Source organism: Carcharhinus amblyrhynchos, chromosome 19, assembly GCF_965287045.1.
Source record: "Carcharhinus amblyrhynchos chromosome 19, sCarAmb.v2.hapA, whole genome shotgun sequence".
Taxonomy (NCBI): Eukaryota; Metazoa; Chordata; class Chondrichthyes; order Carcharhiniformes; family Carcharhinidae; genus Carcharhinus; species Carcharhinus amblyrhynchos.
This window is the reverse complement of record NC_137342.1, coordinates 34,844,008-34,896,827: the sequence shown is the minus strand read 5'-3', so window position 1 is coordinate 34,896,827 and position 52,820 is coordinate 34,844,008. Positions and strand designations below refer to the sequence as shown.

Genomic DNA, 52,820 nt, shown 5'->3' with positions numbered 1-52,820 from the left:
TTAAGAGTCAACCACATTGCTGTGGGTCTGTATTCACATGTAGGCAAGACTAGGTAAGGACAGCAGATTTCCTTCCCCGAGAGCCTCAGTGATACAACACCAGGTTAAAGTCCAACAGGTTTATTTGGCAGCACTAGCTTTCGGAGTCTCAAGCTCCTTCATCAGGTGAGTGAGGACTTGTGTTCACAAGCAGGGCATATAAAGACACAAACTCAATTTATAAGATAATGGTTGGAATGTGAGTCTTTACAGGTAATCAAGTCTTAAAGGTACAGACAAAATGAGTGGAAAGAGGGCCAAGCACAGGTTAACAAGATGTGTATTGTCTCCAGCCAGGACAGTTAGTGAGATTTTGCAAGCCCAGGCAAGTCGTGGGGGTTACAGATAGTGTGACATGAAGCCAAGATCCTGGTTGAGGCCGTCCTCATGTGCGGAACTTGGCTATCAGTTTCTGTTCAGCGATTCAGCGCTGTCATGGGAATTCAGCCTCTCATCTTTGTGTAGGCGTTCTCCAAGGCAGCCTTCAAACACAGCATCACTGTGAAGACTCGAATTCCAACCATTATCTTGTGGATTGAGTTTGTGTCTTTGTATGTCCTGTTTGTGAACACAACTCTTCACTCGCCTGATGAAGGAGCTTGAGGGTCTGAAAGTTAGTGCTGCCAAATAAACCTGTTGGACTTTAACCTGGTGTTGTGAGACTTCTTACTGTGCTTACCCCCAGTCCAACGCTAGCATCTCCACATCAGGACCTCGGTGAACCAGATGGGCTAAAATGCCAATCATCAAAGTCATCCTTAGACTTTTAGTTCTATCTGGTGTGGTGGGATTTGAGAACATTCCCCTGGTTCTCTAAATTACTAATCCGGTGACAACACCAGTATGCCATTGCCTCCCCTTCCAACAAGTACTGTTTCAACAGAGCACTGGAATGTCAGCCTTGAATTTTGGGTTCAAGTCCCACTACAACAATCTTTTGACAGAGGCAGAAGTACCACCAGCTAAGTCACAATTGACCAGCGTGCTGAAACCTTCTCAGTAACTGATGAACACAGTTCTCTGTTTTCTAATTTCCCTATTGTCTCTCTTTTTGTATGTAACCTCTTTCAATCCCACACTAGTTCTTTGCATTCTTCCGTTCTGGCCTCTTGTGTACCCCTGATTTTCTTCACTGCATTATTGACGATCATGTCTTCAGCGGCCTTGATCTTAAATTCTGGAAACCTCTCTCTAAAACATTTTATCTTCTAAGATGCTCCTTAAAATGTTTATCTCTTTGACCAAGCTTTTGCTTGTCTGTCTAATCATGTGGATTGATGTTCAATTTTGTTTGATAATCTATCCTGTTAAGTGCTTTGGGATGTATTACTCTTGAAAGCTTAATTATAGGGCGGCACCGTAACACAGTGGTTAGCACTGCTGCTTCACAGCTCCGGGGACCTGGGTTCAATTCCCGGCTTGGGTCACTGTCCATGTGGAGTTTGCACATTCTCCTCGTGTCTGCGTGGGTTTCCTCCGGGTGCTGTGGTTTCCTCCCACAATCCAAAGATGTGTGGGTTAGGTTGATTGGCCATGCTAAAATTGTCCCTTAGTGTCATGAGATGTGTAGGTTAGAGAGATTAGTGGGTTAAATATGTAAGAATATGGGGGTGGGATTGTGGTTGGTGCAGACTCGATAGGCCAACTGATCTCTTTCTGTACTGTGGGGTTTCTGTGATTCTGATAGGAGTGCAGATATAAGTTTTGAGTGCCATGAAGTTACTCTCAGACAATGTAATAGATTTTGGTTTCAACTTATATTAGACCAAAACCCATTAATATGACCATGGTACTTAAAGTATGATTTCAATCTATCCTTGCCCCAAAAATTAAGCCATGTGCTATTACAACCTTTGGGATACAGCAATCATGGGAATGTTAGGGAGGGATTAAGCCAGCAAAATCTTCTTTGTTTTGACCGTTGTGTAAACATTGTTTACGCCCAATTTTAAGAAAAGGTACTTCAAATCTGGTGAAATCACCTTGTCTTTTTAAATCTGATGTGTAGTTTAAATCTTAAATATTAAATCATGAGATGTGAGATTAAACATAATCACTGAAAATCAGAAAATGCTGGAAATGCATTACAGGGTCACATTTCAGGTAGAATTTTTCCGATTAGTTCTAATAAAGGGTCAAATTTGAAATATGAATCCACCATCAGCAGTCAAGAAGATTGATATAATCCAGCACACAACAATCCGCTTGATCAGGACTCCTTACACCCCTCCAGCTATGTGTATTATTCCTTGGATGCAATGCAGCAAGTCTGCAAGGTTTCTTTGCTGGTACCTACTAAGCACCACATGGAAGGATAAGGGCAACAAATGCAGGGAGCATCATCACGTCCAAGCTCCTTCAAGTTGTACACCATCCTGACATAGAAATATATCAATGTTGCCCATTGTCACTGCATCAAAATTCTGGGACTCCTTATCAAATGACATTGTGAGAGTACCTTCACTGCACAAACTGCAGCAATTCAAGAAGATGGCTCACCACTATCTCAAGAATAACCAATGGATGTGCAATAAATACTGGCCTGACCAGCAATGACTACAGCCCAAGAACAAATTAAACACAAACTTTCTCTTTCAGAAGCTGATCCAAGTACTGTGGGTTCTAATCATAACATATCCCTCCTTTTTATTAAAAAATTGAGATTTTCCTCCATTTTGGCTGCAGAAGTGCAGTGAGCCTTTCATAATTTGGGAGAAAACAGACGTTTCAACAGCACTAAAACTGCAAGAATATAGGTCAGATGAATAGTAGAAGTTTTTAAGAGATGCCTATTTCATACCTCTCAGTTTGAGAGGTAAAGGCAAGAAATCTTCACTCTGCAAATAGTGAGAATTTTACTCATTTTACTTAAAAATATCAGCAGAATATGGTTGGAGCTGAGGCGGCAGTGTAACATTTACTCAGCTTTTTCACCTTATTCTCTAAAGCATAACCATGTTTGCAGTGTTCTGCACTGGAATTACAGAACTGTCACCTCCTGCAGCATCTGGCGAGTAATCTGTGGCTGTTGAACCCTCTGTAACCACTGAACATTCTGTGGCAATTCCAGCTCCTAGATGCCCAATAGCTTCTGGACTAATTTCTCCTGCTGCTGAACCAATGCTGACCAACTCTGGGAGGTCTATCGCTGCTTCTCCTGCTGATATACTCTCTTTGGCTTCTATTTGATGATCTGTCAGTGTTTCTTCCTCTGGTCCCTTTATGGTTGATCCTCCTGTTGCTGGATTCTCTGCAGCCATTTGTATGACTGACTGGCTCTTAATGTCCAGTTCCCCTGTCTCTGGCCTCTCTATGCCCACATCTGCGACCAGTCCTGGTGCTGCTAGTAGCTCTGTGACCACTGCTGAAGTTTCTACAGATGCTGGTCTCGCTGCTGTGGCTTCCACTCTCATCACTGCTCCCTCCTTGACTTCTATCGTCACTCCAGTCATTGGACAGTGTATAACCATTCCTTCTGTCACTGAATTTTCTGCTGGCATTTCTCCTTCCACTGGCTGCTTTGGATTCTCCATTTCCACTTGATGCACTGTCACTGAATATTCTGTCAATGCTGGAGACACCAATGTCATTGGATTCTCTACTTGCACTGGATGCTGAGCTGCTAAATTCTCTTCTTCCACTGGATGCTCTATGGATCCAGGATACATTACTTCCACTGGTGCCACTGGATGCTCCACTGCAACTTCCATCACTGGATGCTTTGCAACTGATGGATGCTCTGCTGTTGTTGGCTCCTCTGAATCTGTTGCATGCTCTATGATTGCATCTTCTGCTACTGAATCAGCTGCACATTCTCCTGTTTTTGAACATGTTCTGTGCTCTTGCCCTCTTGATGGGGCCATTGGATTTTCTTGTTCTTCTTCAAATGTGGGTTGCAATTGTCTTTCTGCAGTCACCAGACTCTCTCGTTCTCCTGCTGAAGATACTGACTGCTTTTGTTCTTCTGCTGTATTTTCTCTCCCGTATTGTTTTTCTGTGGACACTGAGCTCTTTATTTCTCCTGGTGTAGTACCTGAGTACTCTGGTGCTTCCTGCACAGTGAATTCAAATAGCTCTTCCTTATTTTCACATTGTGACCTTTCATCCACGCCAGCCTTGCCTGACAATTGTAGGTTAACTCCTAATGGGCAATTGCCATTTATTCTCTGGTCCCCATTCTTACATTCTGAGAACTGATGTGCAGCATCAATACAAATTTCTTCTGCTGTTACTTCAGCTTTGATGCACATGGACTTGCAGTCAGTGACTTGCACTGGTTTTCCATTAGTCAAGATGGGTTTGATGACACATTTGGGCTCTTGAACTGGTGCAGCATCAAGCAGTTCTTTTGAGATTCTTCTCTGATTGGAAGTGGCACTGCTATTGTTTGATTCTTCATTGCAATTGCTGAACCCCTCATTTATATAGGCCAGATTACTGTAGGGTCGTTCTGGTTTGCTGGCGTTAACCTGAATTACAGAGAAAAAATGAAGAAAGGAAGTGAATAAAAGTACATCAAGTGAGAAAGATTTTATTTTTCTGGGGCTTTTTGTCTTTGGTTAATCTCTTGGAATTTTACAGGTATATGTACCACTGCCACACACACGTTAGCCTCAGAGTAAAGCTCCCTAAGCAGTGGCATTTATATTCTCTGATCACATACAACACAGATTAGATACAGTAAAGTTCCCTCAGCACTGCCCTACCAAAATTTCATCCGGCAGATGTTGCATGGGCTAGGTGCAGACTATAGCTCCCTTTAAACTGCTCCGTCAACATGCTTTTATCTTCAAAACAATAAAGTAAACTTGATATCATCCAAAACTCAATCGAGTCTCATTTCAGCCTTCACCCCTTTGCTTGCTCCTGGTTCAGGGACACCTTGATTTTAATGTTCTCATCCTAGTTTCCAATTCCCTCCATAGATTTGCTCTTGCTATCTCCATAGTCTCATTCAGTCCCAGCACCCTTTGGCACATCTGTGATCATGTATTCCGGCACATTGTGCATTCCTGATTTTAAATTGCCCCACTGTTGGTTGTCATGCAGACTAGATCCTAAACTCTGGAATTATTTCCCTCTCTGACTCTTTACCACTTTTTCTTCCTTTAAGATGCTCCTTAAAATCTATCTCTTTCACCTGGATTTTGGTCAGTTGCTCAAATATCAACTTTTGTGACTTGGTATCAAATCTTCCTTAATAATGCTCCAGTGACGTGTCTTTGGATGTTTTATCATGTTGAAGGTGCTATATAAACACAAGTTGTTCTAGAATAAATGGGCTCAATGCACAGTGTCCCATTCATTAGGAGCATATAACAGACAATCACTTACGTAGTGCATGGATTTCCATCCATTATTGGAACCATTCATAAAGTCTTCACACAAAAGTCTTTTAATTGACAAATTTAACCCCGAAAAACTATTTGACAAGATGATCAAATAGCGAGTCAAGTAGAAGAGCAGGGTTCAGGGGAACACGTTCACCCATAGGGTAAGAAGTTGTGGAATAATTTACCAGGGAAGTGGAAATATATTTTCAGTTTAAAAGACAATTGGATGGATAAAACAGAATGGATGGGCTGAATGGAATTTTTTCTCAACCCTGACCTTACAGGAATGGAAAAGACTATTCGATCTATCTGACCAATCCTGGTGCCAGAAACAATACATAATTTTCAATTGCTTTCTCATCAACTGCATGTCCAATTCCCCCTTAAAATTACTTATGTTGTCAAACTCAGTCATTTTCATGGGCAATTCCTTCCAAACGTCCATCATCTTGTGGAGTGGTATTCTTATCTTAATTTAGATTCACTTGGTTTATTTATCGTTTTGTCAGTGGTGATAATTCAAAAAGCTTTCACAATATATGGTGTTCTGCTGCATGTAGCTGGCACAGTGGCACCGTGGTCAGCATTGCTGCCTCATAGTGTCAGGGCTCCGGGTTTGATTCCCGGCCTGGGTCATTGAGTGTGTGGAGTTTGCACATTCTCCCTGTGTTTGCCTGGGTTTTCTCTGGTGGTCTGATTTGCTCCCACAGTCCAAAGATGTGTGGGTTAGGTGAATTGCACAAAGAAATCCTACACCAGTTTAAAATCCAAACAGGTTTATTTGTAGCAAAAGCCTCAAGCTTTCAGGACAGCCTGTCCCTTCATCAGGTGGCTGGGAATTGCCCATGTTAAATTGCCCCTTAGTGTCAGGGGGACTAGCTAGGGTAAATGTATGGAGTTGCGGCGATGGGGCCTGGGTGACATTGTGGTTGGTGTAGACTCGATGGGCTAAATGGCTTCCTTCTGCACTGTAGGATTCTATGATTCTATCCACTGAGTCAACAGGGAAATGAACAGTTGCAATCACCCGGATACTGGGGAGCTCCTTGGTTATGGGAGGCTTGCAAGTTCAAACTTTCAGGCCCACTGGATTTAGAAACTAGAAGCAGGAATAGACATTCGGCCCTTTGAACCTGCTCCCCAATCATTTTGATCATGGCTGATCGTCAAATTCAATATCCTGATTTCCCCCTTTCTCCCATTTCCCCTGATCCCTTAGCCCCAAGAGTAATATCTACTTTCTTTTCGAAATCAGACAACGTTTTGGCCTCAACTACATTCTGTGGTAATGAATTCCACGCACCCTCTGAATGAAGAAATTTCTCCTCATTAAGTTCTAAAAGGTTTACCCCTCATCCTCAAACCATGACTCCTAGTTCTGGACCCCTAGTTTTGGTGAATCAATCCTGAAATTGACCAGCTTGTTGCAAATTTGAAGCCACTGGGAAGACAGAAAGTAAAATACACACAACAATCCCACACACTCACCAGCTGGAACCACTTTAACCTCTGAGAACAGCAAGTGGTGAATAAAAATAAAATGAGGCATGAAGGAGAGAGAGAAAATCAGTCAATTTTTTCTAGTCAGAGACAATGTCACACCTAAAATAATTTTTGGCTAACATTTGAATAGTCACATGTATACATTAAATATGTTGTTTTCCAACACCTGTGGCACAGCTTGTTATAATTGACTCGTCTCACTTGCAGGCCTTGGCACCAGAGGCAGTTGCAGTGATTGCCTCTTTTAAGGGCAACACCCACTATATGATCCTTGCTCTGCTGTGTTGCCCCTAAAGGGATAATCACCACAAAGTATAATTCACAAACCTTAGCCACTTTCCAGTCCATGTCTAATTAACTTGCATAGTTAGGGTTCAGTGATACCCATCTGGCTGTGGTTAACTTGATCGGTTTATTGTCAGATTAGTGGGTGTTGCTTTAATGTAGCCACTAGCCCACTTATTTTAATTATGTTAAGACTTAGTCAAGTATTGTACACAGGGATTTGAGATGAACCAGCTCATTCAAAATACAAAGAGAGAGATTTTCAACTACCAGGCAGGCTATCGGGCAATAATGCCCATTTAACCCCTGTCACATGTTCTTTGTGGTTTAATGATGCCCATCTACCCTTTGTTCATTGTGGTGAAGTGATACTTCTTTACCCACTGTCACCATGTGGTGCAGTGACATCCACAGCTAAAGTCCATTTTCCTCCAACTCTCCAGTACTTTTGTTGTTTCCAATTAAGTTAAACCCAATGTGCCACGTCTCCTTCAATAATAGAATTTTAAATCAAATGAGCTAACTGTAATAATGTACCTGGAACTATAACAAAAGCAGAGGAATGTCTATGAAAACACTTTTTGTTCAAAAGTAATTCCTTACAAATTCAGTAAGGTTGTGTCCATTTTTCAAGTGCAAAAAACATCCAATATGATGGAGCACAGCCTGTGCATTATGTACCAGAAATGCTCCACCTATTGGTAAAGACAGAAAATAGGGCTTGTGCCTGAAATGGATGTTAGGCATTTAGCATATGCAAGTAAGCCATTGTCTATTTAACAAAAATAAATTCCTGGAGAAGATCCTGTGATGCAATACCAGTAAGTATTTGTTATTGAAATACAGCTGTTTACTTTTAAAATTTAAGATTCAATTCATGGGATGTGGGCATTGCTGGTTAAGCCAACATTTGTTGCCCATCCCTAATTGCCCTTGAGTAGATGGTCATGAGCTGCCTTCTTGAACTGCTGCAGACTATGTGGTATAAGTGCATTCATGGAGTTGTTAGGGAGGGACTTCCAGGATTTTGACCCAACTACAGTGCAGGAATGGTAATGTTTTCAAGGCAGAATGGTATGTTGCTTGGGGGGACTTCCCAGGTATGGTGTTCCCATGTTACTGCTCCCCTTGACCTTCTAGATGGTAATGGTAGTGAGTTCAGAATTTTCTGCCTAAGGAGTCCTGAGTTCCAACTTCCAATTGCAAAATCCAGACAAGTGCATTTTAATGTACCAATGTGACTTCTTTTGCAAAATCAGCCATTCTCTGTGTTCTGAGTAAAATTGATCAAGCTGAATTTTCGACCCATTTGGCCCGGTCAACTGGAAATTGGGAGGAGAATGCCTAAAATTGGCTTCACATTGAGTCCTTACAGCCATTCAAAGATTGGCACCATTGAGGTTTAAGAAGGAGAATTCTAATCCTTACCAAAACTTTTTAAAATTGTCAATCTTCAGTCATGTAGGCTTGCTTCACTTATGTTCAATTGGCCCAGTGCTAAGTAGGCTCTTTATTATAGGTCATTTTAGACAGAAACGAGTCATTAAAGCTAAACTGGATCTAGGAAGGAAATTAATTATTAAAAGCAGACATTCACACCACTATTATAGCCAGGTTCCACATGTGATGCAGTCTACATTGAATCCACAGCATTTAAACAAGCCATTCAGCTTTACTGATGTGTGTTCCTGTTTATACCCCATGAGTCCCTTTGGTCCCTTTATTTAACCCTGTCGGTCTACCTTTCTATTCTTTCTTCCTGATGGACTTATCTAACTTCCCCTAATTAAATTCATCAATGTTGCTCAGAAGGCGGCCATTTGACCCATTGAGTTCATGCCAGCTTACTCCTCTGCCCTTTTCCCATAACTCTGCAAATATTTTCCCTTCAGGAGCTTATCCAATTCCCTTTTAAAAGTCATAATTGAATCTGGCTCTGTTAGACTTTCAGACTTTCACTGTGTAAACAAAAAATGTTTTCTCATGTCAACTTTGGTTCTTTTGCCAACAACCATAAATCAGTGTCCTCAGGTTCACATATAAGGGAACAGTTTCTCCCTAGCTATTCTATCAACAACCCTCATGATTTTACATCTATCAAATCTCTCGACCTTGTCTTCTCTTGAGAAGAGACTCAGCTTCACTAGTTTATCTATTTAAATAAAGCTACTCATGCGTGGAATATTTCTCATAAATCTTCTCTGCTTTCTGCATCCTCTCTAAAGCCATTACATTCTTCCTTAGGTAAACTGTCCAGAATTGGTAGAACACTCCATTTGAGGTCCAACAAGTATTCTAACCTGTCTCAACTACACTGTTCACAATCTAACCAATCTTTGGGTAAACAAATTTCTCCTCAATTCACTAACAGATATATTGATGACTAAATTATCGTCACATCAGAGAATCCCAAAGTGTAAAAGAAGGCCATCTGGCCCATCAAGCCTGCACCAACAATAATCCCACCCAGGCCCCATCTCCATGACCCCGAGTATTTACCTTGCTAATCCTCCTGATACTTTGGGGAAATTTAGCATGGTCAATCAACCTAACCTGCGCATATTTCTGGCCTGCACGTTTGAGCTCCTTCACAGGGTGAAACATATCCAAATTTGCTAATGATACAAATTTAGGCAGAAAGGAAGCTGCGAGGAGGATGTGGAAAAGACTGCAAAGGGACATAGAGAATGATTAAGTGATTGGGTAACAAAATGGCAGATGGAATATAATGTAGGGAGGTATGAAATTCTCCACTTTGATAAGAAGAAATAGAAAAGTGAGATTCAGAAGGATTTGGGTGTCCTTGTACCCAAATCATAGAAAATTAAACTGCAAGTACCACAAGCAATTAGAGAGTCAATGGTATGGTAACTCTTATTGCAAGGGAATGTTGCTGTTACTATGTAGGACTTTGGTGAGACTACAATTAGATAAGACTTGGTCCATGTGATTTCCTGAACTTGTCCTGATTGCCAGAAGGGTCAGAGAGGAAGTTTACAAAGTATTTTTCTCTTACTGGCTCTGGGTTTTCGTTTTACTTCTGTCTCTCCCAGGCCATTACTTTGTTGTGGGTTGGTGGAGTTGGGGGAAGTTCCTCATCATGATTGTCTGACCAGCATTGTGTAGCATAGGCTTGATGAACCCACTGGTCCTTTAGATTTTATTTCTCTTCTCTCTTTACCTTTGTTTAGTCAGCTTAAGAAAGGAAAAGATAACAGCACCAGAACCCTTTTGTCCATATATTTTCTGCATACACAGGCAAGTTCAGGTCTGGGTACCTTACCACATTAGTATTTCGTTCTGCCGCAACTGTGCCGCTTTGTCTGTGTTGCCTGTGTCGACGCCTCAGATTACAAGTGAGCAGAGCAAATGCAGCAACAAGAAAGAGGAGTAATATACCAATGATTCCACTCAATAATCCTATTTCCTTAGAAGTGTACTTCCTGTTTTCTTTGGCAAGACCAGATGGAACTACAAAATAATAGGAGAAACAGACATTGGATCAAAAAGGTTGATAAAGGAAAATCTAATGGCTTGGGAGCAATGGTCATTCCTTAGGGAAGCATTTTTTTTTATTACTTGCAAGGGAAATAGCCTTTGGTGAACTTCTGTTTTTGAAGACCTCATTGTTCATAGGAGTAAATTTTGGATTTGACCCATTTTTGGGCTCAGCTGCAGCACCATGGAGACATCTAGCCAAATTGTTTCTTAGTTTTCAGCTTTAGGTAGTTCACCAACAAACATTCAGTTCATAATTGACAGTGAAAGATACATTACACACATGGTCTACTGTGAGTGATACCACAGAAGCCAGTGATCTGATGTTAAGCATCTGAAGTCTCTTGTGGTTTTTGGGTGTACATTATCAGGGTGGAGATGCTATGTATGCTATACACTGGATGCATACTGCATGTGTCTCTATGTTGGAGCATCATGCAGAACACTGCAAGCCTTGACATACACCCAGTGGCTGTTATTTCATTCAATATATACAGAAGCTGCTTTTCCCTATTAGAAACTCGAATGTTACTATTCCATATAATACATTTTTCTAGTTGATTGATTGAGTTGTCATACAGATCTAATTCTCGAAGTGTTATCAGATGCTCGTGATTCTTAATGATCTTGTTTAGGTTCTGATGAAGACACAGCACCTTCACTTTCTTCAGTACACTGAATCTTTTATTATCCCAGTTCTGCAGTGGTTGAGATCAACATCTTCCACTTCAGGATCTAAAATGATGGTGTCAAAATTTTATAGTTTACATAGGAGCTGCCATTTGCTATAATATATTATATAATATAATATTTGTTATATCATACACAAGGATTGCTATTCCCACTGTTATAAACAAGAGTTGTTATTCTCTAATATATTGAGAATCTGTTGTCCTGTATAAAATATATATGGAGGAGGCTGTTATTCCATCAGATAAGGTCTGTAAGTTTTAAGGCCTGGTAGTCATGGATTATCCATATAGGCAGTTGAGAAGTAGTATTCTAATAAGTAATAACAGTCATTGTAAATAATGTAGTTTATTACGTTTATTAAGTAATGACAGCTTAAAATAATCAGATAAGAAAAACATATGACTGGTGACATATGAGAGCAGTTTACTGATCCTGAAGAACACATGGACAGAAATCGCAGTGTGTGTTGATCTATTTACTGTGACAGTTGCCTTCTATTCAGTAGCCAAAGTATCAGGAAGATCTTCCCCATTCTTCCTCCGTCTTCCCCAGTCTCCTCCCATATGAAGAAGGCAGCTGTCTGATGAGGACTGTACCCTGTCTCTGAGCACCCATTGATATACTTTATCATGACCACACTCCAGGTGTTCTAGAGTCACTTCTTGCCTTGTCCATCACTTTAGCTTAAGGTCATCTTTCAGATTATGCTGAGGACCATTTGTTAGCCCTTACCAGACACTTGTACAGTTAAGAGGGTACTGCTCTGTTGACTTTGGAACATCAACATGGAAGCCTGAACCAGGAGACCCCAACATTTCTAGGGACTGTTTATGAAAAGGAAAACAATTTCTCTGCCTTCAAGAGTCAGATCTTCTAGAAGATGAGGAAAAGGAAATCCTGTATGAGACTATATTGACCTACTTAGTATTGCACATATTTGATGCTGCTATAATCCATGTTGTTGCAAGAAACAGCAAGGCCACATCATCTCCAGTACTAATAGCTAGGATCACAGTAGGAGCTCTGGTATGGACAACAATGGACTAATTCTCATGTGTATATTGAACAAAATAGCAGTCCTTGGGTGTATGTTGAGACTTCCAGTATTCTCGAAAGTGCTCCAACATAGAGACACATGCAGTATGCATCAGTCGTACAGCAGACATTGAGCCTCCACCCTGGTAATGTACACCCAAAGGCCACAAGAAATTTCAGGTGCTTAACATCAGTAGCATTTTTACAAATAATTCTATCAATGATTTAAAACGTACTAATTCTTACAGGACTGCTATTAGAATATAAAAGCATAAGAACTAGGAGCAGAAGTAGGCCATTTGGCCCCTCGAGCCTGCTTCACTATTCAATAAGATCATGGCTGATCTTTTCATGAACTCAATTCCACTTACTCGTCCACCCAGCATAACCCTTAATTCCTTTACTGTTCAAAAACCTATCTTTGCCTTAAAAACATTCAACGAGGTAACCTGAACTGCTTTACTGGGTGGGGAATTCCACAGATTCACAAACCTTTGGGTGAAGAAGTTCCTGCTCAACTCAGTCTGAAATCTGCTTCGCCTTATTTGGAGGCTACGTCTCCAGTTATGGTTTCACCCACTAATGGAAACTACCTCCTGGCTTCTAGCTTACATATTCCCTTCATAATCTTACATGCTTCTTTAAGATGCCCTCTCAATCTTCTAAATTCCAATGAGTATAGTCCCAGTCTGCTCAATCCCTCCTCATAAGCCAACTCTGGAATCAATCTGGTGAATCTCCTCTGCACCTTTATTTTAAGCTGTCATTATCCTTTCTCAAGTAAGGAGACCAAAATTGTACACAGTACTCCAGATGTAGCCTTGCCAGCACCTCATACAGCTGCACCATAACCTCCATGTTTTTAAACTCCATCCCTCTAGCAATGAAGGACAAAATTCCATTTACCTCTGTAATTACTTGCAAACCAGCTTTTTGTGATTCATACACAATACCCAGGTCCCTCTGCATGCCAGCATGATGCAATTTTTTACCATTTAAATAATAGTCCATTTTGTTATAATTCCTATCAAAATGTATTACCTCACATTTACCAACATTGTACTCTATCTGCCAGCCCCTCGCCCACTCACTTAAACTATTTATATCCCTTTTCAGCACATTTTGCTCTACTGCTCATCTTAGTGTCATCTGAAAACTTCAACAGACTACACTTGGTCCCCAACTCCAAATCATCTAAGCAAATTGTAAACAATTGCAGTCCCAACATTGATCCCTGGGACACACCACTAGTTACTGATCTCCAACCAGAAAAACACCCACTTATCCCCACTCTTTACTTTATATTAGTTAACCAATCCTCTATCTATGCTAATACATTTCTTGTAGCACTGTGCACCTTTATCTTGTGCAGCAGCTTTTTGTGCGGCACCTTGTGGAATGACTTCTGGAAATCCAGATACACCACATCCACCAGTTACCCGTTGTCCACCGTTATCATAATGTCTTCAAAGAATTCCACTAAATTAGTTAAACATGACCTGGATATATTCCATATAATTTATTTAGGAATTATCATTCCCTATATTATACACATGGGTTTCTACTCCCTGTTGTATTTACAGAGGCTGCTTTTCTCTTTGATATACAGATGAATTACTATTCCCAACAACATACTGAGGTGCTGTTATTCCCTATAATGTACTTAAGCTCTGCTGCTTTCTATAATGTATACAAGGTCTGCAATTCTCCATGATTTACAGAGGGCTGTTATTCCATACAATGTACAAAGTGGCTGTTATTTCTGATTTGCACAGGGGCTACCTTCTTCTTTAATACATAAAGGAGCTACTCTTCCCTACATAACACAAAGGGGTTGCAATTCACTGTATTATGCATGGATTGCTATTCCCTTTAATATACATAGACAGGGCTGCTATTCCCAATAACACTACAGAGATACTGCTATTACCCATAATGTAAACAAGTTCCCCTGTTCCCTATCATATTTGCAGTCGTTGTTCACAGGGATTATTATTCATGTAAAGTACACAAGGTCTGCTCTGGTACAATGTAACCCTTCAAGAGTCAGTACTTCCAAAAGATAAGGGAAGTCCTTTATGAAACTATGTTGACCTGCTTAGTGTTGCACATATTTGGTGCTGCTCTATCCTTCAGGCCATTTTGTTGCAAGAACCAGCAAGGCACATCATCTCCAGTACTACTGGCTAGCATCACAGTAGGAAGCTTTGGTATGGACCTGGAGCTCTCACAGCAACAATGGATTAATTCTCATTTATTCATGATTTCCTTTACAGCTTGTGACCAGCGGTGTGCCTCAGGGATCAGTGCTGGGTCCACTGTTATTTGTCATTTCTATAATTTGGATGAGAATATAGGGGGCATGGTTAGTAAGTTTGCAGATGACACCAAGATTGATGGCATAATGGACAGGGAACAAAGTTATCTCCGATTGCAATGGGATCTTGATCAATTGGGCCAGTGGGCTGACGAATGGCAGATGGAGTTTAATTTAGACAAATGCAAGGTGATGCATTTTGGTAGATTGAACCAGGGCAGGACTTACTCAGTTAATGGTAGGACGTTGGGGAGAATTACAGAACAAAGAGATCGAGGGGTACATGTTCATAACTCCTTGAAAGTGGAGTCACAGGTGGACAAAGTGGTGAAGAAAGCATTTGGTTTCATCAGCCAGAACATTGAATACAGGAGTTGGGACGTCTTGTTGAAGTTATACAAGATGTTGGTAAGGCCACACTTGGAATACTGTGTGCAATTCTGGTCACCCTATTTGTAGAAAGGATATTATTAAACTAGAGAGTGCAGAAAAGATTTACTAGGATGCCACCGGCATTTGATGGATTGAGTTATAAGGAGAGGCTGAATAGACTGGGACTTTTTTCTCTAGAGCGTAGGAGGCTGAGGGGTGACCTTATAGAGGTCTGTAAAAATGTCAAAAAATAGTCAATATCTTTTCCCAAAGGTAGGGGTGTCTAAAACTAGAGGGCATAGGATTAAGGTGAGAGGGGAGAGATACAAAAGTGTCCAGATGGGCAATTTTTTCACACAGAGGATGGTGAGTGTCTGGAACAAACTGCCAGAGATAATAGTAGAGGTGGATACAATTTTATCTTTTAAAAAGCATTTAGGTAGTTATATGGGTACAATGGGTGTAGAGGGATATGGGCCAAATGCAGACAATTGGGAATACCTTAAGGACTTTTAAAAAAAAAGGGTGGCATGGACAAGTTGGGCCGAAGGGTCTGTTTCCATGCTGTAAACTTCTATGACTCTAATAACTTGTTGTATGTATTGCCATCAATGGCAATGGTAATTCATGTGAGTTGATGAAAGATGACTGGCAAACAATCCCACCAGTTTCTCCACTTAGCGCATTGGAAGATTACTGGATGATATCAGATCACTGCCCTATTATGTTGGAGTTGCTTAATTAAAAAAAAGACTAAGGTCCATTTGCCTTCTAACAGCCTATTAGTCACCTGAGACAGCAATAACGGAGTTGTTGACTAATCATGAAAATCGATCTCTATCAAACAGTATGTAGCAGCCTTGGATGTGAGAAGAGGAAAAATCCCTCGCAGTGGAGAGCTTTCAGCACTATAGTTCCAAACTAGTATGTTCCTCCAGAACTTGCTAGTCACCACATTTCAAGACACAAGTCAGGAGTGTGATGGTGTACTTTCCAGGCTTTGGGATTTCATCTGATTTTGGATTATTACCAGGCTAACACTGCTTTGGTATAATCAGTGGTCTAGCAGAGATTTATATTTTTCTTGATAGGCCTACCAGGCTGACTTGAGTGTAGAATCTCAACGTTGACCCTGGTGCTGACCATGTCCCCTGATTCGTTGTCGGATCCAACAATCTGCACGAGTCAAAACCAAAGTTTAGTATCTGTTTTAAAATGAAATACGAAAAGAATTTGAGAGAATAATGGTGGAAATTCATTCCACTGGCAGTTAATCATGATATGAGAATCCAAACTCAGGACAGAAACTGGATGCATGATGAGGGAGAAGAGAAGGAACATTTCACTCAAAGGCCTCTTAGAACATGGGATCCATTTCTGTAAAGAACCACTAGGGGAAAGTCAGTCACAGTAATGATCGTGATTAGAGAGGCACTTGAAGTAAATATTAAAACAGGAAAGTAGTGATTAGTCTTTTCCTTGAACTGTTAGTAGCAGGATTGAAAGTGGATTGCTAGGTCACTTCAGAGAGCAGTTCAGAGTCAATGTTAGTGTGAGATTGCAGTCATGTATGTATGAGCAAAGCAGGGAACATTCGGGAAATAGCTAGGTTTTTATAACAAATCCAACAAATTTGTGAACAACTTTACAAATACTAGTTTCTTATTTCCAGATTTTTTTTGTAAACTGAGTTCAGATTCTCCAAACTGCCACAGTAGAAACTCATGTTCTCTGGATTGCTAGTCCACCCATCTGGAATACTTGTGCAACCATTTGCATTATTAGCCCAGGGATCCAGATTGCTCTAAGGCATGTGGACTATTGGTCTATCTAGCTAGATTCAAAGTCCTGGCATCTACTGCTAGTCCAACAATTGGATTACTGGTTCTGACATTTGGATTACTCATTCAGTATCACAATCATTACACTCTTATATGTCACAGCATGGGTTAGCCACAGAGCAAAATCTCACTTCACCTGAATCTATCTCCCACTCTAACCCCCTCCCCTGCCATCCTTCAATTTATTATCAGCAGCATGATCCCTTTAAGGGGACAATTCCTGAGGGCCATGTGATCAGGCTGGACCCTATGGAGTGTCGAGGTGGGAAGACGAGCTATTAGAGACGTATCCCAGCTTGGGGGGGGGATTCTCAGAGAGAATTCACGCATTGTTAGTTCTGCCCTTATTTGTAAATAATTATTTATTGTTGGCCATAAACCTTTTTATACTATGAGCCACATTGAGTTATAGAGTCATAGAAGTTTACAGCACGGAGACAGGCCCTTCAGCCCAACTTGTCCATGCCAATCTCTTTTTTTAACAACCCAATTGCCTGCGTTTGACCCATATTCCTCTATACCCATCTTACCCATGTAACTGTTGAAACACTTTTTAAAGACAAAATTGTACCCACTTCTACTAATACCTCTGGAAGCTTGTTCCAGACACTCACAACCCTGTGTGTGAAAAAACTGCCCCTCTGGACCCTTTTGCAGATCTCCCCTATCACCTTAAATCTATGCCCTCTAGTTTTAGACTCCTCTACCTTTGGGAAAAGATATTGACTAGCTGATCTATGCCCCTCATTATTTTATAGACCTCTATAAGATCACATCTAAGCATTCTATGCTCCAGAGAAAAAAGTCCCAGTCTCCCCAGCCTCTGCTTATAACTCAAACCATCAAGTCCCAATAGCATCCTGGTAAATCTTTTCTGCACTCTTTTTCTAGTTTAATAATATCCTTTCTATAATAGGGTGGCCAGAACTGTACATAGTATTCCAAGTGTGGTCTTACCAATGTCTTGCACAACTTCAACAAGACATCCCAACTCTTGCATTCAGTGTTCTGACTGATGAAACCAAGCATGTCAAATGCCTTCTTCGCCACTCTGTCCACCTGTGACTCCACTTTCAAGGAGTTATGAACCTGTACGCCTAGATCTCTTTGCTTCATAACTCTCCCCAACATCCTGCCATTAACTGAATAAGTCCTGCCCTGGTTCAATCTACCAAAATGCATCACCTTGCATTTATCTAAATTAAGCTCTATTTGCCATTCATCAGCCCACTGGCCCAATTGATCAAGATCCTGTTGCAATCCTAGATAACCTTCACCGTTTACTATGCCACCAATCTTAATGTCATTTGCAAACTTATTAACCATGCCTCCTAAATTCTCATCTAAATCATGAATATAAATGATAAATAATAATGGAACCAGCATCGAAATTAGAAAGAGTATCCAGTCTAAGGAAGAACCATACAGATTGGCCAAGAAAAATAATAGGCCTGAGGATTGGGAGCAGTTTTAAATTCAGTAAAGAAGGACCAAGGGATTGATTAATAAGGAAAAAATACAGTACCAAAATAAGCTTGCAGGGAACATAAAGACTGACACTAAGAGTTTCTATAGATATGTGAAAAGAAGGAGGTTGAAGACAAATGTAGGTCCCTACAGACAGAAACAGGGGAATGGATAATAGGGGACAAAGATATGGCTGAGCAATTGAATACATATTTTGGTTCTGTTTTCATAACAGAGGACACAAATTAGATGCCAGAAATGTTGGAGAATGCCAGATTTAGTGAGAGGGAAGAACTGAGGGAGATCAATATTAGTAGAGAAATGATGCTGGGAAAGTTGATGGGATTGAAGGCGGATAAATCCCCTGGCCTGATAATTTACATCAGAGTACTTAAGGAAGTGGCTGTAAAAATAGTGGATGCATTGGTGGTTATCTTCCAGGATCCTATAGACTCTGGAACAATCTCTGCAGATTGCAGGGTAGCGAATGTCACTCCAATATTCAAAAAGGGAGGTAGAGAGAAAACAGGGAGTTATAGACCAGTAAGTTTAACAGCGATAGTGGGAAAATTCTCGAATCCATTATCAAGGACTTTATCGCAGACCATTTAGAAAGCAGTGGCAGGATCAGAAACAGAGTCAGCATGATTTATGAAGGGGAAATCGTGCTTGACAAATCTGTTGGAATTCTTTGAGGATGTAACTAGTAGAGTCAACAAGGAGGAACCAGTACATGTGGTATATTTGGACAATCAGAAAGCATTTGACGAAGTCCCGCACAAGAGATTATGGTGCAAGATTAAAGGGCATGGGATTGGAGGAAGTGTATTGCGATGGATAGAAAACTGGTTGGCAGTGAAGAAACAAAGAGTAGGAATTAATGGGTGCTTTTCAAATTGGCAGATAGTAACCAGCAGGGTGCCACAGGGATTGGTGCTGGGACCCCAGCTATTCACAATATATATTAACGATTTGGACGAGGGAACAAAATGTAACATCTTAAATTTGCAGATGATACCAAGTTGGGTGGGAGGGTGATGAGGATGCAAAGATCCTTCTGAATGACCTGGACAGGTTGGGTGAATGAGCTAATCAATGGCAGATGCAGTATAATTTGGATAAGCGTGAGGTTATTCACTTTGGAAGCAAAAACAAGAAGGCAGATTACTACCTGAATGGCTGTAAATTGGGAGAGGGGAGTGTGCAGTGGGACCTGGGTTTCCTTGTGCACCGGTCACAGAAGGTAAGCATACAGGTGCAGTAGGCAGTAAAGAAGGCAAATGACATGTTGGCCTTCTTTGCGAGAGGTTTCGAGTACAGGAGCAGGGATGTGTTGTTGCAACTATACAGGGCTTTGGTGAGGCCACACCTAGAGTATCGTGTGCAGTTTTGGTTTCCTTTTCTGAGGAAGGATGTACTTGCTCTCGGGACTATGCAGTGAAGGTTTACCAGGTTGATTCCGGTGGTGGCGGGTCTGACGTAAGAGAAGAGATTGACTAGGTTGGAATCGATTTCACTGAAGTTCAGATGAATGAGAGGTGATCTTATAGAGACTTATAAAATTCTAACAGGTTTAGACAGGATATATGCAGGGAGGATATTCCCGATGGTGGCGGAGTCCAGTCACAATCTGGGGTCACAGTCTGAGGATTCGGGGTAGACCATTTAACACGGAAATGAGGAGACATTTCTTCACCCAAAGAGTGGTGAGCCTGTGGAATTCATTACCACAGGAGGTAGTTGATGCCAAAACATTGAATGCATTCAAGAGGCGGCTGAATGTAACAGGAAAATGGGATCAAAAGTTATGTGGAAAAAGCAGAATTAGGCTATTGAGTTGGATAATCAGCCATGGATTGTAATGAATGGTGGAGCAGGCTCGAAGGGCCAAATGTCTTCTCCTGCTCCTATCTTCTGTGTTTTTATATTTCTATGATCCCCAAGGCACACTGCTGGTCACAAGCCTCCAGTTTGAAAAACACCCCTCCACAGCCACCCTCTGTCTTCTGTCATTAAACCAATTTTGTATCCATTTGGCTACCTCACCCTGGATCCCGTGAGATTTAACATTATGCAACAACCTACCATGGGGTACCTTGTCAAAGGCCTCACTAAAGTCCATGTAGTCAACATCAACTGCACTGCCCTCATCTACCTTCTTGGTTACCCCCTCAAAAACTCAGTCAAATTTGTGAGATATGATTTTCCATTCACAAAGCTATGCTGACTGTCCATAAGCATCTCTAAATGCCCATAGATGCTGTGTCTCAGAATACCTTCTAATAACCTACCCACTGTGGATGTGAGGCTCACTGGCCTGTAGTTCCCCAGCTTTTCCCTGCGGCTCTTTTTAAAAAAAGGCACAGCATTTGCCACCCTCCAATCTTCAAGAACCTCACCTGTGGCTGTCAATGATTCAGATATCTCTTCTAGAGGACCCACAATTTCCTCCCTAGCCTCTCACAATGTCTTGGAATACATTTCATCAGGTCCCAGGAATTTATCTACCTTGATGCGCTTTAAGACTTCCAGCAGCACCTCTTCTGTAATATCTACACTCCTCAAGACATTACTATTTGTTTCCCCAGGTTCCCTAACATCCGTGTTTTTCTCAATAGTAAATACTGATGAGAAATATTTATTTAGGATCTCACCCGTCTCTTGTGGATCCACACATAGATGACCTTGTTGATCCTTAACAGGTCCTACTCTCTCTCTAGTTACTCTTTTGCTCTCCTTTGCCTAATCTGCCAAAGTAATCTCTGTCCCCTTCTTGCCCTCCTGATTTCTCTTTTAACTCTACTCCTACACCCTCTATACTCTTCAAGGGACCCACTTGATCCCAGCTGCATATGTATGTCATGTGCCTCCTTCTTCTTCTTGACCAGGGCCTCAATATCCTGAGTCATCCAGAGTTCCCTACTTTCAGCCTCAAGTTGTCCTTGACTTATTACAGCCACGTTGCACCCTTACCTGTAGCATGTATTTTTCATGTGCACGCAGCCGATCAGTTCGAGCAAGTAGGAGCCCTTCCTGTGTAACCTGGAATAGCTGTGTGTGATTGGACTGGTGTTTCAGGGTGTAGATAAGGTTTGGATTTCTGCCCTGGGCAACAGAAGGGAAATTTACATTAATTTAAAACACTTGAACTTTCCCACTGTTGCCAATACACCCATTCCATTGCATCCCATGATCGATTCTTTTAGTCTGAGAGGGGCTATATCCTGACCTGTGGACTTGGCCACTGTCCTGATGAAATGATGGATCTTAGGTGAAGTATTTTGTCATTAGAATGTATCAGGGTGATAGGTCCATGACGAAGTATTGAAACATCACAACAATTTAGAAAGGCAGAATTATAAGTCCACAAGTATTTTGGCAGGATGGTGGAATGACGAATAAAAGCAAAATACTGCAAATGCTGGAATCCGAAACAAGAAGAGAAGATGCTGAAAAATCTCAGCAGGTCTGACAGCCTCTGTGAGGAGAGAATAGAGCCAATGTTTCAAAGCTAGATGACCCTTGTCAGAGCACTGCTGTGATTTTATTACAGGGCAAGGCAAACAGACAGGCCCGAACCCTATGTCATGCAGAATGGGGATCAAATCCCACATTGTGGGGTGTTGCTCTGAACTATATGGTACCTGTTTAGCCAATTGAGCTAACCACTTCTGTATGTATCCCAGTACATCATTTTATCATTTAAAATACATTTGGATCAGTGAACATTTGGATTCAGAGATTTGAATGCAAGAAAGCATAAGCTAACTCTATTTAACCCTTCGTTAACCCATTCTGGTGAACTTGCTCTGTATTCCCCTTCCTCCTCTTACAAATACAACATATTTTCCTGAGCTGCATGTTCAAAAGTGAACATTGTATTTCTTAAAAAGTGGGCAAGTTGTACAGAAATGGAAGGAGAATGCAATTAAGTGGATAATTCTTTGAAAGAGCTAGAATGGGTGTAATGGGTCAAAGGGCTTCCTGGTGTGATTCCTTGATTCTGTGAGATGGGGTCTGATCAAGACTCTGTACAAGCTCTGGTTTCCTTCCACAGTCCAAAGATGTGCGGTTTGATTGGCCATGCTCAATTGCCCCTTAATGTCAGGGAAAGTAGTAGGGTAAATAAGTGAGGTTACGGGGATAAAGCCTGGGTGGGATTGTCGTTGGTGCAGGCTCGATGGGTTGAATGGCTTGCTTCTGCACTGTAGGGATTCTATGATCCAAGATTCCCTCTCTTTATATTGAGATAAATGTTCAGCTAACGACTGGAAGAAATCCCCTGCCTTTTTGTTCGAGTAGAGCCTCAGGTTGTTCACAATGACCCTAGCAATTAGAGGACACCTTGGTTTAACGTCTCATTGTCACTCCCAACGGTCGAAAAGCAGAGATATGGGGTACAAAATATGAAAATAAGCGTATCATTTAACTCACATTTTTGAAATCTTGGTCCACTGCTTTCACCAATAAGGGTTTATTGCCATAAGTGACTACTAGGGCAAGGGGGTTTGTTTGCTCTTGAACAAATCCCTTATACTCGATCTTGTTGAACTGTGGCCGATGGCGATTCTGGGCAAAGACGTGAATCAGCACCTTGGTGACTGTGTATTTACTGGGGTCATCCACTTGGGAAGCCTTGAGAGAAAGACATCAGAGTAATTCAATTGTGTAGGCCCTGGTGTCACACACACACAGACACAATCACTCTTATTATTTCATGCCTGCACTTCACTTTAAAATATTAAACACATTAATATACATTTCCTGGTGTGCAATGGGTCATACAAACCAGGAGATTCCAGGCTTGATCCCTGGACTTGGTCTGCTGATTTTTAGACAGAATTTTCAACACATGAATAGACCATTTAAGCAACTGGTTCATTTTGGTGTTTATGTTCCAAGTGAACCTCCTCTTACTTCATTGCACACTAACATCCTTCTATTCCATTTTCCTTCATTATCCAACTTCCCTTCTGTTGAATCTATGCTATTCACCTCAAAATTCCAAGTTACACATTCTGAGTAAAGAAGTTTCTCCTAAGTTATCCAATGAATTTATTATTGACCATTTTACATTCATGATCCCTAGTTTTGGATTTCATAACAAAAGGAAATATCTATTCTATCCCTATCTATAAACATATTTATAATTGTAATGACCTCTAACAAGTCACTCCTTAGACTTCTCTTCACTAGAGACAAGGATCTCCAGGCTGTTCAAGCCATCCTGATAATTTTACATCTTTCAGTTCAATATGATCCATTTCGGTCTTTTTTTTATCATTTGGATACCAGAACTGTGCACAGCTCCCTAAATGTGGCCTAAACAAAGTTTGATAATGGTTTAACATAGCTTCTCTGCTTTTCAAAGTGAGAAATCTTAGCCAAAGTAATGGTCGGGGCGTCCAGTGGTAAAGAAAATTCAGCCAGACTTCCTGTCTGTGATTGCGAGCGAGTAACTTCTGAGATACATTTGTAGATCTCGGGACAGATCAACCTTGAGTACATTGTAACTTCTGCTGCAATAACTTCCAATGATCATTATCTAATTCACAATGGAAGAAGAATTAGTTGAGTAATTACAAGAAGGCCATTCGTGCCCATGGCATCAAACACACATAGCCTTAAGGAAGAAGGGAGGGCAAGAGGTTAGTGACCTATCCTGAATCATTGCCCTCTACTCTGATCCATTCCCTGACAGTACAGCTGAAGGAAAGTGTTATCCTTAGCAGGGTCTGGTCAGTATCTGAGTCTTGGATAATTGCAAAATAACCCGTTCACTCATTGTCACACCAATTGTTTTTAAAAACTGAATCGTGTTTGATTGTTTATTCCTTACCATGACTGTCAGAGAGAACGAGGGAGTTTGCACATAGCTCCGGATTGGCCATCTCATCATTAATGCTCCAGTAACATTACTGATTTCAAACCTGCCATTATCACTACCTGCAGAGGAGAAACACCAGTGACAAACAGCACATTGCGGTTCTCCCACTGACCACCCAACCCAGCTCTCCCACTTACCCTAATCACCCCACCTCACTCACTCTCCCTGTTACACCCCCACCCTCAGTATAAAGTTTTCAGTTATAAAACCGTCTGCTAACAACCGCATCCTCAGGACTATCATGTAGTGGGATTTTCTTTTTTAGCTATTTTACTTCAAGCTAAGAAGTGGCCATTTGAACAGAATTGTCTTTCAGAGATCAGACCTTCAAGGATTGAGTATGTAACTGGTGTATGAAGTCCCATGTCTCCATCCTCTGCTAATATGGGGCCTGGGGATAGTTGCAGAGCACGATACTGTAATACAGAAAAAAAAACTGATATCAGCAAAAACTGGAAATTCCTCCAGACTTTTTCACAAAACAATTGAAGCCAGTCAGTGCTGGAGAATAGAACATGCCCCCTTTTCACAAACTCAGTGTTAGGTCAACCAGAGGATGAGTTTAACCAACAGAAAAACTACCTCTGTAATATCTCAACTTGAAGCCTTAACCGCAATCTTGCAAGGGCACCTCCTCTTGCACCAATGTAACATAATATAGCTCTCTCGCCGGAATTTTATTGCCCCACCCACCACTGGAATTGGAGCGGGCAAGGGACGGATGATGGGAAGGTCTGTTGATCTAGGGCAGGATTTTGTGTGTTTGGGACAAGTAAGCCTATAAAAGCCTGTCCTCTGAGTTAATTGTAAGATGAATTAAAATGAAAGAAAGGTTTGTATTTATATAGAACCATTCACAACTCAGGACATTCTAATTTGCTTTACAGTGTATTAAGTGTAGACACTATGGTAATGAAGGAACTAGGGTAGCCAATCTATGCACAGCAAGCTCCCAGAAAAACAATGTGATTATGACCAGGTAATCTGTTTCAACTAATGTTATTGAGGAATAAATATTGGCCAGGACTCTGGGGATAACTGCCCTGCTCTTCTTGGAAATGGAACAATGGGATCTTTGATGACCACTTGAAAGAGCAGACAGGGTATCGGTTTAAGGTCTCATTGGGAAGACACTTACCTTTGATAATGCATCACTACCACAGTACTGAATTGATTCAGCCTGATTTTTGTGCAGATATCTATAGAACGAGACTTAAGTCCACAACGTCCTGTATTACTACTTGGAGAATAAGAATTTAAATGGGCAAGACGTGCAAAGAGATTGAGAGTACAAATGGTATCAATATAGATTAATAAGGTCATAGAACAGCACTTCCCAAACTATTTTCCAGTAGAGCCCCATTTTAACACATCACAGTCCCAGACGCCAAGAATAACTTAGTGATGTCCAGCACATAATTAGTAAAGTTGAATTATGGTTATCACATTGAGAAGTTGCACAGAAACCTCTCATGTGGTGGCCTCTTTGTTCATATAGTTATGTCACAGCACACCTGATCAGAGCCACCACAGCTGACCAAAGTGGCCATTGCTGGGAGTTCAGCTTATAATTACTCCCCCTGCTGAGACCATTTCAGGGGGTGGGACATTAATGGGATTTTATTTAATTTGCTATTCCAATAACCCCAGTTGGTATCCCAACCTACACTTTGGGAATTGCTGATATTAGAGGAAAGCAAACCTAGTGTTAGGGTTATTTCCAGAATAATAGAACTGAAAAGTAGAAAAATTATACTAAACTTGAATGAAACCATTAAGATAAAGACAAAATACTGCAGATGCTGGAATCTGAAACAAAAGCAGAAGATGCTGGAGAAGCTCAGCAGGTCTGACAGCATTTGTGGAGAGGGAATAGAGCCAAAGTTTCGAATCAGGACAACCCTATGTCAGAGCTGAAAGCAAAGCAGATCGGACACGATTTATACTATAAGAGTTGGGGGGCGGGGGGTGGTGGTGGTGGTGTGGTGCTTAGATCGTACAAAGGAAATGTAAATGGTGATGATGAAGGTTGAAAAAACAACCAGTAAGTGATCAGAATGTGTGCATGGCAGAAGAGACCACAGACTGTTAGCGACTACCTGAGGAATGCGGCAGTTACCCAGAAGGGCGGGGATGAAGGGGTGGGGGTTTTGGAGACATGATGGAGAGCAAGATTTGAGAAGTGGAAAAATACCTTCCACAAAATGCTATCTGCCGGCACCTTATTTTTACCAGAAAGACCCATCCTTCTGTTGAAATGTTGAAAAGCACAGGAAACTGAAACTACTAGTAAACCCCTGTGCCATTTCCCCACCTTGTCCCAGCCAATTAGGCCACTTGCCACCCCTTCATCTCTCCGGCCAGTACTAAGGATGACAGGAAGGAGGATACTGTCACTTTCTCAAATTCTGTACTTAGCACCAATTTCAGAAGCCATCAGGAAAAAATAACTTTGGATAGTAAAGTGCATGCCCCCTAATTGATTGGAGGGATGGGGAATTAGTAATTACTTCCTCTCCCTCTGTAAAATCTTAATTTTTGAGGCTTTTGGTGAATTTGATGCATTCATCAAAATGGGGATGAATTCTTCTGTCCCTTCTAGTGATTACCACAACACTACCACATCTCTGTCCCAACCCATCCCTCAAAGACAGTGCAGTTCCATCAGGAATCTTCTTGCTCAGATTACCAACTTTAATTGGACAAATTCCAAGAGGTTTCATTACATGACCTTGCACCATTAACCACTCCACACAACACATCTGCCAATGATCTCCTAACATTCCATCTTAATGGAGTTCTTCCTTCCTTCACCCAATTGGAATGCAAGCAAGCTATTTGGATGATTCTTGATTGGCTGTCAAACAGCCCTTTAATCCAATCTCCAATCATTTTATTACTAAGTTACAAAAACATTTTGAAAAAACTAAATCAGATGCAACTTTAAAAAATATCCCTGCAACTTTTCTTTTGATAGCGGTGTCCAGAGATTTGCTGACTCTATGTATTGCATAAGTAATGAGGAGAGAATTGGGCTCAGATCATGATGTCGTTGGGCTGGTTGTCCAAATGATTATGTGGTGGGATTTCAAAAATCAAGCCCCATATATCTATTGTTTTTACTAATGATGTTTGACCCTTCTCTCAATTGCATGAAACCAACTCTGAATGTTTCTCATGACTCCAACTTACCGGTAGCTTTTTTTCAGTGACATTCCCTGTGTAGATAGGGTTCACACAGATTCTGATCCCTCCATGTGACAGGAAGTTGCAGGGAAGGAATCTTGGGTATTGGTCATCCCCATCCAACACACTGATGGTCATTTTCGCTGATGTGTTGTGTCTCTCTTTAGTATTCATTTCCTATATGAGAGATCAATATGAGCTTGATGCAGGAATTGCTGAGGTAGTAAGATTGACTCAGTTAATTGGGGAGGCATATGGTGGAAGGTATCAACAACAAAGGTAATCTGGACAATATTAACAAGGGCCTGAAATTTCCTTAGAATTGCTCCTATGCTGTATACCCGATGATGTTATATTTGTGAATCAGGAACAATTCAAAGAATGTTCCAGGCAAGCTCTGGTCCATAATGAAATTAGAAAACCTTGCTGATAACTTCACTTGATCTTTTTCTGCATCTCTGCTCTCGCTCCAACTTTTCTCTTGTTCCATTCTTTCTCATGTCTTTGTTTTTCCTGTTCTTATTTTCACAGTACTGTTGTTATTGCATCTTTCAATTTTCTGCTGTTGTTCCTCCCAAGGCCAAATATTCTTCCCCTCTGCATCCTCATAGAATTGGATGCAGCAAGTCATTTTTGCCCAGGAGCTTGAGCCTGTAGAATTCCCTCAACCATTCCCTCTTTTTGTAATTCACAAGATCTTCAACCTAATATTGGCTGTCATCCTGCAACCTCCTGATTTATTGTGCTACTTTCTTGCTCTTTCCAAGCATTGTGCTGTCCTGAACTTTGGCCCTGGGTCCTTCTTTCAGAGTGAAGACAAGACTCCTCAGAATCCTGCTTTTAATCTGCTTCAACACAGAAGGTGACATGTCTCAAATCATTTAGAATTAGGTCCTAAACCTCTCTTAGTAATTAACAGAATGCTGTATTTGGGGAATTTATCTGTCATCAGGGAAAAGATGGTGTGAATGTGGGTGAGGCAGATTTGGGGACCCAGAAAGTAGAAATGGAGGAGCCTCACCCTTGTAATTATCCAACAGGTTTGAGGTTCTTGCAGCTTATATGGGCGAAAGAGGGAGATCCAGGGTGGGTAAGCAAATGAATTCATGGCACAGTGATGTGGGGAGCCATTCAGGTTGTGGGGTAGAGGGAGTCAATTGAAACGTAGTGGTAGTAGGGTATAGTGTAGTCAGGGGGATATTCCCAGTTCTCTGCAGCTGAGAGCCTAGACGGCTATATTGCCTGTCCAATAACCACTGTTTGAAACATCTGTTCAGGAGATGTTTTGCCTACTGGAGAGAATATTACAGTGGGAGAGGGAGGATCCAGTTCTCATGGTTCATATGGGTACCAACAACATAGATAGGACTAGGAAAGAGTTTCTGTTTAGAAATTATCAGCAGCTGCAGGCTAAATTGAAAAGTGGAATAACACTAGAATTAACTCTGGCTAACTCCCTGAGCCATGAGCAAATTGTGTAGATTAAATCAGATTAGAGAGTTGAGTGTGTGCTTCAAAGATTCGTGTGGGAGAACTGAGTTTTGGTTCATGGGACATTGTCACCAATACTGAGGAAAGTGGGCTTAGTAATGTTGGGATGATCTTTACCTGACCATGCTGGAACCAGTGTTCTGGGGAGTTATATAAATAGAAGGCTTCAAATAAATAGTGGGAGTGAGAGGTGATGTGGTAAATTAGAGAGAAAAGATGAGGCAACGGATCAGAGTAGTGATATGGAGAATGAAAACTACTGTGTGGCAGAAAGGGACAGAGCATATAAACTTAAGAGTGCACTAACAGAGATGGCCAGATTTTGTAAGAATAGTGAAAAGATAGAATTAAAGGCTCTGCATCTGAATGCAAAGTAGTTGCAACAAAATGGATGCATTTAAAGAATAGAATTAAATGTATGTGAACTAATAGCCATTTCAGAGACACGTTTGCATGCTGACCAAAGCTGGGACCGCAATACTCAAGAGTATTTGTCATGCCAGAAGGACAGAAGGCTAGGAAAAAGTGAATGGGTAGCTCTGTTAATTAAGGGCAACATATAATAGTGAGAGATAACCTTAGTTTAGAAGACCAAGATGTACAATTAGGCTTGATAGAGAAGAAATAGCAATGGTAAGAAGTCACTTAGGCCCCTAATCGGAGCTACAGTATAGGGCAGAATAAAAATTAGGGGATTGTAAGAAAGGCACTGCAATAATTATGGGTGATTTTAATCTTTGTATGGATTGAATGATTCGGATTCATAAAAGTAGCCTGGGAGATGGGTTTACTGATTATACTTGGAACAATTTCCTAAAGTAGTACCAGGACAACCAGGGAGTAGGCTATTTAAAACCTGGTAATGTAAAATAAGCCAGGATTAATTAATGCCCTCATAGTAAAGAACCTCGAGGCAACAGTGATGATAAAATGATAGAATTCCATATTCAGTTTGAGGGTGAGTAGTGTGGGTCTAAGGCTGGTGTCCTAAACTTTAAAAAAGGCTATTATAAGGATTTGAGGACAGAGATAGTTAAAACGAACTGGGAATATAGGTTATAAGGTAAGACAGTAGAGAAACAATGGCAGGCATTTAAGGATACATTTCAAAATCCTCACCAAAGATATATATCGATAGTATTGAATTGAAAGAAAAAGTATACAATATGTGAAGATTAGTGTTAGGTCATAACAAAGAACAAAGAATAAAGAAAATTACAGCACAAGAGCAGGCCCTTCAGCCCTCAAACCTGCACTGACCATGCTGCCTGTCTGAACTAAAAATCCTTACACTTCCGGGGAATTATGTCCCTCTGTTCCCATCCTATTCATGTATTTGTCCAGATGCTCCTTAAAAGTCACTATTGTATCTGCTTCCTTTGGCAGCGAGTTCCAGGCACCCACACCCTCTGTGTAAAAAAAAACTTGCCTTGTACATCTGAAGATTGGTCAGGTTTTAGAAAACAGTGAACAACTTATTTAAGAAGTAATAAGTAGGGAGAAATTAGATTATGAGAGAAACAATCTAGAAATATAAAATCAAATAACAAAAATTTCTACAAATATTTGAAAAATGAAGGAGTTTGTAAATTAAGTGTTGGCCCCTCAGAGGTGAAATCAGGGAATTAATAATGAAAAACAAGGAAATAGCAGAGGCTTCCTGTGGTGGGTGGGGTGGTAAAATTCTGGCCATTTGGTCCATACATCCACTGGAGTTTAGAAAAAGAGGAGATCTTCCTGAAACATATAAGATCCTGAGGGGATTTGACAGGGTGGATACTGGGAGAATGTTTCCTCTTGTTGGGAAGACTGGAACAATTTTCCACAGTTTAAAAATAAGAGGTCTCTTTAAAGACAAAGATGAAGATAAATATCTCTCAGAGTGTGGTTAGCATGTAGAATTCTCTTCCCCAGAAAGAAGTGAAGGCTTGGTTATTGAATTTTATTCCAGGATAACGGGTGACACAGTGATTTGCACTGCTGCCTCACAGCATTAGGGAGCCGGGTTCGATTCCAGCTTTGGGTGACTGTGTGGAGTTTGCACGTTCTCCCTGTGTCTGCACCCTGGGTTTCCTCAGGGTGCTTCAGTTTCCTCCCACAGTCCAAAAATGTGCAGGTTAGGTAGATTGGCCATGCTAAATTGTCCCTTAGTGTCCAAATATGTGTTGATTATGTGGATTAGCCATAGTAAATGAATGGGGTCATAAGGTAGCACAGAGAGGTGGGCCTAGGTAAGATGCTCCTTCAGAGAGTCAGTATGGACTCGATGGGCCAAATAGCCTCTTTTTGCACTGTAGGGATTCTATGATCCTATGAGTTAGATAGGTTTTTGATAATCAGGGAGCCAGGGTTGATGGGGGGGGGCAGACAGGAAAATGGAGTTGATCAGATCAGCCTGGTGAAACAGGCACAAAGGGCCGAATGGCCTCCTCTTGTTCCTAAATCCCACATTACACTGACAGAATTTAGTTAGCATTAAGGATCAATAACGGAGCTATAATGTTGGTGAGAGCATTGAAAAGTCACTCACAGTTCAGATATACTCAAATAACGAGGAGCCCTGAACCAAAGAACAAATCAGCTACCAAATCGTGCGGAGACAGAGAAGCAAGTTTACAGGCAGCTTTCAGAGGGTTCAAGAACTTTGGAGTGATGATAGTTACCTTAATAAAGACTGGGAAAATAACACTAAAAAGTTTAAAAAGAGGGAAGATTCTCTAAATACACAACACAACATGCTTCACAAAGAGAACAGTGGCAGTGTTCACAATATCATTAGCTTTAGAGATAGAGAGAGAGGGGAAGGAAATATCAATTGTGAAAACATTTTACTGGTGGAGGTGAGTTTGGGGTGGGAGGATTTAATTGTGTGGAAGGTGTAGATTGGGGACCCTGCCACCTTCTCAACTCCCCATATCCAAACCCAGGGCAGGAAGGGTGGAGGGCAGCCTTCCCTCTGGTGGCTGATCCCACCACCACTGGTATTGAACCAGTGGCAGGCAGGGGACTCACCATCTAGGGACAGTGTGCAGGAAACCATGGATACCAGATTTTTTATCATAATATCACTGCAGCTGTAATCCACATGGTCTCAATAGAGCTGTGGATATCAGCCCTATTATCTCCTATCACCTGAGATATCACCCCTCCCCACTATCTTAACATCACTCCCACAGTCTCAATATCATCTCAGATATCACGCCCCCATTATCTCAGTCTCACTACAGATATCACCACCACTGTCTTAATAATCATCATGGATATTACCCACACTTTCCAAATAGTACTGAGGATACTAGCCCCACTATCTCAATATTACTGCAGATATCAGCCCTGCTATCTCAAATCCACTACAGATAATACCCTCACTGCCTCAATGTCACTGAGGATATCACCACCACTATCTGAATATCATCATAAGATATCACCCACATTATCTCCATATTGCAATTGATGTCAACCCCACTACCTGAATATCAGTCCCACTATCTCAGTTTCACTGCAGAATTTACCCGCACAATCTCACTATTATCTTGGGTATCAACCCCATTGTCTGAGGCTCCTTGACTGTAATTTTTGTCCTGAGGAAACTGCAGACACACAAGAAGAAAAAGCTCATTGTAAAATTGAACTTCCATACCATTGCGTAAACCATCAGATCCAGCACCTTCTTCACCTCATAATCTAGGTGCTGGGCTAACAGGACCTGACCACTGCTGGGCAGGTTAATCTTGAAGAATTCTGCATCACTCTACAACAGAAAGACACAATTTGAAAGAATGATAGATTTCACTCATTCATCGGCAAGTGAGGACACAGAGAAGATTCTCATTTGATATATCATTTTCTCTCCCTCCAGATATCTGTCTTTCTTTCTCTCTATCCATGGCAACTGTTTTTGTTTCTGTTTTTTTGATCTTGCTGTTGCAATTGTTCCTTTCCACTTTCCACTCTTTCTCCATCTGAACTGAAAATAACGTTTCCTTTCATTCCCCAGCTCCACTTTGCCCCTTCACATGAGCTTTACTCTTTCTTTATTTTGAGATGAAGATTCAAATCAGCAACTCATATTCCAACATATGGGGAGGGTGATTCTCCCATTCCGCTGTGCTGATTTTTTAGCATGGTGGGCTGGGAGATTTAGGCAGTGACTGATTCGCTGGATCCGTGCTGGGCATCCAGCCCCAAGTATGTCTCCCAGTACCAAATTTCCAGTGCTGTCAGCTCTGTGCCAGAAATAGGTGCAGAGCTGCATAATGCATGTGCATATTCATTTAAATATAACTTAATTGCAATTAGAGTGTCCGAGACTGAAGTCTCTGAGCCCGCTAACCTCTTTCCCCACCCCCCCACTTCCAGGAGCATTTCACTCCAGTGGGTTTAACAGTAGCTTCCCACTTTTGGGTTGCTGGCAGCCTAACCCCACAGTAGTGAAGGTGGGGTAATTGAGGCCCCCCCAGAGGGTTGGGTGCTGGGAGCTTGGCAGTGACCCCGCTGGGCATTGGCGCCTTGCTAGTGCCAGCCTGGGCCCCTGGCACTGCCCAAGGGGCAAAGTGCAAATGCCCAGAGGGCACCTTGGCACTGTCCATCAGGCATGGGACAGTGCCAAGGTGCAGGCATAGGGGATGGGGGCCTTATGGGGACAGTGGCTGGGAGCAATTGGTGGAGGCTGGGGGTTCCCGCTGCTAATCTGCATAAGGATCAGGGGAAGTAGGGAGACCAACAATTGGGGCAGGCTGGGGAAGGGTAACAGTCTGCTGAGGTGGTCGGGATTGAGACAGGAGGTTTACTCTGTGGAGTGGAATCAATAATGGGGGGTCGCTGGAGATTGTGGCAATTCAGGAGAGGGGGAGAGTGTTGGGATTGGGCCCGGAATGGTCAGGGGGCCAGCAAGCGGGAGGATGGAAAGCCGGCATTGCTGGGGCCACAGGGCTGGCCAGCGATTGAACTGGCCAACGATTGGGAAGGCATCTATTCAGGGCCACTGTGCATGCGCCGATCTTGGCACTGACAGTTCAGTGCATGCGCAGTGGCCCGCTCAGCATGCTGATTTCACCCTCTCTAGCGGGGATAAATCCCACCCCCTAATTTTTAATGGTGGGGAAGCGGCATGGTGGCATAGTGGTTAGTACTGCTGCCTCACAACGCCGGGGACCCAGGTTCAATTCCAGCCTCAGATCATTGTGTGGAGTTTGCATATTCTCTCCTTGTCTGTGTGGGTTTCCTCCCATAGTCCAAAAATGTGCAGGTTAGGTTGTTTGGCCACGCCAAATTAACCCTAGTGTCAGAGGGATTAGCAGGGTAAATATGAGGGATTATGGGAATAGATGGGCTTGCGATTGGTGCGGAGTCAGTGGGCCAAATGGCCTCTTTCTGCACTGTTGGGATTCTATGATTTTATATTCACGCTGGTGGTCTCTGCAGTGCACAGAGTGTGGTAGATTGTTCTCTAGACTCCCACTGAAAAAAACCAGCGTGAATTACTCTCGTTTTCATTTGAATTCGACACAGAATTTTTTTGGCAGAATCCTGGCTATTTTCTCCTAGGATCTCACAGTGTGGAGTCATCCCCTCCTCCAGTCTTCCTTTACATTTATAGGAGGCGATCTTACCATCGCATTGTGCCGGCTGATGGACGAGGCAAGCTGGTAAGATTGCGAGAGAGCCAAGGAATCGGGTTCTCACCCAATTTCTTGCTTCTCGCAATCTCACCGGTACTGGATATCCGGCATTGATCAGCCTCACACCCATTTCCAGCACGAGGCTGAATGAATGATTTAAATTAAATTTACATACAATTATCATGTGATTAGCAGCCCAGGACTCAACTGGCCAGGCTCACTTGCCCCTGTGGCCTTGTCAGAGAGCAAGAATCATAGCTGCTCCCCACCAATGAGGACCAGACATGATGGTCTTATGACATTCAACATCTCCCAGACCCGGCAACATAGGAGGTCCTCATCTCCCAGCTGTGTGTTTCACCCAACTGAGAATATGAAGGACTTTAATTCTATGGAGAGACTAGAGAAGTTTGGATTATTCTTCTTGGAGCAGAGTATGTTAGGAAGGGTTTTAATAGAGGTGTTCAAAATTATCTGTTTCCAATGGTGCGAGGGTCAGTGGTGGGAGGACACAGAAATACAATAACCAAAGCAACAGGAAGGGAGATGAGGAGAATTTCTTTTTAACAGAACAAGTTGTTACGATCCAGAATGCATTGCCTGAAAGGATGGTAAGCAGTTTGGGTAGTAACTCTCAAATGGGAATTAGATAAATGGCTGAAAAGGAAACATTTGCAGGGATATGGGAAAAGAGGAGAGAGACTGGGACAAATTGAATAGCTTTTTCAAAGAGCTGGCACAGATATGATGGGTCAAATGGCCTTCTTTGTTGCTGCAAGATTCTATATCATCCCGAGTTCCAAACAGATACACATCTCATTCCTCAGTCATAATTCTCTTAAACTTTCACCTACCGATGCTTTGTCAATCACGTAAATGAGGTTGTCACCATCCTTGTCATGTGCCTGCAGTGTGAAGAGAACATCGCCCACGGGTGTCAGCTGTGAGTGCGGGGATGGAACAAAAAAAGCAACAGTTTAAAGATGCTTCAGAAGCTTTGCTCGTTTGAAACCCAGAAATGATAGCGTGAAAAGGGTATTTGTTTGACAGGCAGCTTCCAGACAGAAGCCTAAAGAAGAACAAAGTAACAAAATTGAATTTATATAGCACTTTTTTCAATCTCAGGACATCTAAAACATTTTACAGTACATCAAGTACTTTTGATGTGTTTGCTCTATTGCAATGCAGCAGCCAATCTGTGCATAGCAAGGTTCCATAAAAGTTACATGATAATGACCAAACATCAGTTTTGGTGATGTAGGTTGAGGAAAAAATATGGGCCAGGAGAATTCCTCTGCTCTACTTGTAATAATGCCACAGGATCTAAAGTTTATTTATTAGTCACAAGTAAGGCTTACATTAATATTGCAATGAAGTGACTGTGAAAATCCCCCAGTCGCCACACTCTGGCACCTGTTTGGATCAATGAACCTAACCAGCACATCTTTCAGACTGGGAGGAAACCAGAGTACCCGGAGGAAACACACAGACACAAGAGAACGTGCAGACTCTGCCAGGAATTGAACCCGTGTCCCTGGCACTATGATGCAGTAGTGCTAACCACTGTGCCACCATGCCATCTGAGGGGAGAGATGATGCCTTGATTTGATGTCTCCTCTAACGATCAGCACCTCCAAAGTTGCAGCACTCTCTCAGTACTACATGGAGTGGCAGCCTGAATTATGTGCTCAGGTCCCTGTGTGGGCCTTTGTGATTCCTCAGATGGATGTAAAGATCATTATTTCAAAGAAGAATGTATAGCGTTTGTGGGATCTTGCTGTCCAGAAGTTGGTTACTGTGCTGATTATACTTCAAATAAGCACTGCACTGGTGTAAAAGCGCATTGGGACATCCAAAGGTTCTGAAGGGGGCTATATAAATGCAAGTTTTTTTTATTGTACGAGACACCAGTCTCTTTCTCACCTCGCTGATGTTGAGTGGCTGAACACTTTCTTTCAGGAATATTGGTGGATTGTCATTCTCATCAAGTACCTGCACCATCAGCCTGTAGTGGATCTGCAGATGGACAAAAGCTTTCTTTTATTGTCAAAGTTATAGGTGGAGGAATGTGAGCATCTGAATGGAACTGAGTAACCCGCAACCAGTCAAACCTAAACCCAGCTTTCCATTAATTTTCTTCTAGTGATTTGCTGTCGACTTAGTTACTCTTTAAATTAGTTTTACGCAGAATATTTTGAAGTTATAAACATATGATCTCATTTTAAAAAATAAATAGCTTCAAAAGCAGTAAAATATTATCCCCACAGCTCAGTTCCCGTTGGTAAGTTGGAAATGAATGCCGTCATATCTGATGCTACCAGTTCGAATTTAGATAAATGCTATTGGGTCATCTAAGAACATAAGAAATAGGAGCAGGAGTAGGCCATCTAGCCCTTCGAGCCTGCCCCGCCATTCAATAAGATCATGGCTGATCTGTAAGGTAGACTCCCCCACTCCTTAGACTTCACACATCAACTGCAGTATAACTACAATCAGTGTGGAACAAAATTTGGAAATTCCCGGCACTAATTATTCCATTCTTTAGAAGTAGGTAACAGATCATAGAGCTCCATGATCCTAACCAATAAAGCACACAAAGGCAGTATAACTCAGGTTTTCACAGCTCATATTGCAAGCAGTATATACCAGTCTCAAATTGGTACCTTTAATATTTGACACTTTGTTCCCACCCAGTGAAATCTCCAATGAAAAGAGGAAAATGGAGTTGATGTCCACATCCAGATCAACCCTTGTCGCCAGAAGATGTGTTCCTCCATTGGTGTCAGATATTTCTGTCCATGGACAATGTATTTCTTAAATAGAAATGCAAATATTATTTATTGTATTTCAATCTGCGGATATCTATTAATAAATAGATACCTGCAGATTGAATCCCCTTGTTTACATGGGTAAGATGGGTATAGAGGAATTTGGGCCAAATGCAGGCAACTGGGATTAGTTTAGGGGTTTAAAAAAAAAGGACGGCATGGACAAGTTGGGCTGAAGGACCTGTTTCCATGCTGTAAACCTCTATGACTCTAAGACTCTAAATGTTTGGAAAGAATTAGAATAAAATAGTGGGACATCCATGTACCTGATCTGAAGATGCAACATCAGTACAAGTTATCGTGGCAAAGAGAAGGGGTGTGGTCAGTAACTGTTGAGGAAATACAACATGCACAGTGTTAGAGTAACAAGAGCATTTACACTCAATAGACAACATGATTTCATCTCTCATTCTGAAGACAGGGGACACACATTGGTCATGGCCTGTTTTTGAGACCGTAACCAACAACCCCAGTTGAGAGACCTGAGGCTGCTTTAAAATTGAACCTTGGGCCTCATTGATATTGCCTACCTGTGCTTTCTTTAAACCTTTATTTATTGCAATGAAACTGACAAGAGCAACACATATTATCTTTGAGAAGATGTGTGCAAAGATATGTGTTACCTTTCTGAGTCACTGCATTTTATGTGGTGAATGGGCTTACCAGGTGCTGTTAGGCAAGGAATTCTAGCATTTTAACCTAACGATGATGAAGGAACAGCAATATATTTCAATGTCAAAATGCTATGTGACTTGGAGGGGAAATGTAGGTAATAAATCAAGTATCTGCTGCCCTTGCCTTTCTAAGTGGTAAAGGTTGCTAATCTGTGAGGTTTTGCCAAAGAAGCTTTGGTGACTCACAGTAGTTCATCTTGTAGTTGGTTCACACTACAAGTATGGTGCACTTGTGGTGGAGGGATTGATGTGATGCATAGGGTACCCACCCATGCAATTTGGGCACTGGCTATCCCTCAGTTGTCATCATTGTACCTGTTTCTGACCCTGAAATTCTAAAGTGGATATCTCAGACTTATGGTGGAATCAATATCCTTCAATACCCAGTCCAAGCAGTCATTCTTCATGCTTGAGTGTTGACCCTGGGAGATTCTGGGGGAAACCTTACCAAAAAATGGTAATGTTGGTTCCAGTAAGAAAAATGGTGTGTTCGTCTGCAGAGAAACGGGCCAGTTTTCTCTCCATATCTTAGGGCACTCTGCCTAAAGAAAATCAAGGGGGTATGTTTCACACAGTCATGTGTGGAAGTGGGGGGTCATGGCTTCAACATGCTGGCAAAACCCGACTGCACTGAGGTGGGGTGCCATCTTTAAAGGGCACCCTGATCATGACAGCAATAATCCTCCCCAGAGAGGTTTCAGGAGCTCCCATTCGCACCCCACATCAGAGTCAGCACTTATTGATCATCGGCCCATGACCATCACCCCCCCACAACCCCTCATTTGGAGTTGATGCCCACAGCCATCCAACCCCCAGTGGCCATCACCGGCATCCCCTGATCCTCTGCCTGCTCCTGATCCACAACCAAATCTGAATGAATACCACTGTGACCCCCCCCCCCTCCCCCCCCCCACCCACATGAGGGTCCCACTGGGGACTGCCCCTTTGCATAGTTGGCACTGCCAAATTGGTACTGCCTGGTTATCACGGGTATGGTGCTAACCTGGCCATGCCAACCCATGCTGGGGCACAATGCCAGGCCACTGCCTGGGCATGTCCCTCTCCCCCAGGAGCTCGGTTTACCTTTACATTTCAGGGAGACCCCCATGACAGGTTCACATCTGGGTGAACCAGTTGTAAATATACAGAGAGAACATTAATACACAAGGGTTAATGAGTATAGGGTGAGGTTAATGCGTGAAGTCCCTGATATTCCGTTAACATATACTGGACTTCAATATGACAAATAATGATTGGGGTAAAGCACCACAGGCCTTCTGGCAGATTAGAGCAAGATCCTGCAGAAGACTTGTTTTGCATCTACAATATTTTCCTTCTTCACCATGAATAATTTGCTTGGATCAATCTTGTCGGCCTCCTCAGGATTTCAAAACCTTCAAGGTCACTTCAAAGTCCAACTTTCCTATCTCAGGACTCCCAGTCTCCCCAATCCTATATCTGTACCTCTCGATCCAACTGTCGGCTGGGCAACACATTCAACTTGACAACTTTCTCCTCCAATCGAAACCACTCCATATCCGTTCCGGTCAGGTTCAAGTGGATTTCTCCAGTGGATGGTTTGCCATTTACGGTGAGATTTGCAATGAATGTACCACTTGGGCTGTTCTCTTGAATATCAATGTAAAGGTCTTGACCTCCAGAGCACAGGTTGCCTAGTGCAGATGAAAAGGAAATAATACTGAATTAAATAATTCATAGATCACATCATTGTATTAAGCCATTCAGTCAGCAGACGTTAGGTACAGATAAGGCCAACAATTGGTCTCATAATTTTGGCAGTGATCCTTGGGAGACCACTGGCCAATGGTTGATCACCAATTTGGGCAGGTACTCTACAGGACTCTACTGAACAATGATTGGCCTTGTGATTCTGTATAATCCAAACTAATATATGAGGGGACTGCTCATTGGATAAACAACGATTAGGCTCATTATTAACTGCAATCTGCAATCCCCTGAGGTAATGGTATTCAGTCTTTCCTGTAACAAACATCTGGGAAAGTAAGTCAAAGATGAGAATAGGTCTATGATAGTAGACGTTCACTTTTTTATGGCAGTTTTCATGTGGACGAGGAAGAACAGGAGTTTTTTCTAAATAGAGGGGTTACATTTGCCACTCTCCAACCTCCCAGAACTATTCAGGAATCTACAGGATTTTAGAAGTTGCATCCACTATTTCCTTGGCCACCCCCTTTAGTACCCTGCAATATAGATATCAGGCCCTGGGGATTTATTAGCTTTCAGTTCCATTAATTTCTCTAACGCTTTTTTTGTAACATTAATTTCCTTCTCACTCGACCTCCTTAATTCTCAGCATTTCTAGAGTTGCGTCTTCCTCCATGAAGACAGAACTAAAATAGCTATTTAATTGCTCTCCCATTTCCTTGTGCTCTATTATAAATTCTCCCACCTTAGATTGTAAGGGTCTTTGTCTTCACTAATCATTTTCTTTTTTGATACTTATAGAAGGTTTTACAGTCCACTTTTATGTTACTTGTAAGTTTACTCTCATACTTTATTTTTCCCTTTCAATCCATCTCTTCATCCTCCTTTGCTGAGTTTAGTTTAAAAGTTTATTTATTAGTGTCACAAGAGGTACACTGGAGGAGAATTGGGCATTACCAATGCACCAAACCAGCACATCTTTCAGACTGTGGGAGGAAACCGGAACATAAGAACAGAAGAACATAAGAAATAGGAGCAGGAGTAGGCCATCTAGCCCTTCGAGCCTGCCCTGCCATTCAATAAGATCATGGCTGATCTGTCGTGGCTCAGTTCCACATTCCCGCCCTCTCCCCATAACCCTTAATCCCCTCTCTTATCAAAAACCCATCAACCCGCTTCTTAAAAATATTTAGCGAGGCAGCCTCCACCACTTCAACGGGCAGAGAATTCCAGAGATTCACCACCCTTTGAGTGAAGAAGTTCCTCCTCAACTCCATTCTAAACCGCCCCCCCTTTATCTTGAGGCTGTGCCCCCTAGTCCTACTGTCCTTTCTGAGCGGGAAGAGTCTCTCCACCTCTATCCTATCCATCCCATTCATCATCTTATACGTCTCAATGAGATCTCCCCTCATTCTTCTAAACTCTAACGAGTACAAGCCTAGTTTATTCAGCCTCTCCTCATAGCTCAACCCCCTCAACTCCGGCTTCAGCCTAGTAAACCTCCTCTGCACTCCTTCCAAGGCCAAAATATCCTTGCATAAGCGCGGTGACCAAAACTGCACACAGTACTCCAGCTGTGGCCTCACCAGTGCCCTATACAGCTGCAGCAAGACCTCCCTACTTTTATATTCAATCCCCCTCACTATGAAGGCCACCATCCCATTAGCCTTCCTGACCACCTGCTGCACCTGCAGGCTGGGTTTTTGCGACTCATGCACAAGGACCCCGAGGTCCCTCTGCACCGTCGCCTGCTGCAGTTTTTCGCCACGTAAGTAATAATCCTTCCTACCATTATTCCTACCAAAGTGGACCACCTCGCACTTGCCAACATTAAATTCCATTTGCCAGTTCCTGGCCCATTCGCCCAGCCTATCTAGATCCTTCTGCAGACTCTCCACACCCTCCGCGCAATTTGCCGTTCCACCAATCTTGGTGTCATCAGCAAATTTCGACACCATACACTCGGTTCCCTCCTCCAGATCATCTATATAAATGGTAAATAGCTGAGGCCCCAGCACCGACCCCTGGGGCACTCCACTAGTCACCAACCGCCAATCCGAATAGCACCCATTGACCCCCACTCTCTGCCTCCTATTTGACAGCCAATCCTCTATCCACGCTAACACCCTACCCCCAACTCCATGCCCCCTTACCTTCTGCAATAACCTGTTGTGAGGTACCTTGTCAAACGCCTTCTGAAAATCAAGAAAGACCACATCCACCGGCTCTCCTCTATCCACCACCCTAGACATATCCTCATAGAACTCCAATAAATTTGTCAGACACGACTTCCCCTTAACGAAACCGTGCTGCGTCTGCTCTATCAAGCAATTCCCCTCAAGGTGCCTCGCTATTTCCTCCTTGATGACGGATTCTAACATTTTACCTACAACAGACATTAAACTAACCGGCCTATAATTCCCTGCCTTTTGCCTGCCACCCTTCTTAAACAACGGCGTAACATTAGCCATTTTCCAATCTTCCAGCACTTCCCCAGAATCCAGTGACATTTGGAAAATAACCACCAAGGCATCCACTATCACCTCCGCCATTTCTTTCAGAACTCTTGGATGCATTCCATCCGGTCCTGGGGACTTGTCCGCAATCAGTCCCTCCAGTCTGTCGAGCACCACCTCTCTAGTAACAATAATGTCATTGAGACCCTCCTGTCCTACCATCTTTCCATCACTAACACCCGGCAAATTATTCACGTCCTCCTCCGTGAAGACTGAACCAAAAAAGTTACTCAAGGCCTCAGCCATTTCCCCATCCCCTATCACTAAGTCCCCCCTCTCATCCTCTAAGGGTCCAACGTTCACCCTAGCCAGCCTCTTCCTTTTTATATATTTATAAAAACTCTTGCTATCCTTTTTTATATTAAGCGCTAGCCCAGCTTCATAGTTTATCCTACCCTTCTTTATCAACTTCTTTGTCAATCTTTGTTGACACTTAAACCTCTCCCAATCCTCTTCTCGCCCACTACTCTTAGCTACTCTAAACGCATCCGCTTTTAACTTAACACTTTCCTTCACCTCCTTCGTTATCCACGGCTTATTACCTCTCCTCCTACGGTCCTTTTTAACCATCGGAATAATTTTCTGCTGAGCACCAAGAAAGATCTCCTTAAAAATCCTCCACTGCTCCTCAGTAGACCTACCTTCCAACGCGCTCCCCCAGTCAACATTCGCCAATTCTTCTTTCATCCTTCCGTACTCCCCTCTGTTCAAACAAAGGACGCGTGTCCGGGAACCCACTTTCTCCTCCTCCATCTGCACCATAAACTCCACCATATAATGATCACTCTCCCCAAGAGGATCCTTCACCACAAGGTCCCTAATTCTACCCGCCTCGTTACATAACACCAGATCCGAGATAGCTCGCTCCCTCGTCGGCTCCAACACACACTGTTCAAGGAAACTATCCCGGCAGCATTCCAAGAACTCCTCCTCGAGCCCACCGTGTCCAACATGGGTCAACCAATCAATATGTAGATTGAAATCCCCCATAATTATCGCCGTCCCATTCCTGCACGCCGCACTTATTTGCGCGTTAACAGCCCGCCCCACCTCCAGATCATTATTGGGGGGCCTATAGACGACACCCACCAGCGTCTTCCTCCCTTTGCTGTTCCTAATCTCCACCCACAACGATTCCACGTTCTGCTCTTTGGTTCCTATATCATCCGTTGCTTCCACCCTGATGCTATCCTTAATCAGCAGAGCTACGCGCCCCCCTTTTTCCTCCCGCCTATCCTTCCTAAACACTTGATACCCCTGGACATTCAGCTCCCAGTCCCTGTCACCTTGCAGCCACGTCTCTGTAATGGCCACCAGATCATATCCATTTGTGCTGATCTGCACCACCAGCTCACCCACTTTATTCCGAATGCTTCGTGCATTTAGATAAAGTGCCTTCATCCCAGCCTTCACCTGGACTCTATTTGCCAGAACGCCACCAACCGTACTCACGCCCCCTACTCCCTTTATTATTGGGACATCCTCGGCCTCTTCCCTTACCTGTATCCTCTCCTTAACTTTAGACCCCGTAATGTCACCTACCCTCGCACCCTCCCCCCCCTAATTAGTTTAAAGCCCTACCTACAGTCCTATTTACATGATTTGCCAGGACTCTGGTCCCAGTACGGTTCAGACCAACCCCATCCCACCTGAACAGGTCCCATCTACCCCAATACTGATGCCAATACCCCATAAATTCAAACCCATTCCTCCCACACCAATCCCTGAGCCACCCATTCACTTCCTTAACCTTATCAACCTTACGCCCGTTTGCACTCGGTTCAGGCAGTAGTCCAGAGATAACCACCTTGTCGGTTCTACTTTTTAATTCCATTCCCAGCTTTTCATACTCCCTCCCCAGATCCTCAGTTTGCATTTTGCCTACGTTATTGGCACCCACATGTACCACAACGACTGGATTCTCACCCTCCCACTCCAGGTTCCTCTGCAGCCCAGATGTGACATCCTGGACCCGAGCACCAGGCAGACAACACACCCTTCTGTGCACTTTGTCATTGTGACAAAGGACAGTGTCAATACCCTTAACCCCACTGTCCCCAATTACTACATTCCTTATCACCTTCTCTTTGCCTATATCCTGCGTCTGCATCACTGTACTGTGTGCAGTTTGCTCACCAACCTCACCTCCCTCGTTCTCGTCCACACTGGAAGCAAGAACCGCAAACCTGTAATGCAGATTGAGAGGCTGAGGCATCTGGTCCCCACCCTCCTTCCTCCTCTCAGCAGCCCCCTCTTGTTCCTGGCCCTTAGAGTTAGCCAGTCTAGGGGGGGTGGATGTCTCTTGCACCCCATTGACAATGGCGCCCTCTCTCCCCCTGATGAGCCTCAGTGTCTGAAGCTCAGAGGCCAGCTCATCTATCTTGAGCTGGAGCTCCTCCAGCAATCTGCACTTACTGCAGACATGGTCACTGGGAAGGACCCTGGAGTCCACCAGCTCCCACATCATACAGAAACAGCACATCACATGCCCCTCCATTATTCACTGTAGTAGTATTGAAAATTTCCACATGAACTTACCTGGCCCTTTTTCTCCCTAGCCCTTTGATCCTAAGCCCTAATAGCTCACTCTGCTTCCCTCTCACTCCGCTGCCCACTCCGACGCTGCCCGCTGTCTACACCAGGCCTTTTAAACCCGGCGCTGTTTTAAAGCCTGCTCACCCACAAATCCCTGCTATCCACTCCCTTAGAATTCTTAAAGCGGTAAATACAAAAAGCCCGCAAAAATGCTTTTAAATGATTTAAACAGTTCTACAAGGTAAGTTCTTACTACGAAAGTGCTTTAAACTTATTTAAACAGGTTTTTAACAGGTAATTTCTTATCTGACTCTCTGCTCCCTCACTCGTCTGGAACACCCGGAGGAAACCCACACAGACATGGGGAGAACATGCAGACTCCACACAGACAGTGATCCAAGGCCGGAATTGAACCCAGGTCCTTGGTGCAGTGAGGCAGCACTGCTAACCACTATGCCACCCAGCTTGGAACTGTTCCCAATCCTCAGGCTTACTACTTTTTGTAGCAACTTTATACAATTCCAATTTGCATCTAATACTATCCTTTATTTCTTCTGTTATCCACGGTTGGGCTGCATTTCTTGTGTTTTTCCATTGGAAAGGAATGTATAACTGTTGCAATATGTACATTCATTCCTTAAGTATTAGCCGTTGCCTGTTCATTGTCATGCCTTTTATTGAAGTTCCCCTATCTATTTTAGTCAGCTCATTCCTTATACTTTCATAGTTCCCTTTGTTTAGATTTAGAACCCTAGTTTCAGATCAGGCTTCTTCACTTTCCATCCTAATGAAGAATTCTCGCATGTTATGATCACTGTTCCCTAAAGGACACTACACAACAAGATTACTAATTACCCCCTTTGCATAATACCAAATTTAGGATAGCACATTCCTTAGTTCCTTGGCATATTGATTTAAAAAAACATCTTGTACATACTCCAGGAATTCACCTAACATATTACTATTGCTAATGTGGTTCACCCAATCTATATGTAGATTAAAGTCACCTATGATTATGGTAGCATCTCTAATCTTCTGTTCAGTATAGTTCCTTTCATAACATCAGTGCTTCCCAAAGTGGAGATCGGTTTAGCTGAGTTGGTTGGACCGCTGGTTAGTGATGCCAACAGTGTGGCTTCAATTCCCGTACCAGCTGAGATTATTCATGAAGGCCCCACCTTCTCAACCTCACCGGAAGTATGATGATCTTCAGATTAAATCACCACCAGTCAGCCTAAGGTCACCTGGGACTATGGCAGCTTGACCTTTTACCTTACTTCCCAAAGTGCTTGACAGCCAATATGGTATTTATTGAAGTGTAATAACTCCTATAATGTAGGTAACTGCAGTAGCCAATTTGTGCACAGTAAGATATTAGAGGGAGGTTTTTCACACAGAGGGTAGTGGGGGTATGGAATGCTCTGCCAAGTAAGGTGGTGGAGGCAAACACGCTAGAGTCCTTTAAGAGTAACTTAGACAGGCACATGACTGAGTTGGAGATGGGTGGATGTAGGAGAACCTTTAAATAAGGGTCATTAGCATTGGTGTGTCCCTAGAAATGTAAATGGGTATAATATGATAATAATGTTTTTCTCTTTTCATTCACAGGTTTTAAGTCGGTCCACCTCGTGTCCAACGAGGGGCATACACGCGATGGGTCGTACTGGGGCTGCTCTTGGTTGTTCAAGATTGGCCTAGTGCTTCATGTCGTTAGTGTGTGCCTAAACTGGACCAGATACTGGGCAAGACGACAGCTCAGTGACTATCACTGATTGCTGTGCAGACACATGGATTTGGGCCGGTGTCTGTGGGAGTTTGCGCATTCTCCCCGTGCTTGCGTGGGTTTTCTCTGGGTGCTCCGGTTTCCTCCCACACCCCAAAGATGTGCTGTTAGGCTGATTGGCGGGAATAAATTGTCCCCAAATCAGTTTTCCCTCAATCTGGATGGCCATAAAACATTAGATAGGGGTCGTGGGTAGAGAGGTGGTGTTGAGATGGCAGCGTGGGCTCGTTGGGCCGAAGGGCCTGTTTCCCAGGCTGATTTTGTTCTTTGTTCTAAGATCCCACAAACCATCCTGCTCTCCTTTGAAATAGTGCCATGAGATCTTTTATACTTAGCTGGAGCAGGGATCGAACCCCAAACCGTTGACACCAATTCAATTCACACTGGCCATCCAATTGCATCACTCTCCAAATGACTGTGCAACATTCACTTTATGTTGCAATCCCAGTGCAATGAAGGGTGGCAGAGTTTCCCATTTCCTTTTCCTCACATAGCTGACCAGGAATCCCTTGATTTACAGATTGATACTTAACCTATTTGGCCACACCTTGAGTGGGACTTGAACCCACAGCTTCTGGTTCAGCGGTCGTGACACTACCACTATGCCACAAGACCGTCACAATAGAGCACAATTACATTACAATAATGAACAACTTCAGAATGCTCGTAACTGTATGTAATCAACTCTGGGATGTTCTCACCTTGAGTAAGATATGATATCAATTTTTTCTTTCTGGTCTAATGAAGCAAAACATTACAGAAAAGGAGAAAGTGACTGTTACCTTCCATGAGGGCTGGTGTAAATCTGGTGAGCAGCACGCTTACAATCAGCATGTGAGTCTTCATCATGGTGTTAGTGTCCATGAAGTGGGGGCTGGGGACCCCTTCTCACTGGCTTCTCAGAATTATTGTCAAAAGTGGACACAAACACCTCAATCTGTTAAGAAAGAATTGAAAGAGATTTTTCTTTTAAACCTGAGCTATTGCTGTCTCTGACCTTCAAACTGAATAACAGCCTTCAATATTTCTGCAGCCACAGCTGTTAGGGTTAAACGGATCAAAGGATATGTGGGGAAAGGGGGATCAGGATATTGAATTTGATGGTCAGCCATGATAAAAATGAATGGCGAATTAGTTTGAAGGGCTGAATGGCCTATTCCTGCTTCTAGTTTCTTTGTTTCTAATCCCCTGTTTAGGCTTCAGCTTTATTTTCTCTTTACTAAGTTACATATTCTGTGGGGTTGCACTTTGAGTAGTCATAGATATTCACACAGAGCAAACATGGAGGAGAATGGCAACATGCATTCGTTGGGCTGAATGGCCTTTTTTCCATTTAACTTCTATGTTCTGTATTTCTATGTGGTTCATTGCTAAATCTACATTGCAGAATACACATCACATATCCAACTTTACACGCATGAAGGCTATGGATATACACTCCACACACAACAATCAGTGTTCCTTTACCATATGACTGTCTGGTCGACCTGTAAGGAGGATGTTTTACTGCTCAATAGGGAGGCATCGGCCAACTTTATACTAGAGACATGTGGAAAATACAAACAATGGGGCATGGCTCTCTGTTAGGAGCAAGTCCTCTTTGGCAACATAGAATTGTAGGATCATAGAAGCCCTACAGTGCAAAAGGAGGCCATTCAGCCCATCAAGTCTGCTCAAACAACAATCCCATCCAGGCATGTCCAACATGTCCCAGAGGCCTGGCCTCCTCCACCTCACAGGACACGCTACATGGAACCAACATGCACAGTGCGCATTCAGATGCTGGGACACACTGTGATTACAGATACAATCCCATGAATCACTGTGATCACCACCCCGCCTTCCCGGTCCCATGTCCCAAAAGCAGATAAAATTGCAGGGACACCTGTTTACTGACTCATTGCCAGAGCTCCTTGTAAACACTAGCCTACTCTGTGTACCACTGTGAATACTGACATATTCATGGAACTCCTGCGAATATATGCACACTCCTGGGACCTCCTGTAAACTCTCGACACTCTCTTGGGATCCTATTTGAAACTGACACACTCTTAAGAACCTCTGTGAAACTGACACGCTCTTGGGATCCCCTGTAAACACTGACATACTCCTGAGATCGTCTGTGAAAACTGACACACTCCTGGGACCCTTTGTAAACACTAACGCACTCCTTCAGACCTCCTGTAAATACTAACAGTTCCCTGGCCTCTCTGTAAACACTGACAGACCCCTGGAATTCCCTGTATACACTAACACACTCCTTCAAACCTCCTGTAAATACTCACAGCCTCCTGGGCACCCCTGTAAACGCTGATGAGACCCCTATAAACACTAACACACTCCTCCAGACCTCCTGTAAATACTCACATAATCCTCGGCCCCCCTGTAAATGCTGGTATACTCCTTCACACCTGCAGTCAACACTGACAGAGTCCTGAGAACCCTGTAAACACTGACACATTCCCACGCTAAAATTTATAAATATTTTCTTGAACAAATATGGCCAAGAAATAATTAGGACAGAATTTCCATCCTGAGTTGTTGAGAATTTTGAATTTTTTCATATGTTTATATATATCTGCACATCAAATTTGACTCATGCTCTCAGCTAAATTAATAACCCCTTAGCTTTCATATTACATGTTACACAAAAATAATGTATAAGTTAAAACAGTTGTGTTTTTAACATAAAATCTATACAACATTTTAAGTATTTTCTTACCTCTCACATTGTCATCTGAGGGAATCCTGTCAAACTGGTTTTTAATCAGTTTCAGTCGAAGTTAACGGATGGTCCTAAATTTTAATCATTAACAAACGTTTTTGTGTTTAAGAAGTGTGTATGTTTTTCTCTCGCTGATTCCTTCCGTTGAGTATTTAATGATTAAGGTTATTTCCCTGACCAATTGCAGTAAGACCGTCACGTGTTCGGAGCTCGGAGGAGAAATCCCTACCCAAAGAAAGGGCTTAGAGGGAATTTAATGAGGGATAAGATCGCAGGGAGAGACTCTGTGCCAGTGGAGAGAGATTTAAATAGGCTTAGCTTCAACAAACTGCAGACTTTGAAAACAAAGGTCCTCAAAGAAGGACCAGTGGAAATTGTGATTCTATGAGTGTCTTGTTTTTATGGGGGGAGGGGGAGGAGGATAGTCACCTGCCTGTTTGGGATTGGATCAAGCTCAAAGTATTGATTGCCCTGTATTCAACCTTTATGTTCTGTTTGCATGCCTTCCACAATGTTTCTGAATATTTAAAAGTCATTCCTGGAAAGGTAGATGGTACCATTATTTGTATGGGGTCACTGGGGGTTATGTATAGAGTTTCTGCCACTGAAGTATAGATTGCTTTGGAGCAATGTATAAGATCACTGGGAGCGATGTATAGCAGGGGTTCCCAAACTGGGGTACAGACTCCTGGAAGTATTGAAGAGTCTCCAGTGGGTCCGCGAAGCTGCAGGCCACCACATGACTGGCAAATGCCGGATTGCGTGTGCAAAGTTTAAAAAGGGCCACAGGAAAGGTGCAATGGGGAAATCAGGTGCTGGGGAGAGGTGAGTTTGTGTGTGTATGAGAATGAGTGTGTAAAGATGAGTGTGTGTGTTAGTGAGTGTGTGTCAGGATTCATGTGTGTGAGGATTGGTGTAAATGTGAGGATTCATATGTGTGTATGAGGATTCATGCATGTGTCTGTGTGTGTGGATTTGTGTGTGTGCGGATTAATGTGTGTGCTTGCGTGCATGAGGATGAGTGTGTGCGCGTGCATGTGAGGATGAGTGTATGTGTGTGCGAGGATTCCTCTGTGTGTGAGGATGAATGTGTGTGCATGCGTGTATGTGAGTGTGTGCGTGTTTGAAGGTTTGTGTGTGTGTCTGACATTTAGTTTGTGCGTTATGTGTGAGGATTCGCTTGCATGTGTGCATATGAGGATCCATGTGTATATGCGTGTGTGTGCATGTGTGTCTTTATCAGTGTGCATGAGGATGAGTGTGTATGAGGATTTTTGTGTGTTACAATGAGTGTGTTTTTGTGTGAGGATGTGTGTGTGTAGGGATCAGTGTACGTGGGGATGAATTTGTATATGAGGGTGTGTGTGTGGGTGGATGTGTGTGTGTGTTACGATGTGTGTTTTTTGTGTGAGGATGTGTGTGTGTGAGAGAGAGATGTGTGTTCATGTGTGAATGCAAGACACATGGGAAATGTGTGTGTGTGTGTGCGCGCTTGTGAGATGCCTGTGTTTGAAATAAGTATCAGCTTTCCAGCATCACTCTTCCCATTAAAAATGAAAAGAGATTAAGACTTAAATATTCTTTTAATAACAGAACTATTTAATTATTCCCAGATTACCCTCTCCCAAAGTGGATACTACTCCAGGGGTTAATGTTAAGCCACCATGAGAGGGTGGCTTGACCAGGAGTTGTGTTGGGGCCATGTAGCTGGTGGATGGATTCGTGGCTGTGTGCATCTTTCTAATTCCTAATCCATGCATAGATTTAGCTGGACAAAGTGTGTTTACATTTGATTTCTGTGTCTGCACCTATTTTGAGGCAAGAAAGGACTGTTGATATTTTGAGAATTTTTGGGGTTCCTGCTGCTCTTGGGAGGTCACTCAGGGTTCTGCAGCTTGAGAAATTTGGGAAACTCTGATGTATTGGATCACTGGAAGTGAGGTATAGGATCACTGGGAATGATGCATAGGATCACTGGGAATGATGTATCGGATCACTGGCAGTGAGTCACTGGACTAAAGTTTATCAAAGTTCGGATGAAAAGCAGGCTCTGAGCCTGAACTTGCCAGTTGTGGGACAGACTCATCAAGCTTACGCCAGATAAGTCTCCTATTTTTCCCACCCGCAGACACACATCTAGTTAAAGGCAGTGGATGGGTTCCCAGTTTAAATCGCCCAATCAGGGGACCAGCAGCCTCAGAAACACCATCTAGAAAGGTGGGCACTGCTGAGGTAGCTCAGTGATCTCGGGTGGTGCCCTCAGGCTGATAGATAAAAATTTAACTTCAGAAGGCTAAAGGCTGATTGATCAGAGGGCAAGTCCCTCAGGGGCAGAATGGCTGGGACTGTGAGGACTGCCTTCTTCTATTTGAGCTAGGGATCCTGCAGCTCCACTGCAGCCTCTGGGCTTTCAAACGGAGGCTGACTCCACATAGCTGGCAGCCTCCATGGCAAGGAGCTGTTCCATTGTCTGCAAAATATTAGCTGTCCAGTAACAGACCTATAATTGGACACTTAATTATGCAAATTGGCTGCCCGCCTCCAGGTAATAAGCAGCCAATCCATTTGCAGCCCTGTGCTGGGGGTTAACACTCTTCACTATTTTACTGGCTCCCCACACCTTCACTTCAGACAGCTAGGAATGGTTAAATACAACCTGTTATTTCTACTGGGTATCTGATTGTGGGGAGAGAGATTGGGACACACAGTGCTTCAGTAATGTGACTTATTTTAACCTGAGCTAATGTGACTGTAAGAGGATTTTGGCGTCATTTTAATAGTTTTCAAAATTGGCAATGTCATTTCCTGTGTTCACACTGACCTTACGTGTAAACTGGAATCTCAGAAATGGTTTGGATAGAGAACTCACTCCAAGTTGAAGCTGAACTGAAGCTATCAGTAGCTGAATAATCTGCAAGGAGTCACCTTCCTGGCCCAGCCTGAACCGTGGCCACATGGGAGAGCTGCTAGAGAGGTGCTCAAGAAAAAGAAAGAATATTTGACCCAAGAAAATTTGCCTTGAATTTTCATCCCTGAAGAAAGATTCTGGATTTTGCTTTTCCCCAGCCCCCAAATACAGATCTTCCATCCCATCTTAGCCAGCAAAGTGGCACAGTGGTTAGCACTGGTGCCTCACAGCACTAAGGACCTAGGTTCAATTCCAGCCTGGGTCCCTGTCTGTGTGCAATTTGCACGTTCTCCCTGTATCTACATGGGTTTCCTCTGCGTGCTCTAGTTTCTTTCCACATCTAAATATGTGTGGGTTAGGTGGATTGGCTCTGCTAAATTTCCCTTTAGTGTTCAAAGATGTTTACATTAGGTGGATTAGCCATGTTAAATTGCCCCTTAATGTCCAAAGGTAGGCAGGTTAAGATGGATTGACCACACTAAATTTTCACCTAAGGATCCAAAGACATGTAGGTTACATGAATTAGCCATGAGGTTACAGCGATATGGCAGAGGGATTGGGGGGGTGGGGGGACGGTAAGGGGAGGACTGTGTAAGA

The 52,820-nt window shown here is 42.7% G+C and overlaps 1 protein-coding gene across 2 annotated transcripts; it reads right to left on the bottom strand.

Annotated features, from left to right (window-relative positions):
* Positions 1-654: 654 nt before the first annotated feature.
* cdhr5-rs (cadherin-related family member 5, related sequence) lies at positions 655-49,486 on the bottom strand. Of its 2 annotated transcripts, XM_080207567.1 has the most exons (16): positions 49,313-49,486; positions 47,373-47,527; positions 39,535-39,743; positions 37,663-37,725; positions 36,492-36,584; positions 35,423-35,509; positions 32,588-32,698; positions 27,463-27,633; positions 24,596-24,686; positions 24,223-24,329; positions 22,818-23,018; positions 21,357-21,488; positions 16,173-16,251; positions 10,444-10,631; positions 6,861-6,881; positions 655-4,508 (listed from the first exon to the last, which is right to left on the bottom strand). In XM_080207567.1, the coding sequence occupies exons 2-16, from the start codon at positions 47,452-47,454 to the stop codon at positions 2,982-2,984; spliced, it is 3,162 nt and encodes a 1,053-aa protein (XP_080063693.1). In that variant the 5' UTR covers positions 47,455-47,527; positions 49,313-49,486; the 3' UTR covers positions 655-2,981. The 2 variants fall into 2 exon arrangements, with proteins under 2 accessions (XP_080063693.1, XP_080063695.1); XM_080207569.1 differs by lacking the exon at positions 6,861-6,881.
* Between the last annotated feature and the right edge of the window lie 3,334 nt (positions 49,487-52,820).

Coding starts and splice junctions, on each gene's coding strand:
- cdhr5-rs (XM_080207567.1), bottom strand. CDS start 47,454: ATGGACACTAACACCATGATGAAGACTCACATGCTGATTGTAAGCGTG. Junction 10,632..16,172: donor TCTACACTCAAGTCAGCCTG/GTAGGCCTATCA, acceptor ATTATTTTGTAG/TTCCATCTGGTCTTGCCAAA. Junction 4,509..6,860: donor GGTTAAAGTGGTTCCAGCTG/GTGAGTGTGTGG, acceptor TCTGTAATTCAG/GTTAACGCCAGCAAACCAGA.